Raw genomic sequence first — 72089 nt, forward strand, 5'->3', positions numbered from 1 at the left:
TCTCCTGAAGCTGTTCAAATGTCTAGAAAGAGCAAAAGGGTGTGCTTTAGTCCCGATGTCAACGACAGACCAATCATCTTTCTCAAACACGGGCACTGTGGAGAAGACAGCAACGACGGTGGTAGAGTTTCAAGAAACAGGATGAGGATCGCAAGAACATGTACATTCAGATTGCATATGGACACAAACTCTTCTCCTATCAGGTTGCTACTGAGGCTAGGAGAAAAGGTGGCAAGTGCTATAAGAAACGTTTCTGTGAGAAGGAGATCCTCCAGGAAGGTTTCTTCATCCACTTTGGTGAGGTCACGTTCATTATCAGACCTCACTGATTCACATCGTGCTGAAACTGTAGAAGACTGCATTGAATTCTTGCATTCCTCTTCGTCTAGGGAGAGACCAAGTTGAGTCGAGTCTCAAATCTCAACGAAAATTCTCTGAGTTCTATAAGGCTTCTACTTGCATGAGAGTTCAGATTTGTCTATTAACTGCAAAAGGGTATGCTTTAAAGTTTGTGTAATGAAAGAGAGGTTAATACTTCTGTGCGCCATGTTTTGAGTGAGTAGAGTGTAGAGGTTCTGATATTGACATTAGCACAAATCATAGTTTGAACTGCAGATTGTAGCGTTGCATTCATAACAATACATTGTTGTTGAACCTTCAAATTCCCCATGTTTATTCTTCGCATAATTGATTGATCATTAAACTTTAACTCTTCGTTTATTTTTCGCTAAAAAATGATAAAAGAGACAAATCCATCACATTTCTTCGTAACATACTGAATGAACTTTCGTGTTTGCAAGGCTAAACTTTTATCACAACCCTCGCAGATTATGGCACAATGAAATTCTTCGCCTAACAAAGTGTGATTCAGCAAAATTGGCCGTGTTTTCTTTTGTCGTTGATAAAAAAAACAGAGACAAATATCAAAACAAAGTCCAATGAATCAAAAAAATTTCTTATCTTAATATATATATATATATATATATATATATATATATATATATATATATATATATATATACACACACACACACACACGTATATATGATTATTCTAAGTATACTTATCAGAAGCATATACAAACACATATTTTGCCCTTTTAACTTTTACAAAGAAGATGTAGAATAATGTTTTTCAAATAAAGGATGTTACTTTAATATTTTTGATCAATTAATATATACATGTAAGGATAGAAAAACTGAAAAATAATTTTATATATACAATTTCACATAAAGATTAGCAGAGTTGAGTGAAATTTATTCTATTAGTTCTTTTCGAAAGATATGAAGCCATATATGTTTCAAGGTGTGAAGATTTTTCGCTAAATCTTAAGCTCCTCTACGTGAGTTTTCATTTTCATCTTGCTCCATCAAGAAGGCTAGACATGCATTTAATAGATAGTTGATTTCTCTAAACTATATATTAATTAAGGTTTGATGTCTAGCAATATATAAAAATGTACCTACTTTGTAATCTCTCTACTCTAGAAGGCATTAATCATAGAGTATATCAATTGGTTGATACACACTTAATGCATTAACAGATATTCTCCAATTTTTGGAGTGAGTTTAAGTAACAAAAGTAAGGTATATAAGCTGAACATAGCAGGACCAAGATAACTCTAGACAAGATAATCTATGACAATGTTGGTGAGAACATTAATTAGGTGACATGATGTTTTGTATTGGGAAGATTGCATGAGATGAAGGTATGATCCACAGAAGTTGCTGAACATTGTTGTTATGAGATGTACATCATTACCCCACATGGCTGACAGAAGAGCATTCTCGTGTATCTATATGCCTCTTCTATTCTGTCCAACATTTGAAAAGCCAATGTCAACCACATCCAGCAAATCAGCAAATATCCCTATTGATATCAACTTTACAACAACCCTTTGACCACTAAATCAGAAATGCCACCCAAATTCCCTGTTCCCAAAAAAGAATCCAACAATATGCAGTACAAGTCACACTGCTGCACTTAGCAGACCTTAAATATCAACTATGATGTAATTTCCCACTAAGTCATGGGTGCGTTACACCCAAACAACACAAACCATATATGACAACACTTTTGGGAAAATGTATAAATGCAAATATAGTGATATACACACTCTAAATAATCACCACCAACTTTCTCTAATTGCACTTTCTTTCTTTCACTTTGAGAGGGGTTTTTAATTATACTTTTATTCTCTCCATAACTAATGCAGTGTATAGGAAACTTTCGTCTTTTTATATTTTAATGATCTCATTTGGTCTATACATTTACAAGATTATAATTCTTAAATTTTAATTTGCATATTAAGAAAACGAACAATTTTACTTCTGATGTTATATATCTATAGCTTTTAATAGACTAATTTATTTTGAATTTACGAAGTTGGTGTGTCATCAGATAGTTAAAAATTTAATGTTAATAGAGAACTAAATTGTTCATTTTTTTTAATTATGAATATTTAAAACAAGTAATTAAAACTGCCAACATTAAAGCTGCTTGCGTATCATAATTAAGCAATTTAAACTATAAAAGCTAAAATTCTCCTTGTGTTAACTTATTAGGGCTAAGCATTTAAGTAGATCAGAAAGTTATAATTTGAAATACCCTTTTCAAAAAAAAGAAAGCAAGTAAAAGAAAATATAGGAGGAAAGAAAAATTGGTCAAAACATAATTAGTAAAAAATTGGTTTTTTCCCAGGTGTGATGCAGTGGTGCAAAGCCCCATGAAAAAGGGCACAAAAGAATTGACCCAACAATTGTTTCCTTGTGACAATTTTAGCTTTCCTTTCCTTTTATTTCTTCTGCCTTGTTTTTGTTGAAAGAATTTCAGTAAAGCAACAGTAACATCGTGGTCATCATCCAGTGTAACAGTAGTAAAATTGGACGGTTATAGTAAAAGGAGATATATACTTAGAAATCTGTAGCAAAGAAACCTGGCTACCTAGGCGCATGCAATGCAATGATGGTGCAGTAAATAATAAAAGAAAAGTTGAGTGTTAGTGTTCACACGTTTGGTAATAATTATCATCCACTAATGATATTGGTAACAAGAAAACAAAAAATTCAGATGCCATTATGAACAAACAGTGCAGGCCATGATTAAGAATCCAATGAGACATTTTCTGGTTATTGGGTTTCTCCGGGAAGCTTTTTTCAATTACATCATGTGTGTGTATATTCTCGAGTGAAACATTATTCGAGTTTATGAAATGTGTAGAATTTTCAGAAACGAAAGTTTACACCAATTTGTCACGAGAATAAATAAATTCTTTAACTTTTTATATTAAAACAATTTATTAAATAAAATATCATAAGTTTACATGACAGATAGAAATTGTTTTTTACTATTATAGTTAATCAAAACAATAACTATATTAATAAAAACATATAAAACAATATATATAGAATATATATATATATATATATATATATATATATATATATATATATATATATATATTAGTTGATTGTATCTTGTCTCACTAGGTTATTAACTTAAAATATTCTCTACTCACACCAAATGGTGATAGTTGTTAAAGATTTCAACTAAATATACAAAAAAAAACATAAAACCAAATAAGCAAGTGTGCAAATAAATCAGCATATCATAACTTAAATTAACAATTTTATAGAATTAAATAAACATAAAATCATACAATCAAAAAATCTCTATACTCAATTATCTAGATACGATATTGATATAAACGTCATTGAAGGTGTACACCCATGATAGTATTTATATCCTGCAGAGTTATAAACAAGGGTAACTTGACCTGCTATCCATGAGGTTAATCTTTCACTTCTAAAACCGAAAAGGGTTAGAGTAAAGACCTCTTTCCATTTTCTCTATACCACCCGATTTATCTTTACATGAGTTGAATGGTGGTTAGAATATCAGAATACCTACTTACTGAATCTCACTCTTAAGCATCACTACAACTTACTTGAATATAAAATCTCTCTTTGAGATTCTTCTCACAACCTATAACTCTCATTCTTATCATCACATACACATATATATCATCTCATGAACATCAATAATTTCCTAACATATGTATACTTATAACCATTTTAAACAAAGCTTCATTCATAACATGTCCAAGGAAATAAAAGAAACAAGTACTAAGTATTTAAAACTCCATTTCTTCTAAGATAATCAATTATCTCATTGATAATCGATTATTCCAAAAAACTTTCAAATAAACACTAGTACACAAACAGGAAATGGCACCGGTTACTTTGACTTATAGGCACCGGTTCTATAACCGAGGCATATACAGACGAGGTAAAAAGGGGTAAGTTTTATGCCTCGGTTATAAACCGAGTCAAGAAAGATGGGATTATGCCTCGGTTTTTTAAGTAACCGAGGCAGTAACGTATTTTTTTTTTCAACCATACTGATTCACATGGAACGATCTTGCTGATGTTCCCAAAACTGGTAAACATCCATCCTCATCTCCTTAACATTCTTTGTTGACCACTGCTACCTTCAAACTTTCCTTCCTAATCACCACGTTGTTCAGTTTTAATCACCACGCTGTTTAGCTCTCCGGTCAGAAATACCTTCAAGCTTTCCTTCCTAATCACCACGCTGTTCAGTTCTCCGGTCAGAAAGCAAAGTAGCACTTTTCCCTTCTTCCTTGGATGGTCGTGCCCGTGCACTTCACCCTCAAACCCCAATCCCAACCTCAAACCCAAACCCTCAAACCCAAACCCTCAAACCCAAATCCCAAGCTCAAAGAACCGTTGGATCCTCCTCCTTGCCCTCGACGGGAATCGTAAGAAGGCACGCCCTCAAGAACCGCAAGGAGCCTCTCAAGAACCGAACCGCCTCTCATGAACCAGTAGCAAAACTCTGAAAAGGCCAATGAAAATTCTAATCCAGCAAAACAATCATTCATACACAGATTCATACACAGTCCAAGTAAAAAAAAATGAACAGGGAGAGACGAGAATGAGGAAGCGGAGCGAGATCGCGTCCGGTGGCGGACTGAGATCGCGTCCGGTGGCAGACTGAGATCGCGTCTGGTGGCGGACTGAGATCGCGTCCGGTGGCGGTTCCGACTGCTCCTGGGTTTGATGGATCGAGGCAGAAAGAGAGAAAAAAGAAGATGGAGTTTGAACCCTTTCAGAAACGCCATCACAGTAGAAACGCCACTGCGGCCTCACTGCGGTCTCGCTACGACCACGCCGCGACCTCGATGCGACCTCGCCGCCACCTTGCTGTGACCTCGCCGCCACCTCACCATGCCTCGTCGCCACCTCGCCATGCCTCGTCGCCACCTCGCCATGCCTCGCCGCGGTGAAGAAAAAAGCTTTAAGCTTTAAGCTGCTTCTAGATTTCGCAGGAGAGAAAAGAATGGAGCTGCTTCTTCTGGATTTCGCAGAGGAGAGGAAAGAATGGAGATACCTAAGTCGAAATTAGGGTAAATTACCCCTTTTCGAAACCTTTATGCCTCGGTTAGTGAAAGGACCGAGGTAGTAGGACAATTTAAAAAATTTACCCAATTTCAGGTGCGACGTGGCAGAATATTAGACTTCGGTTTTGCTTTTTAACCGAGTTAATTTTGCTTTTACGTTTCGGGTCCTCTGCAACCGAAGCGTATAACTTCGTTAAAATTACAAAATTGCCACCGTTTTTATATATGCTTCGGTTTTCTAAAAACCGAGACCAATGACCCGTGTTCTTATCCCCTGTTTGTACTAGTGAAAAATCGTGAGCCTATCATCTATCACTAAAAGTCGTGAGCCTATCACCACACCACCATCATTTGCACATCATATCACCCCTTTCCCACCCATTTTCGCAACCATATCCGGGATCATCTCCTTGCTTCCTCTTAAGCTTTGGCCCAACATAGCTTAAGGAGGTTGCCATCACTTGGTGTGGGCAAGAGCGAGAACTTTCAATGTAGGTGTGATTGAGTGTTGCTTTTGTTGCTAAGTGAAGCTTGTCATCCTTTGAGAAGAATTCGGAGGAGGTGTTCATCCCTTGTGGTGTTTAGGGGATGTGAGTATCATCTCTCATGGTTTCAAGAATGGTGTTTTCTAAACCTTAAACTTGTTTTTCTGTGTGATTGTAAAGTTTATTAGTTTTGTGATAATGAAACGTTGATCTCTTTGAAGAATTAGCAATTGGACGTAGGATTATTGTAATCTCTTTGAAGGATTAGCAATTGGACGTAGGATTATTGTGATAGGGGAACATCGATCTCTTTGAAGCAATATAAATTATTTGTGCAATTTCTCTCTTCCCTTACTCTATTTTATTTGTTTAATTTATCTAATAAGTAAGATTAATTTGAGAGAAAAATTTAAAAGACACACGTTTGCGAAAAAAAACCAATTTACCCCTCTTGATTTATTGTTAACACTCTAACATTCTGTTGCACAGCTATGACAATCAAGTTTCTCTGTGTTGGTATATCCATCCATATAATAGATTGGATTTTTCTATTTATCAATCACTGTTATCATTTGACTTGTATTTGACCTTATAAACTCACTTAGATGTTTACCTTAGAGTAAATATGATGTTTACCGTAGGGTAGATATACTTCCAAAATAAAGTTTGATTTAACTTAAAAGAATTTACGTCTCCTTGAATTTTAATTCAACACCATTGGAATTTTACAACATTAGAGTAATTGTGTTCACAAATATAAAAAAGTATTCAAACAAAACAAAAAGAAGAATTAGGAGTGCAACCAATGTTAAGGATAATAAATAAACTCATTCCATCAATAGGGCTGCAAGAAAAAGTACGGGTAGACTGAGTATTTTGACCTAATGGCCCGCTTAGGTCTGCCTCACGTGGGCCAATGATTGGCAGGAGAGACTGTCTTGCAAAGCCCACATTGTATAGAATTGTTCCAAAATGTGTTTATAGCTTTTATGTGTATAGTGATATGAGTATTGTATAGATTTATCATTAATTAAGTTTGTTTTCGGGAGGGTCTTTCACTAGTTTTTAGTTCCGTTGGGCAACTTTAATTACTTAGAATTTAGTTCCGTTATTATTTTAATTATACACATTTGCTATGAAAATTTTTAATAGGCTTGTACTTAAAAGTTAAAAATTATAAAATTATGAATATTATTTATTTTAAGAAATAGACTTATAAAATTTATTATTTTTTCTAATTTAATTAAATAAAGATTAGGCTATTAAAATTTTGCACCTAGTATTTTACAATGTATAACTAAGGAAGAAAATTTTAAAAAATTAATTACTTATCCGGGACAAGTTAGACCGACCCACTTTTTACAAATTAAATGTGAAACACGCCAAAACGTTACCTACCAACTCATGTTGTCATTCCTCGTTTCTTTTCGATTTAAGTACTTTTGCATTAATTTCTTATAATTATACCAACTATACTATATATAGAAAGAAAATTCTTAAAAAATATTTAAGAACTATTATTATGGAAAAGAAATAAAAAGCTAAATAAATTATTAATCATCTTTATCTCTAGAACTTCAAACTTCATACTTCAATTTCTCGTAATTGCCAAAAATCAACTGTGAAAAGATTTTTCCTTTGAATATCCTTCACATACATGCCTTTTCCTTTATATTAGTTGTTTTTTCTTTTATTAATTGAGCGATAGTATTATTTCCGGTATTATGATGGAGACGCTTAGTTGTGTGCAACGAGAAATGTTTTACAATGCGGTATAACACTTGAGATGATCAAAAGTATACTAGTGTGTGTATATATACATATATATTTCGTAAAGAACTACTAGATTTTGTAAAGGCATCATCATTCTTTTGTCTGATATCCAGATATATATTTTTCCACAAACCTGTTAGGACTGGTGTCAATAAAAGTCATTCCAGTTTGTTAAAAAGTAAAATGATTTTGTTTTGTCTTTTCAAGAATAATGAATACATAGACTAAGCATATCATTATATGAATCAATACGATCAATCACAGAGCCACATATTCTATTCTAGGTTCACATAAATTGGGACTATCAGTGATGTCCAATTCAAACCCAGATTTACAGACTAAAATTTCTTTGCACACTGTGTTTAATTGTGGTAAACCTCGTAAGACCAAAACGGTCAACTTAGGGAGTGTGATTTTGATACTATCATCATCATCATCATCATAAGTGACTGCTGTTCCATTGAATTGCAAAATGATACATCCATAGACTCCAGGTTTTGAAGTTGTGGCACTAAGCTTAATGTCAGCAACGTCTTTATTCCATGGCATTTGCTGATATAAAGGTCTTTGAGATGAGTGAACATGCTTTCCGGAGGCCATGCTTGTATTAAATTAGCAATATCTTCCTTGCAAATGGCAGTTAAACTTTCCAAATGAGAAAGCCTCAAAGATTGAAGGCTTTGGATATTAGAACATAAGGAACAAGATAAGCAGAACAAATTCTTCAGTTTTGTGCAAAGGTGAATGTCAATTTCTTTCAAAGGAGAAGGACCAGATGACAAAGGACATAAACATACCCATTGACCATTGTCTCGTACAAATAAATTTGCAAGGTCTCTGGGGAGGATATAGGACAATTTTTCATCACAATTTTTTATGCACATAGTTCGAAACTTAAATTTGGAAAGAGGCTCTCGGTACCAAAAGGGTTCCCAGTGCCCTTTGTGATTCCGATCCTCAATGGATAAAATAAGTTTGAGGTCCACAAGAACTAGCAAGGGTTTCTTGTGCATAACGGTTGAGGTTATTCTGATCAATAAATGTTCCTGCAAAACATTCAAGCATAGTCATTCCTTTTATATCTTCTATTTTTACACCTGAGCAACCACAGAGGTCCAGATACTGAATATTGATCAATTTGGAAAGAAAACTTTCTGGTACCAACTCCAAATTAACATGGTTGGACAGGTCTAACCATTTCAAGTTTATCAACTTTTCCGAACCTTCTAGTGGTACTTCGATGGAACAACCTGAAATTTCCAATCTTAGCAATGATTGTAGTTCTCCCAGTGGAGGTATATATTTCAACTTTGAACATTCATTGAGCATTAAAGAAGTGAGAGACCTCAAATTATACAATGAATGAGGCAAATGTGTTAAGTTACGATTTTTTTGATAAATTAGAGCATTCATGTGTTCAAAAAAACATTCTGGAATATCTCTAATGGAATTGTGAAATAAAAGCAAGATGGACAAGCATGAACAACTAGGAGATGTATCCTCTGGAATTTCTTTTGTCTTGTTTTTAGTAAGAGAGACTACTTCCAAATCAATTGTCCATTCCTGTATGTGTGATATCTTTTCCATATTTTCATTACATTTTACCATCATGTTATTGCCATTCTCCTTGAAGATATTCCAGGCCATTTTCCTCATCAGATCTTGCATTCTTAGACCTGAAACATGCTCCAACAATAAAGAATGGTCAATGAGTTCATCTATTATGACATTTCCCTCCTCAAATATTTCCTCCAAACTCATACTTCCATTTAACAGTCCCCAATCGACAAGCTTCAGAATGAAATATTTTCTTTCCAAAAAATTAGGTAGCAATGCTATATACAAAAAACATTTTTTCACATCCTTTTCAGTTAAGTTATCATAGCTACTTCTGAGTATAGTTAGGACTTCATGCATCTTTACTCCCATTTCCAATTTGTCAAGTTTATTCAGGACATATTTCCACCAATGTAGGTTAGTTTTTCCTTTCATGATTCGAGCCATCACACTGATTCCAAGTGGTAAACCACCACATTTTCTTACAATAGATCTTGCAATGTCATGCACCTGAGGGGAAAGTGTTGAAGGTGTCCCACTGTGTCCAAGTTTTAGCAAAAATAACTTCCAATCATCATCAAGATCTTCATTATTAAGATCAACATCATCAACATCATCATCATCAAAACCAAAATAAAACTCTACCTCATAATAAATATCATCATCATTATCATAATAACAATGTAAAGGTGTCACTCATATCATATTAATTAGCAGGCAATTCATTTGTTGGCAAACATGTCTTAAACGACTTGTCATGATCAATTTAATTCCATTTACTCTAAGAGCAATTCCCACCTTTTCTAGATCAATATATTTCCAAACATCATCCAAAATAATTACTATGTTTTCTCTTTTTTCTAATTCTGACTCCAAAATTGTTGCTCGATTCCTTTCATCATTTCCATAAAGCTTTACGTTTATTTTTTTCTGCAATTTGCTACTGCAATATGAAAATGGTGAAATCGTAAGACACAGTAACCCATAAGACATCCTTGAAAGCTTTTTTCCTGTTTATCTCACTTTGCATATAAGTTGTTAGAAATGTTTTTCCCACTCCCCCATTCCATATATGCCAATGATGAAAACTTGATCATGTCATAGAAGCTTCCATATAGTCTTAACATTTTCCACAAATTTCCTACCAACAAATTCATTTGACAACACCATAGGTTTTTGTTCCCTATGTTCTTGCATTTCTTGAGACAATTGTAGTATTTCAGCTAAATACATCTGTCCTTCTGATGCATAGAAGTTAGTGCACCCAAATTGATTCAGTGAGTTTTTTGTATCGATAACTTTTTGTTTCATGTGTTGTAGTTTGTCCAACCAATCATCAACATCTCTCTTGCGCTTCTTACCATGTAACTTCAGCCATTGTAATTGTCGCTAAATGTCCTCTCTTTCACTTGTTAGATCGGATATAAACTCTTCTAAGCTACTTTGCAATGTAGTCAAAACACCATCGCCATACTCTACTTCAAAATCTGTTTCATTGTTTTTGGTAAAGTTTAGTTCATTTAAGAGTGTTGATGTATTTAAATAGAGGAAAAAAAATTTACAAATAAATCTTTAAAGTACAAACTGTCATCAAACAATTTTTTAAATTAGTGGAAACATGTGTAAATGTGTTTTTTTTATGACGACAAAAGATATTAAAATTATTATTATAATTATAAAACTAAATATATTTTTTTATAATTTTATTGCATATAGTTTTTGTTTCGGTTGAATTGGTCCGAGGGTCGGTTGTCCTTCCTTGCTATGCTCTCTTTTGATCTTCAATCCTCTCCGAGAACGCGATCCATTCCAATGGGTTGTTGAACTGCAGAAGAAACTCCGACGCTCAAGTCAGATATGTTTCATAAAAAGGTCTGTATTTTATTAGGATAGAAAAGGATCCTTGTACCTGGACATCAATTGTGTACTTATAAGGCTTCTGACAGCCACGTCCATTGATTAACAATTAGTGCAATATATTATTTTAGGTAAGCAAACCCAATAATTAATCATTAATGTCATATATTTGTAGAGCATAAGACAATCTGACCTATTAGTATCTGCTTAATGACAATCAATTCCGATCAGTATACTTCATATAGTATAGTTTTTATTTAATTTATAAGTATTTTTTTTTGTTATTGTTGAATATAGTGAAAAACTATGAATGAGATTAATCTTCCTTGTGTTGAATATACACATAAAGTCTTTTTGTTTCGATTTATAATTGAGGTAAAAAAATTTCTCTTTTTTACCTCGTCTTAATATGTCATGGTTGTAGAATCGTTATTGATTGTCAAAAACAACTCGTATCTCTTCCTTACACTAGTGATATAGTTTATAATTGTCTTAATTACTTATTTCTATCCTTGTTATAACTTTTTATTTGTTTTTGTATCATGCATTTTGTGTTATTTTCATGGAAAGATTTAAAATTTTTCTTTTAAGATAAATATACCTTTTTGTTTAATTATTTGGTAGAAAAGTAGAAGATTGATTGAAGAATATGAAAAATGACTTTTTATGACCCTTTCACTTAGCTAGGACATCACTCGCCTAACAAATCTCCTCTTTTTCTAGCAAGACAATAACTTGCTTCCCCAGCAAGAAGACTATTTACCCAATGAGTAGAGACTAGTAGTTCTGACACAAAAAGCAACTTCTCGTTCAACGGAAAGTTATGCTCTCCTAGTATGAAGTTGTTTTTTGGGAGTTGTTTAAAAGTCAACTCTTGGATGAGTTTGTGTAGTTTCCAAAGAGGGAACTTATCCAAAGGATTAGAGAAGGGTATAGGCTCATCCAAAGCATAAGAACTTCGTTGATCTTCATACATTCCACTTTCTTATACCATTTTTAGACTTCAAATGTGTAAGAGTATCTAACTTCCTCGTTGAGGTTGGATGTAATGTAACTCAACTTTATATAATCTTATATTTGCAATATATATTTCTTTTATGACTCTTATGTTCTTTCATTATTCTTCATGTGCATAATTTATTTAGAGGTTTGGTTCTAGACATATATTATAATATGTTAATCATGCTAAAAACATTTTCTTAATGCAAAATCTTGTATTAAAATAACTAAGAGATTAGTATTTTCACATAGAACTTGTCTCTAATAAATTATGACTTGTGAATTTATGGTGTGAATGGTTGAATTATTTTAGAAATATATTATGTAAACTATTGCATTTAGTTTAATTTATGACATTCAACCCATTGAAGTTTTGTCTTGCTCGATTAACTTAACTTTAATTTAGTAGCTTTGTATGTTTTCAATTTAATTTCATTTCTTACCATATCTAAATCAATCCATGTTTATATTTATAATCTGAATCACTAAATATACACGGTTAATTAAATATATACAAATTTCATGCAAAATGATATTCAGACTCCTAAATACTATTTGAACGATTTAATATGCTAAAGAGATAAAAATAATAATATATACGCTATCGATTAAGTAATTAAAAGTTAGATCATATAGGTCTTTAAAGTATTTAAATAATGAGTTTCAAAAGGAAATTAGTTTTTCAATCTATTTATAATATATTGCATCAAAATAATTGTTGAAAGAGAAAATATTTCATCAAAATTATTAAATTTATAGTTTTAGTCAATATAGTTTTACTTATAGGTTTTAGTTATTTACTAATTAATTTTAGTAATTTTAGTCTAGCTATGTGTATTCACTTTTTTTACTGTAGCAATTTTTTTATTAAATTATAAAATAATTCTTAAATTTTGAAATAAAAAATATTAATAAATTATAAAATAGTTTTAATAATTTTTATATTGTGTAAATGGTTTTTTTAATTATGAATACTTATTTGTATTAAAAAATTAATTACTAAAGTTTTAAAATTGAAAAATAATTATTTGAATTTAAAAAATAGCTATTAAAAGGATATAACTTGAAAAACAAAAACTGTGTATAAAAAAAGTTGAATCTAATGGTATAGATAAAATCAAGGAAAGTTTAGAAATCTATATTACACACATTTTATTTAATTTTATCTGTTTTTCTAAAGTAAATTAATTGTTTTATTAATTTTACTTTTAAGTAATTATTGTTTTTCGAATTTAATTATTTTTTTTCTATTTGACAATTTTTTTAAAACTATTTTTTTAAACTAAAGTAATCTTTTGTAATAAAAAAAATTACTTATAAAGTAAACAAAAAACTATTTTTAAAAATATTATAAAAGTTTTTATATTTATTTTTATGATTATAATGATGATGATAATAATAATAATAATTTTATTACGTTCTGTTAAAAAAGATAATCACATGTGCATATGCTGTCTTTTGTTCTCATAAAAAATAAACACATTTGCTTTTACTGGTGGAAAGAAAGAAATTAGAAAATCACTTGTTTGAAAATAGGAAAAAGAGAATAAAATGGAATGGTAACTAGAATGCATACCTTCTAAAGCGGTTAATGATGTATTATTTTCAGGGTTAACTGCACCACCAGTCGTTTCTAGACCACATTCAACAACTTCAATGCAACAAGAAATGTAGCAAAAAGAAAATAAGAAATGAATTTCGCTAAATTAAAAAATAATAATAATAAAACTTGTATTTAAAATGACTTTCACGAGAAATATATGTCTCTAACAAAAAATTGATAAAGTGGAAAATGGATGGCAACTTATGTTTGATAACTTCCTCTAAGGTAAATTATAAATTTAATTTTATCTTGTAAGGTTAGAAATACACTTTCTTACATACATCTTAAATATAAAATCATATATTAACAAAAAGTTCAATACCCAGATTGATAATAGATAAAATGTACCAACAGGAAAAGTGAACAAAATAAAATAAACACAATAAATATGTAAATAAGTTGATATCTCCTAAGTAGTCGTAATATAAAATTTGTGGATAGTTGTCACGTCCCAAAATATATATATATAAAGCATATATAATAAAGACGTCATCATTTATTAATATAGGAAAGCAGTCAAGAGTAATTTAAGGATTAAAATCATCCTTAGAATAACATGGAATTGAAAACTTAGAGTATTAGGGTTTCTCCTTATAGAATTTAAAGCTTTAAACGTACAAAAGTTCATCAAAGCTAACTAATAAAAGCTAGCGAATCTAAGCTGCAACATTGTCTTCCCCATCAAGTACTGTTTCCAACGTATCCTCCTTGTCATCTGCTCCTGTATAACGAATTATACGATCATCGCACATACCCAAACACAAACACAAACAAGTAGGGTGAGCTAACATGCAACCAATCATTTATGAAACATGCATGCAAACCTCATATAATAATTATGTCATACATACTCATACCATCATACAACAATCACATCATACATACTCATCCATTACTTTGATACACATGGTAAAATGACATCACAAGACTTGTTACTTTATAACCCGACTCATCCGGACTAGAATGATTACCGAGCTATGGCGGGTCTTGCACTCGTGGTGGCTTTATGAAACTTGGGCACTACCGCCCGACACTACCGCCTTATGAAACTTGGGCACTACCGCCCTACAACAGTCACGAGGTTAATCCGTCATCACTCACCTTGGATCATATGGAAACACCCAAGACTAGGACCTCCTGCTACTCCTCACCACATGGTTCAATCCTCTCTACATGTGAAGAAAGACCACTGGAGTTTCAGGATGACCCCCAAAACTGAGCTACCATGTAATCATTCTATACACCCCCACATCACCACCATGTATCCTCTCCTTGAGGATCATGGAATTACGTTCATGAATCATACTGTCACTTTGAAACTTAACCCAAGACATGAATAACCATATACCATCATATTATCATAGTGAATCTAACATATCTCATACATTCACATACTTTCCACATAAATCACATCATTATAATTCACAATCATGTTCAGATGCATAAATTCAATTACAATATAATAAAATACAATCATCACAATTATAATTCATAATTCCATATCTACCACAATAACATGAATTCACCAGACATTTCCATTCTAACAAGATATATTACACAATAATTTAACAGTACAAAATCTGTTCAATAGGATTTAAGTTAAAAACTTATCGAATAGACTTCCAGGAAAGAGAGGTGCGTCACAATGGACAACTTAAGTACCAAGTCTTTCCTCAGCCAAAGTGTTCCTCAACTAGTTTTTAACAAATTTCTTATTTACAGATTCAAAACAACAATGTTTACACCGAATTTCAACATAGATAGATATACAATAAGCATTAACAGTATTCACACATAATTTCAAGACATGAATAGTAATAAAACAATACTAAATCAAAATATAAAAGCATAGAAAGGTTAGCTCCCCTACCTCTATTCCAGACTTAATCTCTTGCTCCGAATTTGTTTCCCTGAAAACTCTTCAGAACCTCTACTCTTCTTACAACTAAAAATTTCTCCCTAACTCTTTCTTCTCTATTTCTCAAGCTCTCACTTGATTCCTCTTTTCTTGATGTAGAATACCCTTCCCTCCCATGGCTATTTATAGGTAAAAAAAATTACTATTCATTAATTTTTTTAATATTATTTATTTTTTTAATATTATTTAAAAATAATATTTTAATCATCCACTTGATTAAATCTGATCCTAATTTCTTCCATGCTAAGGAATTCTTATTCTAATTCCTTCCATGCTAAGAAATTCTTATCTTTTTTTTTACTATTCACTATTCACTTTTTACTATTCACTATTCACTTTTTACTATTCAATTTTCTTAAAAAAAAATCCTAAATAAGTTATCAAAATTTGAACCTCTCCTTTAAATTACTATAATTTTATATCCAAAATTTTCATTTTTCTATCCATTAAAATTATTATTACTAATAAAATGCTAAAATTTTACTATTATAAATATTTTTCATGAGTCTTACAAATTAAGCTACCAAAATTTCTTATTAATCTTTCCACATTTTATAAACTTATTATATTTTCCATTCACAAAGAAATTTATTACTACTGGTAATAAAATTATTACTATTAAGGTAAATATTTTTCATGGGTCTTATAATAGTTGGTACAGATATTTATTATGGATAAAAAATATTTTAATATCAATTTGTAAATTGGTTAGATACGAGGATGTATCTGATTACCAAAAAAGTTTAAATTTAATTTATATTTTATTAAGTTAAATTTGATTTAAATTAAATTAAATTTATATTTTATTAGTTAAATTTAATTAAAATTAAAATTTAATTTATATTATATATATATATATATATATATTTTGTAATTTTTTAGATATTATTTTAAAAAGTTATAAAATATTTTTTTTAAATATATGTCGTATCTTCATATATATGTGGGTTTTAAAAAACATTTTAAACGAATAATCAATGAGTATCAGAATAACTGACAAGTTAGATATTTTTATTGTGGATCAAGTAATGAGTAGACACTATCCATGTCTGACCCGACTCATGTTTGACTCGACCTATCGTTATTCCTAATCTATAACTCTTTCATGATTAATTGAATCACTTACAATATTACTCATTTCTTCATTTCTTTCACCACCTCAACACAATATAAGATGATTAAAAGCATTAAATATCAAAATATATGTTTATACATTGTATATAAACTTGACTGAATTTTTTTTTATGTTTTCTTTTTTAAAATATATTCATATTTGATAAGTTTATCTTTTAGAAAAGAATAAAGGAGAAAGGTAAATATCACTTGATATATGTCTTAAACACAAATAAAAATCAAAGTATACAATATCACACAAAAAAAAACAATATATATATATATATATATATATATATATATATATATATATAAAAGCACAAGAGTGAATGGAATGTAATAAACACAATAAATAGGTAACAAAGTTGCATACCTCCAAATGATGTTGATCCTATAGCTCTTTCATGGTCAATTGAACCACCAACTGTATCAATCATTCCTTCAGCCCTTTCACCCACTTCAACACACACTAAAATGATTAAAAACATTAAATGTCACCATATATGTATTATAAATAAAATCATTGACGATTTTGTTTCCTTAAAAGATGTCATATTTGATATAATTATCTTGGAGAAAAAGTATAATAAAGTTAGTAGTTAAGATAAGTTTCACAAGACATATATGTCTCTAACACAAAAAACAAAAAATTGATGTTGAAAAATATAAATCAAACTATGTTGTATCACGTATAGGCATAAGATTGAAATAAAGGAAACAAACACAATAAATTTGCAACAAAGTTGTATATCTCCTAATGATGTGATCCTATATAGGGATGTTAACGGGTAGGGTTGGGCACAAATAGTGTTTTTCCCACAACCCAACCCACAAAACCGAAATTCAATCCGCTCGCTACCCGCATAGGAACTTGCATAAAAAATACCCGTGGAAATTTTAAAACTATCGGATATCCGTGGATATCCGCAAAAATTTAAAAAAATATATTTTATACATTTTTAAAATAAAATTAGAAAAAATATATATAATATAATATAAATTATATTAAATATAAATGTAAATTTAATTTTTTAATTAAATTTAACCTAACCTCAATTAGAAGGTAAAAAGCTAAGAAAGAGTTGATATTTTCTCTCAATTCGACACTGAAATCATGGTAAAATATGCTATTATCACCCATATCAGTCCAGCCCACACCAGTCCAACCCACACCAGTCCAGCCATCTATAGAGCAACAAGATGATGAAGATCATTTTGATGATGACTATGTAGATTATTAGTTTTATTTTGTTATAGAACATAGTCGTTAGAACATTTTTTATCTTACATTATGATTCTCTTACATTACATTTTCTAGATGAACAATTGTTTTATCTTTTATGTTTAATGTTTCATTTACAAATACAAGTTCTTAAATTTTAACAATACAAATGATGTTATTATATTGTTGTTTACTCTATTAATGATTGGATGACTTTGGAATGTATATTATGGAGGTTTGTCTGTGGTTTGAAATTGTTATATAGGTTTGTCTGTGATGTGAACATGTTATGCAGGTTTGTGTGGTTGCATAACAAATACAAATATCACTTAATTCTGCCTGGTTCTTACCGAAGGTTTTTGCCCTTCAATAATTACCGAAGGGCGGAAGCCCTTGGTAAATGTTAGTGACAAGGGATTTATCAAGGGTATTTTGGTCGTCGATAAGGCGTCTATAATTACCTTGTACCGATGGTTTCTAACTGTTTCCGAGGGCTTTTGGCCTTGGGTAATGCCCATCAATTCAAAATACATGAGAATTCAAGAGGTTACATCTTTCCCCAACAACAAAGAAGGTTTAGTTCCATCATCATGGAGAAACTAGATGAACAATGAAAGAATGAAAGAGATAGAAAAACCCTAGAAAGAGAAGAGGAGAGCTGTCACATCCCCAAATCTACCCTCAAAGAAAATGAGAGCTGTCACATCTCCAAAATCTACCCCCAAGGGGTGAAAAGTGTGTTTCTGTGCTTAAGCCATCAAAGATACAATCCCTAGGACGTCCAAGTCCTTAAATAGAACATAAAAATAACAGAAAGCAAGTCCAAGCCCACTTAGCTGGCGCTTAGCGCCCTAAATGGGGCGCCCAGGCATGGTACGGGTCAAAACTGGCGCTCAGCGCCCTTGGAAGGGCACCCAAGAGTGGTGCAGGAAGAAAACTGGCGCTCAAGGGCGCTCAAGCCTGGCGGTAGCACTCCAAAACTCACTTTTTTTTTCTGTTTTGCTTGTTTTTTTTTTGGTTGGCTGATTCAACTCTATACAACTCTATGTATTGTTGGAGATTCTTCCAAGCACATTATTAGCTACAAAATAAAGGGAATTTAGTGATAAAATCATAAAGTATAACCTCTACTCACTTATTCACAAAACTAAAGCAAAAACATGAGTTCAAGCAAGCTTCTAAGTAAAAAAGGGTGCGTTTAATATCAAAATTATGTCATAGATAACGGTATTTTCAACCGTTATCAACCAGCTAAAAATAGAGCTATACACTACGACCGAACATAGTAAAAAGGCGACGGTGCAGGTAGAGGCATGCAAGTGAATGGTAGCACGACATTATAATTACAAGGTCAAAAGGCGAAGCTTCACTAGATAGGACTTAGTGTGAAAAAAGACTAACGATGCCCAAAAGAAGTCGACACATGGTAAGCTAGCTCCAAACTAAGAAGCACCATTCAGAGTATTAGAGATTTTAGGCAACGGGGCATAACGCTTGAAACACTTGGACGGGAAGCCCATACCCAACACTTAAAAGGCCACACACCTTAAGTTTTATTTCAGCTAGTGCAAATGTAATTACCAAAGTACATTTTCCTACCATCGTAATTTTCCTTAAGGAGAGTTTTGACCGAAGAGGTTTTAATAAGGCGACCGAATTAATAAAATTAGGAGTTTCACTACAAGTACTTGTCCTCGTTTTTCTTATAGTACGAAGTAGATATCATCGGTCGATAAAGGAAGAGTTCATTTAATGAACCCCTATGACACAATTTCATCCCTTGGTTAAGAGTTCTAAAAAAACCTATGATCCTCAAGCCCGTATGATTGGTTAAGGAAGACTTCTAAACAAACCCCTACTAAATGCTCACCATTTGAAATGGTTAAGGAAGGGTTCTAAACGAACCCCTACCGAACACTCACTATTAAAACTGGTTAAGAAAGAGTTCATTCAATGAAACCCTACTACACCAATCAACTCATCGGTTAAGGAAGAGTTTTGAAAGAACTTCTGCCATTCAAGTACATACGATCGATATGAGTTCCAAAAGAACCTTTGTTGAACCCTCACTGATAAAATTGGTTAAGTAAAGATTACATGAGCCGCTACCTATTGCTCAAAGGGTATATTTTGCTTCAGACCGATCGTAGCGAACACAATATAATAAATTAGAAAAGACAAGAGTATGGACTTAAGTGGAACTTATATTACTTTAAAGAGTTAAACAAATATGTAGATTAATCCGGTAATGGTCGACTTACAAGAAACCTATCTATGTCGATCGTATCCAACTGACCCATGAAACTATCAAAATATAAGTAAAACCAACTCTTAAAAAAAGAAAATGAAAAACTAAACCTAACAATCTGATGGGTTAGGGGTGTCTTCGACAACTTCTTCCTGATCGGTCGAATGTAAAAGCACTTCGCCTTCAGTAACATCTTCATCACTAACTTCATTCTCGGAGATAACCCGAACGTGCATAAGCCTCCCTTTGTGGAAGGCCATTTGGACGTCGAACTTGCCTTCATCCAATGGAATGTTGAAGAAGTAGGCCATTTGGTCCAAGGCTTTTTGGAAATCAGCATCGTGTTGCAGCATGACTTGCTGGTAAATTTCATCCAACTCTATAGCCAAGGACTTGTACTTCTTGTCCCAATCCCCAAGTGTCTTTTGATCGACCAATTAAGATAGTAGGAGATCATCAACCTGTTGTTGCAATTGGTGGGTCTGGACCACTAAACTTCTTTTCATTTTCAACCAAGTTAGCAACCCTTGTGGCCGAGTCCTTCCCTTTTTGTGTACACTAGGCGTGAGCGGACTTGATCCCTTTCAGTTAGGTCCTCAAGACCCCATTAGCCTTAAGAGTTGTCGCAACATCTACTTGGGAGTCTACCAAGTTCTTCTGCAGTTAGACTATCTCTGACCACTCAGTGTCAAGAGTCACCATCTGGCATAAAACAACAACAAACAAGTTGATCTCCATTGTAATGGCTAATGCGTTGGCTTCTGAGGGGCCTTTTACTAAGTCTTTCTCATCGGAGTTAAGATGGAAGGAGACTTCATCTCCCATCTATAGGTTGTTACAAAAAAAGGTCACCAGGGAGTGAGGTCGATGTCTCTCCAATATGGCGATCGCGCTTAGGGTTGCGGGTGGAGGTAGACCATTTGTCATGATTCCTCTTGCCTTTCTTCCGTCTGGCGTCATCCTACCAATCAGCAGGAGTAGAAAAATGGTGGTAAGTGGAGAGACATTGAGAATGGGGGTAGGGGAGGTTGTCGCCTAAGCGATAGCACCGATCAACACTCCTTCCTCTCCTAGCCTGGTCGAAGTGCCCTCTTCTGCATTAGGAGTGCTCTTGGGACCACGTGCCCTTATTGGGTGCTTGCCCATGAGCATCTTGAAAAAGTTGAGATTATTGAGGTTGGTGCAAGCCATTATAAATGTAATACAAACAAATATTTGGCTAAGTTAAACACTAGCCAAAAGCAAACCGAATAGGGAAAGATCATTTGCCATAAACAACCCTACAAAGATTGCGGCATCAGAAACAATTCACTTCTCCAAAATCCCAAGGTTGGAACATTCCTCGGGCGTCATCATAGTCTCTTCCCAAGGGTTCAACCGAGAGGAATTGCGGGTCTAATATAAGGGAAAGTTCTACCCACTATCCCCATTAGAGAACAATTTATGACCCTTGGTCGTGATAGAAATCTTGAAGAACCTACCTTAAAGCCCTCGTAAGAAGGGGCAAAGAGCGGGAAGAGGTTCCTAACAGATTCCCTTATTAGGGATACTTGATAACAGTTGAAAAACTGTTATTTTCATGCTTAAAATTGATACTAAAAGCAACTTTTATACTTAGAAACTAGCTTGAAATCATGCTTTTCTTCATATTTTCAGAAATAAGAGAGCTGGACAGGTTTATGCTTGATTTCAGTGTTTTTGTGCAGGTTTTAAGGTGAATTTGGTGAAAGAAGTGAAGAAGGAGAGATATGGAATCAGAAAAGACATCAAAAAGTGCAAAAGGAGAAGCCGAAGTCACCGCTCAGCGGCAGTTTACCGCTGAGCGGCACTCAGGAGCTCACGGGAGGACCGCTGAGGGGCAAAATGGCCGCTGAGGGGAAGAAACGTGACACGCACTTACCGCTGAGCGGTATTTTACCACTGAGCGGCACTTTAATGGGCTTGGACCTAATTTTCTGTAATTTACGAATAATATATAAGCTTTAGGGTTTCCTAGGGTTTGTATCTTTGGCTGGAACGAAGTAAACACTCTCTCTTCCACCCCTTTGAAGGAGGATCTTGGATGCTGAGGCTTCCTCTTCACCTTTTTAGGGTTTTATCTTTCATTCTTTCATTGTTATTCATCTAGGTTCACCATGAATATGGTGAACTAAACTCTGTATGTTTGTTGGGGAATCAATGTAATCTTTTGAAGCTCTCATATATGGAATTTGTTGTTACATCTTTTATTTAAGACCTATGCTTTCTTTCATCATTAGTTAGGGTTTTTCCTCTTTGCGTAATGCTTGCATTGTTTAACTCATTCGATGCATGATTATTGGTTTTGTCGATACGGGCGCGTACGGGGAAGTCTAGATCTGGGGAATTTCTCCCAATATGATATTGGTTGTCGTTAAGCTCCTGTTCTTATGAACTGATCATTAGGAATGCTAGGAATTGTATGAACTCGTGATTAGGGAGAAGCCTTCTTGAAAGGTACTTTAGAGAGTGGCATTAACAATGATGATTTGAATGTTGAATTCCTAAAATATATGAGAGTGGATAAGATGAAATTGACCCCCAACAACATATTCATACATATATTTCATTGAAAGTGTTTATCTTTTGCTTTTTGCCATTGATCAAAACTTCATGCATACATATTTAATTTTCATCTTTTGCATATAAAAATCTAAATATTTCGTCTTTAAGTCTTAGCTAATCAAGAAACCACACAACTAAACTAGACCGTGAGTCCTTTGGGAAGAACGATACTTGGTCTTACCAAGTTTATTACTTGAACGATTCGGTCATACTTGCCGATTGAAAAACAAGTTTGTGACATCATATTTTGGTGTTCATAAATTTGTCCATCAATACTCAGCCCCTTTAGGCAATCAAATGAGTACAGTAATGATGGAGGAACATGGTCCGGGTAGGGGTTATGTATAAAGCCTTGCACAATATCCCAAACACTAGCATGACTGCCCATGTCTTAGGATGAAGCTGAGTGAGAGCAACATTCAACTCTCGCAGAACCCTACTTGAAAGTTTTTGAATGACACACATATGAACAAGTCAGTGAAAGAAGAAGGAATATACGAAAAAGAAGTTTAGCTTCGAATTCTCCAGATCGTGGCATACCCGCTCTTTGCCCTTCCATACCCAGAGGTGCACAACTTCGTCATCAATGTCCTCCCTCAAGATGTATGTCCAATCGACCAAATCAGGTAGGGTACTCGCGGACTTCATGTGCAGCCCAATCATATCCAAGAATTTTCGAAAGGTTCAACCCGTTGCCTTGAGCCCATGTGTCAACATGAATCTCCCCCACAGTGTGGCCACTATGCTCCTCTATGGCCTTCTCCTTACCCTAGTCCTAGTTCCTATCCTCAATTCCCAAGGCATCAACACAGTTCACGGTTAATTCATTGGCAAGAGTACCAAATCTATCAAGTAATATAAAATGATAAGACCAAGTATCGTTTCCCAAGAGATTTGTGACACCAAATAATCGTATAATAAATTAAGTAGTTAAGACTAAAGAACGATTCCATTGAATGAAATTTAATGCAATAAAAGTAAACATAATAACTTGAATGTAAAATTGATTTTTTGAAGCTAAAACAAGAATGAATGAATGATATTGAGATGATATATGAGATGACGATGTTGTTGGGGTTAGATTTTACCTTCTTCACTTTCATGCATATTAGAACTCATCTTCTTCATTGGATGCTGTCGCAACCGGAATCGCGACGGGACGACGATCCAAAAAGAAACGGGTTTTAAAAAGAGATTTGGAGTCGCCACCATAGTTTATTATGGAAAACTATGGAAAAACCTCAAAACGATAAAGCACGGTCCACGAAAACCATATTCTGGGTTCGGGAGTCGGTTACGCGTAGGGAAGGTGTTAGCACCCTACAACGCCTACCCTAAGGCAGTACCTTTAACTACATGCACGAATATGACGTGGTTTTCAAAATGTTTAACTATCCCCTAAAATAAAATTCTAAATAAACAAAATATATTTTTTAGTTTTTTGGGCCCGACAAGGATTGACCTTGCTCCTACGTATTCTCATTCAATATGAGAAATCAGGGTTACGTAGTTCTTTTAGAAACTCAAAAGTTTGTTTGAGAAATTGTTTAGAAAATTTGTTTGGAAAATGATTATGGATAAATTCAGATTTTTGGGAAAGTGAACCTGACAAGGTCTAGCCTTGCTCCTACGTATCTCCACTTTTGATGGAGAATCAAGGATCACGTAGTTCTGGATTGAAAGACTGTTTGTTGTTTGAAAAAGCCAGATGTTTTTAATTTTTGAAGATTTTATGTTTTTAATATTTTCGAGAAAAGAAGGTAAAGAGCACTAGGCCGACGCGGACGGTCACACGAGCACTCATACCATTATTTAGATTTATGTAAATAGGAGAGAAAGGTATCGAACACTAGGACGATGCGAATGATCTCACGAGTGTTCGACCTTTAACACATATTTTTGTAAATTTACTTAAGAAAGAAGAAAAGGTTTTTAGCACAAGGACGACGCGAGCGGTCACACTTGTGCTTAACCCTCAAAAAGTATTTTTGTAATTTTATTGTAAAAAAGGGACGAAAAAGGTTTTTAACACAAAGACGACGCGAGCGGTCACACGTGTGCTTAACCTTTAAAACGTATTTTTTGTAAATTTTATATAAGGAAGAAGGGAAGGTTTCTAGCACAAGGACGACGCGAGCGGTCTCACGTGTGCTTAACCTTTAAAACATATTTTTTTGTAAATTTTATATAAGGAAGAAGGGAAGGTTTCTAGCACAAGGACGACGCGAGCGGTCTCACGTGTGCTTAACCTTTAAAACGTATTTTTTGTAAATTTTATTTTAAAAGAGAAATAACGATATTAAGCACTAGGACGATGCGAACGATCACACGAGCACTCATACCATTATCTACTTATGTAGGGAGACTTGAGAGTATTGAGTGCTAGGCTGATGCGGACGATCGCACGAACACTCATACCATTATTTAATTTTTTACATCAATGATATTAAGTACTAGGCTGATGCGGACGATCGCACGAGTACTTATACCATTATTTAATTTTTCCATTATTTAATTTTTAGAAAGACTTGAGAGTATCGAGTGCTAGGCTGATGCGGACGATCGCACGAGTACTCATACCACTATTTTGCCCTTCGTTTTTTTTTTTTTGTAATTTTGCTATATAAAATTATAAGAATAATAGTTATATTTACATTGGGTTTAATAAAAATTAGATTTATCTATGTATTTAAAATAAAATAATATAATAATGATATTCACATAAAGAAAAATAACGTATAAAACATAAAATAAATAATAAAAGAGAAATATATTCAGTTTATTATATTTTTTTGTGATTTTTATATATAAAGATAAAAGTTTAAAATAGAAAATAAAATTAGTAGCGTAATAACAATAAAACAATTAGTACAATGAAAGAAAAGTAAAAAAGGTGCAGTAAGCAATTAAGAATGTATATGTAGTGATTAATATGTAACAGATAAAATTAGAACCTGCAAACATAAATAAAGCACAAAACACAGGCACAAGACATAATGATGTGGGGTTAAAATAGAGAGCACACGAAGACAATAATAATATATAAAAAATTATAATTAGGAAAATAAAATAAGATTGCAGATAGTAAAATCCAATGAGAGCAAAGAATGAGGTAAAACCAGAGGTGTGGAATGGGAGCAATAGTTGAAACGGGAGGGCAAAAGGGGAGCACACGGGCTAGGCCCAGAGCCCTTTTGTTCAGAAACTCATTAGGGTTCGAGTGAAATCTACCAACAGCATCCAAGACCTAGGTTTCTTTTCCCCTTCCACTTGAATCCAAAAAAAAAAAAAAAATGAAAGCCGAGAGAGACCTAAGACTTCCTTCGAAGAAGGTAACCCAAGGAGGTTTGCCTCCCCTGAGCGCGCACGCACCAGCGCCTCCACCGACCGATGCCACCCATCCAAGGCCGCCCTTCTCCGTCGAGTTCGGAGCCACCGGTCTCACGTTTTGCTTCTACCACTACCTTTCCCTCCCCGTCGTCCGTGGAGTCCAACTCTCCTACTCGGAATCCAAACTCACCGCCAACAACTACCCTCCCGTTGGTATTATTCTGGGCATCAGTCTTGGGGTTTTGATGATGACTGTGTCGTGAGTGGGGGGAAGGATGATTGGGTTCCGAGGATGGGAGAAAAAGAGAGGAGAAGAATGGGTTTTTGTTTTGGTTTATGAGTTTCTGAGTTTGGTTGATTGCAAGTGAGAGGGAGTGACACGGGTTATGTTTGTTAGGGTTGACGATGAATGTTAGCCGTGTTGAAGATGGTTACGGTTGAAGATGATGATGCTGGAGGTGGTATCCCGTTGGGGATTATGAGAAATTAATTTATGACTTGCTGGGATTTCTTTAGCAGAGGAATGTAGGATGATGACATTCGGTAAGAACGTAGGTTACTATAGGAGGCGATGGCAAAGATTCGTACACAGTATTATTAAGCATAAAAATGCAACAAGTATATATCTCCAATGCTTATTCCATTATACATGATAGTGTGAACTAGTGAAGGAATTGCTTACCTCTTGGAGCTCCTCTGTTATTGCTTGGTGTCTCCAGCGACGGCTGCAAGGAGTGGAGTTGGTCCCGGCAGTGATGATGCCCAGATAGCTCGCCTCCAGCTTCCCCTGAAGCAAAGTTTTTTTCTTTTTTATGATCCCTCCACCCAAAATATCTCTCTGCCCCCTAATCCTTCTTCTCTGCCTTTTTTGTGTTGATGCCCTAACCAAATCCGTTTCTCTCAAACGCCTCTGCCAATGCCCAAATCGTCTCTGCCCATCCCCCTCGCGTCCGTGCCCACTAACTCTCCCTTTATCCACCAAAATCCTTCTCCCTTTTTTCTTTCCAAAAATCTTGGAAATATTCCTCCTAACCACCTGGTCTCCCTCACCCCAGACACGCCTCCCATACACCACCTCCCCCACGTTTTTTATTTTCTTATTATATATTTTTTATTTCAATTTTATTTTTTATTTTATTTTTAATTTTAATTTTATTTTTCAATTTCAATTTTTTTTAACTATTTTGATTAATTGACTTTATTAAAACAAATTGCAGATAAGAAAAATAGAAATTGAATTAACAACAAAAATCTAAATACATAAAAAATAAAATAAAACAAACAGGTAAAATACAATAAAAGAAAAATAATAAAAACACCAATAAAAACACATTTTTTCAACCCGGACAAAATTGAGTGTTGACAGATGCTAATGTCACTTAGTAAATTACTTAGAACCTAATCCCTTGGCGTAAAAAGCCTAGCCTTGATTATTAGACAACAATCCCTTGAAACCCTAATAACCAATTCTGCATTAAGAAAAGAAGCTTAAGACAACTAAACATCCTATTTCTATCCCTAGATAATATTTTCTTTAGGTGAAATCCTCTAGATCATGGTTCCTAAGCATTTCCCAATAACAAAGAAATCCAATCATCAAGCTATGAATCGCCAAAAACATAACAAGCATTAAGAATAGGAGAGAGTCACTAACATTCAATGAAAGAAGTATAAAATAATCAAAACATGTTCAACTACATGAAGTTCAGAGGTTACATCTTTCACCAACAACAAATGAATTTAGCTCTCCATTGTCATGGAGAACCTTGGCTTATAATGGAAGAATGTAAATGAGATGGAAATCCTAGAAAGAGAAAAGGAAAGCTCTTGCTTGCCTAATCTTCCTCCAAAGGGTAGAAAATAATGTTTCTGTGCTTCAGCCATCAAAAGATATCCACCCTAGTGCATTAAAGCCTTTAAATAGATCAGAAGTACCACATAAGCCAACGTCACTGGCGCTCAGCATCCCTTGATTGGGCAACCAGGCGTGCAACGGGATAACTGGCGCTCAACGCCTCAGAAGAGGGCAACCAGGCGTGGTTGCGTGGCCTCCAACGTTCAACTCCCCAGAAGAAGGCAACCGAGCGTCCTTGCACGACTAGTGTTAACACTTGGCAAGTGTACCAAATCGTATCAAGTAATAATAAAATAGTAAGACCAAGTATCGTTTCCCAAAGGACTCACGGCCTAAACAATTATGTGATTTGTTGATTATCTTAGACTTGTAACCGAAAATATTGTTGTTGAACTAGGAAAAATAAACATGAATGCAGAGTTTTGATCAATGGGCTTGAAAGATGCAAAAATGGTTGATGTATAATATGAATGATTATGTTGTTGGGGTTTCCGATTCATCCTATCCACTCTCATGTATTCAAGAATTCATCTTCCTTCATTAATGTTAATGTCACTTTCTAATTTACCTTAAACCCGATGTCTCGGTGAAGAAAGCCTACTCCTAATCACTACTTTACAATGTCTTGTCTCCCTACCAATTATTCATGCATTACATTCGCACAGAAGCTTAAAGGCAACCAATCCTCCTATCCCTATGTCTAGGTAATATTGCTCTTGGGAGAATTTCCTCAGTTCTCGATGTACTTATATGTGTCCATACAAATAACATCAATGATCATACAATTGAATGAGTTAAACAAAGTATGCATAGAGTATAGAAGAAAAACCCTAACAATTAATGAAAGAAAGCATATAAATTAAAGAATCAATTCAATACATGAGAGTTTCAAAGGATTACATCGGTTCCCCAAGAACAATGAAGGTTTAGTTCACCATAGACATGGTGAAACTAGATGAAAAACAATGAAAGAATGAAAGATAGAACCCTAGAAGTTGAAGAATAGAGCTTGAGCATCCAAAATCCTCCTCCAAGGGGTGAAGAAAGTGCGAGTCTTCATAATTGACGCTCAGCTGCAGTTTTGGCCCTCAGCGGTGACTATGGGACTTTAGAGTGCCGCTCAGCGATGACTGCGGCTCTTCTTTTAAGCACTTTCACTTCCTTTCTTGAGTCCAGCTCTTTACTACTTCAACTTCTTTTATCTAATTCATCTCAATTCCTGCAAAAACAAGGAAAACCAAGCATAAAACCCATCCAACTCTCTTATTTCTAAAACATAAGCAAAAGCATGATTCCAAGCTAGTTTCTAAGTCATAAAGGTTGTTTTTGATGTCAAAATTAAGTATAAAAATAACAGTTTTTCAACTATTATCACAACCCCAAACTTATAAATTTGTTTGTCCTCAAGCAAACAAGATGTAACTCAGTTTTCCACCAATCCATACAATGGTTCACCACATTCAAAACTCTTTCTCTCAAGACAAGTAATTACTCAAATCAGCTCATCACAAAGAATTTAGTCAAGATGTACCCATGCTTTGGTGTTCACATAATCACATAGTATCCAACAAATGTTATTCTCATGAATGATCAATTAACTAAGCATAGATGTAATCATGTGCTCCTGGAATCTTTCCTCACCAGATAAAGTGTTTCACTCAAACACACAAGTGTATAAGAGGTCACTCATTCACTCTACTATCACAATGTGACATGAATCAACTTTGTCTTTCATTTAACCACAGTCAATGCTTTTCACATGCTTAGCTCAATGCTTTCATATTCCCTTTCTAGACTTCCCAACAACCCCAAACTTGAACATTTATCCATACCACAAGATATTTTTCAACTCAACTCAAGGTAAAGCTTTTCAAAAAGGGTTTTCTATCATGTTCAAGGCTAAAGGGTTCAACGAATAGAACACATTATGCTCTCTTTTATTGGGCAAAAATCATGCATTTTGCTAATAAAGGGTTACCAACAAATGAACTGGATCATATGACACATACAAGCAAGTGATTCAATCATAGAAACCAGGTTAAAGTCACTCATGCTTTTAATGTAATAACACTCAATCACAAAAACTCTGGAGTTCAAAACCTCACATATAAGCTCATCCAATCATTCCACATACACATCTTGCATAACATCATAATCATAATCACAACATCATGCATCTTTTCACATAGCTTGTGAACAACCACTTGTATATCAGCATATAGTGCACAATCTCAACATCAATCAATATCTAAGAATCATCAAGCAATACTCATCATGCATAAATAACAAGCAAACCATCATAGCAGATAAAGTTTCTCACTAGGTACATCACATCCTATTCTAAAAGCATAAACAAATGAGTAAAAGAGTTTAGAACACTAGGATGTCTCCTAGTAAGCGCTTCTTTAACGTCACGAGCCTGACCCAATAAGCTCAAGGATCAACCAACTTCATCACTGTGGACAAACGCTCCACTTCTCCTCCCAGATAATGCTTGAGACGTTGACCATTCACCACCTAGCTTCTCTATGGATCACTAGCAGCTGGATCAACCAATTCAATTGCTCCATGTGGACGTACACTTTTCACTATGAATGGTCCTGACCATTTTGACTTCAACTTTCCAGGAAAAAGCTTCAATCGTGAATTGAACAATAGCACCTGCTGCCCTGGATTAAACACTTTTTTTATCAACTTCCTGTCATGATAGAATTTTACCTTTTCTTTGTAATTCCTGGATGAATCATATGCATGCAACCACATTTCTTCAAGCTCCAGCATCTGCCTTCTGCGCTTGTGCTGAGTTTCAAAAGGATCAAAATTCAAAAATTTAAGAGCCCACAAAGCTTTATGCTCCATATCCACTGGCAAATGACATGCTTTCCCATAGACTAGCTGATAAGGTGATAAACCCATAGATGTCTTCATTGCAGTCCTGTATGCCAAAGAGCATCATCCAATTTCTCCTTCTCCTTCTACTTTCGTCCAATCCTTCAAGAAGAGGCTCCAAAGTTTTCTTGCTCCTAGTCCGAATTGTATCCTGCATACACAAGAACACAAAACCCAAGAAACAATTGTTAGCACAAAAAGATAGAAAAGATAAACTAAAAAGATAACAAGATAAAAAGATAAAAAGATAAAAAGATAAACAAAAAGATAAAAAGAACAAAAAGATAAAAAGATAAAAATCAAGTCAAAGTTAATCAATAATCACACAAATAGAATAGTTAAACCACGAGTCTCCGGCAACGGTGCCAAAAACTTGTTAACCCTCGGCAAGTGTACCGAATTGTATCAAGTAATAATAAAATGGTAAGACCAAGTATCCTTTCCCAAAGGACTCACGGCCTAAACAGTTATGTGATTTGTTGATTATCTTAGACTTGTAACCGAAAATATTGTTGTTGAACTATGAAAAATAAACATGAATGCAGAGTTTTGATCAATGGACTTGAAAGATGCAAAAATGGTTGATGTATAATATGAATGATTATGTTGTTGGGGTTTCCGATTCATCCTATCCACTCTCATGTATTCAACAATTCATTTTTCTTCATTAATGTTAATGTCTCTTTCTAATTTACCTTAAACCCGATGTCTCGGTGAAGAAAGCCTACTCTTAATCACTACTTTACAATGTCTTGTCTCCCTAAAAATTATTCATGCATTACATTCGCACAGAAGCTTAAAGGCAACCAATCCTCCTATCCCTATGTCTAGGCAATATTGTTCTTGGGAAAATTTCTTCAGTTCTAGATTCTTATATGTGTCCATACAAATAACATCAATGATCATGCAATTGAATGAGTTAAACAAAGCATGCATAGAGTATAAAAGAAAAACCCTAACAATTAATGAAAGAAATCATATAAAATATAGAACAAATTCAATACATGAGAGTTTCAAAGGATTACATCGGTTCCCCAAGAACAATGAAGGTTTAGTTCACCATAGACATGGTGAAACTAGATGAAAAACAATGAAAGAATGAAAGATAGAACCCTAGAAGTTGAAGAAAGGAGTTGACAACAAAGGAGGATTGTTCTTGCTGGTTGTTTGTTTGTTGTATTGCCTATAGTTAGATTAGTGAGTTAGAGAGGTGATTTACATTTTGACGTGAGGTCGCTGTAAAGCCCTTGGTGTAAAAACTCAGATATATATAGTGCATTGGCTTCCAACTCAGGTTGATTGGAAGGACACTGGATGTAGGCTTGACCAAACCAGTATAAAAACTCAATGTTTGAATTTTCTTAACCCTTTTCTTTGCATTAAATCGATTATACTGTTGTTACATTCGATTAAGTGAACTCCTGCATTGCACATATTCTTACTTACGATTCAAGAAAAGTTTAAAGACTTTCTGTTTTGCGAAAAAGATTTAAAAAAGCTATCATTTTTATAAACACCAATTCACCCCCCCTCCCCCCCCCCCCCCCCCTCTTGGTGTGAGAAACGAAGCACTTCTTTTTTAACATGAAGCAAGGCAAAAATAAGAGGAAAAACTTTATCTACCTGGAAATGATGAACTCTTGGACACTTGAGTGCAACCCTTCAACAATGAGACTTTTGCAACCAACTTTAACCCACTATGTTCAAAGCTTCCAAATGCTGTGTGCCTCAGCCCCTGATCAAAACCCCAAAACCTTGTACAATAATGAACAATTTTAATTAGCAAAACGCAACAACAACAAAATATTAATTATCAAACACCCTATTACCAAGAAGAGGGGCTCAACAAATTCATCTTCAATCATAAACCTACTTACCTCGACGGTAAGGGAAGAAACACAATCCAAAACCTCAACCAAGATACTTTAAACAACCTCGCTCACACGCACAAACCACACTCCATAAAGACCCCTCGAAGAACAATCCTCCAACCCTCGAACAAGAACACTCACGTCACAACAAGTGGAAGCCAATGTTACCGTCAACAGACCCAACTGTCAAAGACAATCGATGAAACCCACCATTAAACCACCAAACCAAGCACTGAACCAACCTCTACGATGGAGGAAATTCGATGGTGACACACTGAATCACGAACACGATGGCTGAACGTCAAGCTGGCTGACAGAGAGAGCCTCTGCACAAGGAAACCTAAGCCAAAGCAATGAGAATGGCATGAGAACAAGAGAAATGCGAATAGGGAGGGACTCAAAGGAAGGGGGGAAACTAATTTTTCCTAAATCCCTATTTAAATAAACACTGCTACTTACCAGCGGATCCTACCCTTCACTAATGACACATGGTGTTTACCGGCGACTTTATCTTTTGGATAATACCACTTTCGTAAGCCGTCAATAAATTCTTCCACTAGTGCAATCGGAGGAAACGATAGTGGTTATTTTCGCTAATAGGCACCGGTTTTTAAACCGAGACATATTCAGGCGAGGTAAAAAGTGATAGACTTTATGCCTCTGTTCAGAACCGAGTCATAAAATGATAAGATTATGCCTCGGTTTAAAATTAACCGAAGCAGTAACATTTTTTATTTTTTTAAATATATTTTTTCGCTGGCCTTTATGCCTCGGTTCATCAGGAACCGAGGTCGTTTCTCTCCCTCTCCTGAACCCCCATTTCCTCTCCTACCTTTCCCTCGTCGAGAACCAATTTTTCGGCCCAATCCCCGCCTCCTTCTCTGCACTCTCCGCCCTCCGCCATCTCAACCTCTCCAACAACGCCTTCAACGCCACCTTCCCCTCTGATAACAGTTGAAAAACTGTTATTTTCATGCTTAAAATTGATACTAAAAGCAACCTTTATACTTAGAAACTAGCTTGAAATCAAGCTTTTCTTCATATTTTCAGAAATAAGAGAGCTGGACAGGTTTATGCTTGATTTCAGTGTTTTTGTGCAGGTTTTAAGGTGAATTTAGTGAAAGAAGTGAAGAAGGAGAGAGATGGAATCAGAAAAGACATCAAAAAGTGCAAAAGGAGAAGCCGCAAGTACCGCTCAGCGGCAGTTTACCGCTGAGCGGCACTCAGGAGCTCACGGGAGGACCGCTGAGGGGCAAAATGGCCGCTGAGGGGAAGAAACGACTCACGCACTTACCGCTGAGCAGCACACTTATGGGCTTGGACCTACATTTTTTGTAATTTTAGAATAGTATATAAGCTTTAGGACGTCCTAGGGTTTGTATCTTTGGCAAAGACGAAGCAAACACTCTCTCTTCCACCCCTTTGAAGGAGGATCTTGGATGCTCAGGCTACCTCTTCACCTTTCTAGGGTTTTATCTTTCATTCTTTCATTATTGTTCATCTAGGTTCACCATGAATATGGTGAACTAAACCTTGTATGTTTGTTGGGGAATCAATGTAATCTTTTGAAGCTCTCATATATGGAATTTGTGCTTGCATCTTAATCTAAGATTTATGCTTTCTTTCATCATTAGTTAGGGTTTTTCCTCTTTGCTTAATGCTTGCTTTGTTTAACTCATTCAATGCATGATTATTGATTTTGTCGATACGGGAACGTACGGGGAAGTCTAGATCCGGGGAATTTCTCCCAATAAGTATATTGGTTGCCTTAAGCTCATGCACTTGATGAACTAATTATTAGGAATGCTAGGAATTGTATGAACTCGTAATTAGGGAGAATCCTTCTTGAAAGGTACTTTAGAGAGTGGCATTAACAATGATGATTTGAATGATGAATTCCTAAAATATATGAGAGTGGATAAGATGAAATTGAACCCCAACAACATATTCATATATATCTTTCATTGAAAGTGCGTGTCTTTTGCTTTTGCCATTGATCAACCTCATGCATACATGTTTAATTTCGTCTTTTGCATATTAAAATCCAATTATTTCGTTCTTAAGTCCTAGCTAATCAACAAATCACATAACTAAACTAGGCCGTGAGTCCTTTGGGAGAACGATACTTGGTCTTACCAAGTTTATTACTTGAAACGATTCGGTCATACTTGCCGATTGTAAAACAAGTTTGTGACATCATATTTTGGTGTTCATAAATTTGTCCATCACCACTACAAGAAATTATGAAATTATATACAAATCATTATATACGGATTTAGAGTTGTATAAAAAAAAGCTTTATATACGGATATTATATACGGATTTTTATATACAAATTATCCGTATATAAATTTCGTATATAATTTAGCATGAGGTGGCGAGAAAGTTAACCAAATGTTAACTGCAGATGTTATATACGGATATGGGAAATATGTTTTTTTTAAAAATGAATTTCTGATTAAGTCAAGCTGGAAACCCGTATTCACACTCATTCTGAACCTCTCTCGAGCTCGCACACTCACAAAGCACTCTCTCGAACCCTAACACTCACAAAGCACTCGCGATTTCTCCCTCGCCTTCACAAAGCACTTGCGATTTCTCCCTCTCTCTCCCACTAGCAGCATCACAAATCACTCGCGAGTCCAATGATAATCGCCTTTCTACCATTTGTTCTTCAATTTTCCACCGATTAAACCTCCATTTGCACCGTTTAAACACTTTTGTACCGATCAATCTTGCGTTTGAACTGATTAATCGGTTCATATTGAGTTTCTCCCCCTTTTTAGGGTTCCTTCGGTCCTGATTAGGGTTCGTCCTCCATTTTAGAGTTTTTCCCCAATCGTTCTAGCTTTTATCCGTTCGTTTAGGGTTTTCTAACATTTTCTTCCGTTCATTCTCCGTTTCAGTCTCGATCTCGAGTTCGTCTCATTATTCCACTACGTTTCCTCATCAAGGAAGCTTCGAATGAGTTCGAGTCGAGTCCACGTTACTCTTCTGGTCATCTCGTTGGAGGCTAGTGGTATTTAGAGCAAGGTCGAGCACGCTACATGAGGTAAGTATTGCTTTCCTTGTTTCTATTCATTTGTCTTGAATTGATTCAAGTTGATTGTTCTTTGTTTTGAGTTATGCATATCTGCTTGTTGAGTTTTCTTCAATTTTTTCGCATTGTTAATTTTACTTTTCCTTTGGTGTCTTGATTAGTTGTAAGCTGCGTTTTGTTTTCATTCATTGTTGTCTTGAGTTCTATTTTGTGATTTTTCTCATAAACTGTTTGTTTAAAATGTCTAAGAGAGCTAATATGAAAATGTTCATTCTTGAATCAAGCCTAGCATTCACGTTCCTCATTTCCTTTTTCTTATTCTCTCTTTTCATTTCTTCTTCCTCGCCTATAAGTCATGAAATCCATTGTGCAATGAGACGTGAAAGGAAGCAATTATGTTCGGAGAGAAACGAAATTAGTAGAGTTAAGAAGGGAATGAGTGGGAGAAGAAGTGGAAATCACAAAAAGGAAACGCAAAAAGAGTCTGAGGAGCTAACGGAAATAGGAAAGGAAAACAGAGGCCAAGGTATGGGGGAGTTAAATTGCTTTTGATCTTGTATCTTGTTGTTCTATGAATTGTAATGGTGTCTTTGGATTCTGGAATTTATATAATATAGTTGATAATAACTTAAATAAGTGTATGAATGTATTATTTTGAGAAATAAATGTGTATGGGTGTTGTTATCTTCGCTTGGGTTGCAGTTAGTGACATGTATGAGTATGAAAAAGTAAGTATAAGATGTATGCTCTGTTTTGGAAATGAAATATGGTGTGTGAGTGCTCATAAATCTTTTTTTCCATTCCTCCTGAGGAAGTCTGTTGCATGTATCAAGTGTGCAAATTGGTTTTAAAAGTTATTTAAGCCTAACTATGGTGCAATTACTGTTTTAAAAAGTGTTTTAGTAAATTATAGTGGCTGAAACTTGTTGGATGGTATTTTATTTAACTTTTAGAATCCCGAAATTTTTCTGGTTATGGTTTGCTATGTATATTGTCTCAGAATTCTGCATAAACTGTCACTGGTGCAAAAAAAGATTTTTTATACATATTAAAAAAGATATTTTCGAGTAGGTACAGGAGCCGAGAGTATAAAAAGTTTTTGATATTTCACACCGGTTTTAAAAACGGTATAAAATTGTTTGTAATAAGGGTACAATTTAAAATCTCTAAGAATTAACCTAATGTTGTGATTAATTAGAAATTTTGAAAGACTAACCCGTGCATTAGAAATTTTAAAGAAGTCAATTGCAGACTCTAGTGAACACTTTATTTTCGTTAATTGCTCATATGTTTCTCCATTTCAATGGTCGTATGAGCATTCCTTTTTTGTTACTATTATTCTGTTACACATTACTATTAAAACTTGGTGTTGACAAAGTTGAAAATATTTTTCTAAAGGCATCCTTTTTCTAGAATTCACAACATAGATCAAAGAACCCTGCAATCATTTGTTAGGGGAAATTCGTATAGAGGAAGAATTACCACTTAACATACCTGTAAGTTTATAAATAAGCTTGCTCATGTAGTTATTCTTTGAAACTAAATTTATGGCTCATATTTGATTGTGTTTGTGTCTTTATAGTTTATGAGTACTGATGTTACTGCATAATGAGTTATACTGAAACTAATATTCCTACTCTGTATTTTGTATTATCAAATCTTATACTACACTTCATTGTTTTTATTTTGATGTGAAGAGACGAGAATGAAGGCTGGGAGTGAAAGTGCTGGTACTGGTTGCCTCACTTTTTCAGATCCAAAGGTCACTGCTTATAATAAAGCTCTATAAATTATTGATTATGTTTTTAAATTTATACCATTTAATTTAATTTGTGATGTGTCAATTTTAGACAAATAGTATTTATGACCATTAGTTCATTCCATTACATTAAAGATGAGATTTGATTTATCCAGGTGAGATTTGGGAAACTTATGATATTATTTTCTTCATTATAATACAGATTTCTAATGAAGAGGTTAAGCATCTTAATTTATTATTACACTTTACTTTTTATATTCAATTATTATATTGTTCACTTTTAGGAGTTAATTTCTTATTACAATTTACTATACATTTTTTATAACAAGATAAATTATCTTTATTTTTCTTATAAACCTTGCAGTTTTAACTATAATATTATGACTCTTTCTATAACTTGGTTTCTCATTATCTTAGGTCATTTAATTGGATTTAACACTAGCTATTAAACTATTCATCAATACAAGAGTTGAAGATTCTCGGTTTGGGGTTTAGAGCCACCACTTTGATGATAAAAGGCTAGTTGGTGGAGCTTCAAACATTGGAAAAGAGAGAAAAAGAGTCTCAAGAGCTAACGAAAATAGGAAAAGAAAACAAAGGCCAAGGTATGGGAGAGTTAAATTGCTTTTGATCTTGTATCTTGTTGTTCTATGAATTGTAATGGTGTCTTTGGATTCTGGAAATTTTATAATATTGTTGATAATAACTGAAATAAGTGTATGAATGTATTTATTCTGAGAAATAGATGTGTATGGGTGTTGTTATCTTTGCTTGGGCTGCAGTTAGTGACATGTATGAGTCTGAAAAAGTAAGTATATGATGTATGCTCTGTTTTGGGAATGAAATATTAGAATGGGTTTTCTTTATGGGATGGTTATATGTCAAGAATAAAGGAGTGTATGAACGTGTATATATTTGAACTGAATTAGTTAGACTGCTGAAAAACTGTTTTGATTCAAATGCTGCAGAAAATTATTTGCTGTTTTGATAAAATTGTTGCAGGAAATTATTTGATGTTTGGATATAAAAATGCTGCAGAAAATTGTTTGTTGTGTTGATTCAAATGCTACATAAATATTTTATTGTATTAGTTGGTTAAAATCTTGTTTAATATATATTTGTATAGTGTGGATGCAGGGCATATATATTTATTGTATGGGATGTTAGTCTTGATTGATATATTGTTATATATATTACATTTATTACGTTATATATTATATACCAAGCTAAGATAAGTTTTCGTTTCAAATTTTGGGTGTAAAATATTATAATATATATATATATATATATATATATATATATATATATATATATATATATATTAGATGGTTTGTAATAAACTTTTTCCTTTGGGATTATTAGTATATTATATTAAAAGTATTAACTGTATTGCTGCAAAATTAATTATATTTGGATGTATGAACGTGTGAATGTACCAAGAGGTTTGAACTAATATTATGCACCATACCTTGTGATTTTAGTATAATCTTGTTGCAAATTTGGATTCAATTGTTATTAATTAGTTGACTTCTTTTTCATAATATTTTAGATAAAAACTCTTAAGAAAAGAAAATAAGAAAAAAGTCTTCCTCGCAAAAAGTGACATAATTTCTATTAATTTAATGAGTTAAGTGTAGAATCTTTTAATTAATTTTTTAAAAGTATTAATTGTATTTCTTTTTTTCCTTATTATTGTAGGTCGGGGCAAAGTGATGGTATTGGAGCAGTTTGCTTTGACAACTATTGACACGGTGATAGCTTTTTACCCTATAACATTTCACATTATGCGAAACTGAGCAATGGACTAGACATCATGTTTGGAAAAGAATAGCGCAAGGCGACATCTTTTTCTATCTAGAGAAGATATTGTAGTTGTTGTAAACATCTTTCTCTGCCTTTAGACTTTGATATTTTACCATTTTGGACAGATATTTTATTTATTCATTCAAGTATAGGATCCTTATATATTTTCTTGTACAACTTTTTTACTTTTGCATTGTCTTTTCTTGGATATAGAAACCATTTAGCTCGAAACCTATGTCTTATTTTTGATAAATGTTGAAAGTTTTAGTGAATTATATCTTTTATTAAATAGTTATAAATGTTTATCTATATTAGATGATTTTTGGCAATTTGTTAGTTATGTTGACTTTTATCAGCTATTGAAACTCATAACTATTAAATGCAGATGCAGAATCACTTATTTTTTTTTTTTATAAAATCATAAATTATATACGGATTTTTCCGTATATAATTATATACGGATTTTATATACGGATTTTCCGTATATAATTATATACGGATTTTATATACGGATTTTCCGTATGTAAATTATATACGGATTTTTCCGTATGTAAATTATATACGGATATATCCGTATGTAACTTACCTACGCTTCTTTTATATACGGATTTTTGTCCGTATATAATCCGTATGTAATATCATTTTATATACGGATTTTGGAGGTTATATACGGATTTTGACCGTATGTAACTGTGATTTTTCTTGTAGTGCACCCTCCAACCTCGCCCGCCTTGCCAATCTCCAAGTCCTTGATATCTACAACAGCAACATGACCGGTCCCTTCCCCTTCGCCATCGCCGCCATGCCCCTCCTCCGTCATCTCCACCTCGGCAGCAACTTTTTCTCCGGCCAGATCTCTCCCAAGTATGGCACCTGGCAACACCTAACGAACTCATGGGAAACATCTCCTGGAGCTTGGAAACCTCACTGCGCTTCGCGAGCTCTACATTGGCTACTACAACGCTTACTCCGACGGCATCCCGCCAGAGATTGGAAACCTGTCCCAGCTTGTCCGTTTCGACGCCGCGTATTGCAGACTCTCCGGCGATATTCCGGCTAACCTTGGAAGGCTTCAGAATATGGACATGCTCTTTCTTCAGGTGAATGCGCTCTCCGGCTCGCTCACTCCTAAGTTGGGGAACTTGGAGAGTCTCAAGTTGATGGATCTGTCCAACAAAGTTCTCTCCGGCGAGGTTCCGACGAGCTTTGTGGAGCTCAAGAATCTAACTATGCTCCTGCTCCAACTCTAGCTCCAGCTCCTCCTTCTTCGTTTGTGATGTGTGTAGTCACTTTCACGGGTCAACCATTATGCAACATATCCACCGTTGATGAAATTGAAGTATATTTGTAAATGAGTGAAGCACGTGCTTGGTGGAGGTGCAATTAATAAAAGAGGAAGTAGCCTTATTATTTTTTAGGATTAGGAGTGGACGAAGGAAAAGTTGCAGGCAGTGGAATATGGGATGGGATGGGATGTGACAGTGTCAAGGATGAAGGAAAAGTTGCATGCACGCGGATTCATGCCATTAATATATTCCCATCTTAGGCCTCGGTTCTGTACTGACCGAGGCATAAACCTCTTTCGACACCGGTTTTGTATAGAACCGAAGCACTAGATCACGTGTCAGGCCAAAACTCAATTTTGCAGAGGCGCAGGTAACTTTTTCAGAAAGTATTAGGCACCGGTTATGATTTGAACCGAGGCAAAATGCTCTATATGCTTCGAATATTCTTAAACCGATGCATATAAGTTGGTGAAAACTACAAGATTGCCACCGCTTTTGAATAGGCTTCGGTTTTTCTTTGACCGAAGCCTATTAGGCGAGTTCAAAAGCATATTTTTTACTAGTGTTCGATATTTACCATTTATCGTCGGATCAAAGGCCTTCTATATTTCGTGCATTTCAATTTCTATTGTCTTCAGGCATTATTCTTTTACCTCTGAATCTTCGTATTATCTGAAATTTATTACCATTTTGCAGCTTAATGCATCGCTGATTTGTCTATCTCCGTGAAAAGAAAGAACAATAATCATAGTTATATTATTTAACTTTTGTACTTGCTTACAGGTGTAGATATCCAAACCAAGAATTTGGTCTTGGATAAAGAGTTATAGTGAATCATCTGGTGGTAGGCCTTACAATCAACAGGGGTTCTATAAATTTCTTGAAAGTGACAGCTTTATTGATAATCTTATAAACCGATTTGACTCTGTAACAGAAAAATGGGAATTAAACACCAAACATTTGATCTTTTATTTGATTTGATTGAATGAAAAAAAAATTAATTGTGCATTAGAAATTATTTCTTTTATGACATGCATACCTAGCTAATGTATTGTTCATGCTTTTGATGCAGTAGAAGAAACAACTTGGTATTATAAAGGGCTTATTGAGGACATTTTTGGAGTTAAGATTAGGCCATGCCATTAATCTGTGCATGGTCCGTTAGGTTCTAACATGATGTTTTATCAGTCTGAAAAGGGTACTGCAATTCAATTATGATCAATGTTTGGAAGTGTTATTGAATTCCACCTTCACTTTACGCTGTAAGATTTGTTCACTGGTTTAGTTTACAATGATTTTGGATTTGAGGACTCAAAGTTCCGTCATTGTGTAGTCATTGTAGATTTAAATCTTTTTTTCTGCTTAAAAGTGGAATATTTCTGAGAAATTAGTTGAAATAGGGGTAAGAAATTAGTTGACATTTCATTTTTCTAGTTTGGTTTTGTGGAAATTGTTTTTTACAGAACACAGATCAACCTTACCTGGATCACGTGAAAGTCTTTCCTATTTCAGAATTCCACACCTCTAATCTTCTGTTAGAATTTAAAGTTTACATAAAATGAGAGAAACAGTAAAGTTACTATTCTTTAATCATGAAGACTAATCAAAATTTAAAAATAAGATGATTGATGGCACTAAAAGCATAGTCTCCAAGCAAACTTAAACGATAGAATAATTTAGCTTCGTCCCAAGATGAATATTATAATATTGAAAGAACAAGTAATTTTCTCTTATGTTTACATGAATAGACACTAGTCAGAGGAATCAGTGACCAACCCTGTGAATTAACTGGTATGAGGTTATCTAAGCTTAATTAATCAGTGACTTTGGGTTTGAATCTTGAATTTGCTAAATGTGTAAAATATTTAAAAGGAAAAGACATCACCTATAGTGATATGATATAACTTGAACAAAATTGTCTCTCATTAATTATACATCTGACTTTGTTAAAATGAATAGACAGAAGCTTACAACAGAATCAAAAACTCTCAACAAAGTGTACTTGAACAAATCACACAGTCGAAATAAGCTATTATTTGCCCCTGAATTGTGTGTTATAGATTTGTACAGAAACTGAACATCCAACCAAACACGATCTTATCAGAATTTTTGTATCACAGTCTGGCACTTGCATGTGCGCATTGAACTGTCTCAGTAGATTCATTAGTCATTAAAGAGTACACAGAATAGCCAAATGGACCCTAATCTTCCAGCTTCTCTGAAGAAGGAAGGACCACAAACTCTTGTTAACTCATTCACTTACAGCCTCTCTAGCAAGTTAGGTTGAGCTTGAAGTTGGCACACACAATTTTAAAAGACATTTTCTAACTATATATGTGATCTAAGATACTGTTATGTATTTCATATCATAGCAGGCTTGAACGTGACATTAAATTTAGATATTTACAATACTGTTGCAGCATTATTATGTTTACTGTGTCTGCATTAATTCTGCAGTTATCACACTCCACATGATTGTTTCTTATTGTGGATTGCTACCTATTCACCCTTTCGTCGTGTGCTTTCTCTCTTAGCATACATGCCATTACATTTATCAAGATTAGTTCCAACCAAAATTGAAAACCCTAATAAATTCAATCCATCACAGGAAAAATGCTTCTGCTTCTTGGACTGGTGATTCCTTGAATGTCACATATCTAGTTTTAAAACAAATGAACATATATATATATATATATATATATATATATATATATATATATATATATATATATATATATATATATATATATATATATATATGCCGTTTTAGGTTTAAAAAAAAAAGAACCTTATAAAGAACTTTTTAAATACAAATATTTTTTTATAAAATTATGTTTAAGAAAAAGGATTCAAAATTTTTTTTAGTATTAATATATCTCTATTGAATGAATTATAAAATTATCTTTAAGAAAAAAAAAACTAAAACAACAATGGGTACTAATATATATCTATTAAAATAATTACAAGCTTATATTTAAGAATAAAATTTAATTAAATTATTATTAGTGTATGCTAATTTTATTAGTATTAAAAATGATGTTTAACGAGTTAAAATATTTTTTAATAAATTATAATTTTGTTTAGAAAAAAAATTGATTAATTATTTTTATTCTTTTATAATTAATTTTGATTTTATTATTTTCCTTTATTTATCTTTGATTTCAATTTTGATTACATTTGTTTTTTATATCTTCACGACTTTAATTTTTATTTTATTTTATTTTTATATGACTTCAATTTTGATTTTATTTTTTTTTTCTTTATGTGACTTTAATTTTAATTATATTTTCTTCTTTTATTTTTATATGACTTCAATTTTGATTCTATTTTTTTTTTATTTTATCTCTTTGTCACTTCAATTTTGGTTATATTTTCTTCTTTTATATATGTGTGACTTCTTATATACTAATTTTACTTTCTGTTTTTTGTATTCTAATTTTTTTTTAAAGATTTTGACGTATTTTATTCTTTGAATTTCATATTGTATATATGTACCAATCTTTTTAATTTTATTTTTTGTTAATATATTTGTTTGTTTGTGTTGATGTTATTTTTATTCTATTTGAATTTGTATTAGGATTAGAAATTTGTTTCTTTTGTTTGGAATTGTTTAGGAATGGGTTCTAGCTTAAAAGAACAATAATTTTTTAAATTATTTTTATTAATGATTAATCTCAAAATAAACTCTGAGGTTTATGAAAATGTTGAGACTTAAGAAAGAGAAAGAGACTCGAGACTACATGTCTACGTTTGAGTGTACTTTCTTTCTCGACAACCAGAACCAGGTTTTGTTGTTTTGAATCATTCTTTTTATATACTTCTTTTTAGTAGTCTTTATATATTATATTTTTTTTTATTTCACATAAAAATATACATATATGTTAGCTAGAAAATTTAAGCTTTAAATTCTTTAGTTGGTTTTTCTATTTTGATCCCCTTCTTATTAGAATCTCCGAATGTATCTATTTTTTAAAACGTGGCATGGTGAGAGTTGAAACGTGGCATGGTGAGACCTGAAATTTGGTAAAATGTAATAATTTAATATTTATGTGGGTAAATGAAGAAAAATTATCTTCCCCAACAGCAGAAACCATTTTCAATGGAGAAAAATCCAGCAGGGGAGCTCTTTTCCCTGAAGAGATTAGAGCAATTTCTGGCACCCATTTTAGATTGAAGAGTGATTCTCAGAGGCCATGGAGTTCACCACATCAAAAGAGCCACCAAAAGCATTGTCAGAAGCACTGGACGAACCATTTAACATTCAGATCAAACTGATCCGCCCATAAATTCTCTATCCTAAACAAACCCAGCAACCCCATTTAACATTCAAATCAAAGCCCACAGTATTGTTCTTCTTCAAGACATTCTCAACAAAAACAGTTAACTTTTTTCTTTTAATCTGTATTTTAATCCACTCACATTGGTTCCAAATCTCTTACCATACCTATTATCCTTCTTTGTTTTAATTTTCTCTAACTAATGCTAACTTTAAAAAAAGATACCCTCTTTAACGTGAATCGATTGAAAAATTGGAACCAAAGGTGAACGAAAAATGATACCTTGGAGTTGAAGGGCATTAAGGTAGAAGGTAAAGATGTCAATTTCAGTGTTGCAGTGACTGAGAAATGATAAGAATGGATATTGATTTTGTTGTTGGATTGTTGATGATGAGAACCACCATAAGAATATTCATTCTGTTGTTGTGGTGGTGGTCCTTGTGGTAGTTTTTGGGACTAGAAAGACCAGAAAATCTTGAAAAGCAATAAAGGGCATACATCAGATTTTGTAGATCAAATCCAAAGTTGAGGTCTTTGAACTCCTTGAGTCTGGCTTTGAACTGAAAAGTACAAACACGAACAGAGATGAGAAGAGGAAGAAAGTAAAGAGGTGTGAGAGTAGAAAACGAAGATTATTATTTTGTCTTTGGATCTAACTTTGCCTTTGTCTTTGGATCTAGCTCTTACCGTTGACCATTAAACTCCTTCAACATTGAGGCGTGACGAGATGGTGGATGCATGAAGAAGGTGGCGGTGTAGCGAAGGCGCTACTGGTGTTCTCACGATGGCTCACGGTTGCGGCGTAGCAAGGTGGTGACGACGAAACTGAAGGCTTCGCAGCGGCTTTACGGCGGCGACGTTAGGGAAATTAGGTTTGTGTTGTTGGAAAAGATGACTCTGACATAGTATGAGTGATGTGGCAAAAACTGGCCCCGTCAACGTTTTAACCTGTGCACAAACTTAACCCGTACGGCAGGGGCTCCATTGATCCAAATTAGCACTTTTGGGGATTCTAATAAGAAGGGGATCAAAATAGAAAAAACTCACATAAATAGAGAGAACTAAAGGGTTTAAACCAAAATTTAAATCAGGTTATTAAAAAAATAAAAGTTGAAACGTTAATTGCAATAAAAAGAAACTATGAATAAATTTAGAAATTAACTTAAACAATTTAATAAATAATTTTGCATAAAAAAAAACTCAAAAATAAAGTTTAAATAAAAGGCTTCATTCTTATTGCTTTAGGCCTCCCCTGCCCCTAGTTTTCATTGGCACAATTTCATGCTAGAAATGATTTCTTGTTTTATACCATTTGGTTTTTTATGGGAATAACATATTGTATTCTTTGAAAATTTTATAATTTTATCTTGACTGAAGCATTTTAAGATAGAATATACTATCTTTAACAAAAACAAATGAATAAAACATGTAAAAACAATTGTTCATCATTTATCCTGAGAACACAGGACTAATTTCTTTTCTTTATTGTACCTAGATATTGAATTTTGAACATTTGAAGCATCAACAAAGGCATGGAGACTAGGGAAGTTGATTCTTAGGTACAAAGGCCAGAAGAATCTGCAAGTTGAGTCTTTGCTGCAGAATCAACTGGTTAAGGGAGCCTCATATTTTTACATCATCATCTGTAAGTAATTATAGAATTGCCTCAACTACATTCCATTGCCTTTTACTTTTGCATAAACTAATGCTAAATCATCAAAATGGGGGAAAGGAATGAGTCTGAATATACATGTTAGCTCTGCTGCTGTGATCCAAGTCTTTGCTTGTGTTTTTTTATTAGAAAGTTTCTCTTATTTCCTATTATATTGATTGCATTCTGTTGCCTTGGTTGATTCTAGTCCCTACCAATTTACTTGAGTAAGACCCCTCAACGTAAGATTAGGATCATGTTAACTTGTTCTGTGATATGTACATTTGCTACCATTAAGGCATATTTATCTTAGTTTAGACATGCTTGTCAGCATTCTAGCTGGACTTGCCTGCAAATAAATGATATACAACAACAATATAACCTTACTGCTCTATTGAAAATCAATGCACCTTGTGATCCCATGTGCCATATGTCTGTGTCCTACATATTCCATACCTATCTCATATTCATACTGACACAGACAATGTATGTAAAAGTAAAACCTTTAGACAAACGTCACAAAAGGGATAACAAGATTAGAAAAAAGTTGTAGAAAACTCTCAAAACAACATAATGTGCTAACTAGATTTCAGGACTGACCCAATAGTTATGATTTGTATATATCAAAATAACAAAATATACATAAACTGTAATTTTTTTATGAGCCACAATCAGATTTTATTTCTATCATAATTCTGTGTTTTGGAAACACAATGGGGACCAATACAGAATAATCAAAGGGGAGAACTTTATCCCTCTATCCTTCAAGCTTTCTCCTTAGATGGAACTGTCCCATCTGTTCCTGCAAGCATGGCATATTTGCTCTTCCTTGTCAAATTGGTGCACTCAAATCCCAAAGTCCCTGCAAGAACCCTCTGAATGTAGTTTGCAACTTCAATAGCAGATTTACCTCCACTGCAGGTTAATTCTTTGGGAAGTTGGTTCAAGAAAGTGATCTCATATGTGGGCATGGGATTCATGAACACAAAGTATGGGTCCAACAACTTGTGGCCACGAGCAGTTGTCCCATAGAACACAGTTTGTTTTGTGTTAATAGCAACTGGGACAATCCTATCAGTGAGTTCAGCAAAAAGTGCACTGAACCTCAAGAGGAAAGGCTCTCTGCAAGTAGTACCTTCAGGGCAGATCACCAAGTCCCCTTCTTCAAGAAGTCTCTTGATATTGGCTGCATCTTTCTCTCTTTCCCTTGACAGGGCCACAGCTTTAATTGGTGAAATTATTTCAGTGAACTTGCTTATACTATAAGTCACACAGCTAATTTTTCTTCCAAGTGCAACTGCAGTAACCACTGGATCTAAAACTGTGCGGTGGTTACAAACAAATAGGACTCCACTTTGGCCCTTCTTTGGGGGTGGTGGAGGGGTACCCTTCACAATTACTCTTATTCCTAATAGCTTGTAGTTGTACCAAGCAATTCTTTCGGGCAAAGGGATGTTAAGATAGACCCTCAGAATGGAGAGTATGATGCCAATTGGCAACCATAGAAAGGTCAAGAGAGCAGCAAGAGGAGTTGGCCTCTGAACAAACCTACCCTCATGAAAAATAATTGGACTTAAAAGCTTGTTTCTTGCTAGTGCTTCACACTTAGTCCTTGGCACCATGTACCCTTCCTGTAGGAAAAAAAGAACAGTTAATGACTTTATTGGACACATCAGAAAAGATGATCAGTAGCAGAAACAGTTAATGACACGGTTATCAAAAAACTTTTTTTTTTTTTTTCACTTCCTCAAGGTTTTATACACTCTGGGAAGGAGACGAACAAGACTAAAAAATAACAGATGTGATAAAAAAAAAATGAGGTAGAAAAAGACAGAACAGAGAGATAGGTGTAAAATTTAAATTGCTTGGTTAATGTCACGTGTGTCCCATTAAGAAAAAGCGTGTGGACCTGAGTTTTTCCTATTGGAGTCCACATGAAATCTTCCAACCGTATATGTTAAAAAAAGTGTGTTGATGACGTTGCTCTTTGGTACATATACTGAGAGTAATCATTACTGTTTCCATAGAATTAAGTTTCTGATGATGTGTTGCTAACTCTGGAAATTATCACTAATTTGTCTAGGGTGTTAAAATGATTCCCATGAATCTAGGATTTAAAGTGGAAAAATCAGAAAGTACGTCTGAGATTTCTTACACTAAGATGAGGGGAATGTCACAAGGATCGTGCTTTCTAAATTATTGATGATTTGCTATGGAGGGATGTGCTTTAAATCTCTTCATTTCCTCTACATGAGCCATAACCAACAGAGCACATATTATGTGTTCAAAGTGGGTTGTGCATATGAAACTCATGGGCCTCTAATTTCCCAAATTTGGAAACTGAGTTTGGTTTTGGGAGGCAAAATAACAAATGTAGAAACTTATAATTATTAGTGTTTAAAAGTAGTTAAGGATTATGACTTATAAGAAAATAAATTATTAAACTCAAATACAAGTTGTATTGTATCTCTAATTGCCTATAGAATGTAGAGGGTCCACTTGCACGATAGTAAATGCATGAAAAAATAAGGAATAAAACCAAATGAGAGATTTTGAAGTGTCGTATGCACAGAAACAGGAACAAGAAGAGAGGCTCATTATAAGTGATAACAACATGTTCTGGTCATTAAGGCTCTCACCAAACTCCTATTCAATATTAAATAAAATATACTACCATTTCACCTTACCTCAATGCTAAGAAGATGAAAAAAAAGCTCCATTGAACTAAAACGACATCTTCATAACCTAAACTTGAACATAGGAAGATGTAGATAACATATTCAGATATTTATGCAATCATGTTTCTATTCTCTCATTTCCTTCACAATTTGCTAAAATCATACTGTATTGTTATGCTTGGGACATTCTTTATCTGCAAACTATGCTTAACAGACTTTTTATAAAAATCAATGAATTTCTTCAAAAACATATAGATGAGAAAAATGAGTAAATTATGTATTTAGGCTTTTGCAGACTTCTTTTTCAAAGACAATGATTTTAGCTACCGTTGAAAACATTCATAATAAAAGTTTATTCAGATCAATATAATAAACACAAGTTAATATCTATTCCAAACATGCAAGAAGAAACAATATTATTAATGGACCAACCTTGCAAATTGACATGAACTGATGATCACTCTTACTATCTCCTAGTCCCAAGTCAGGTGAAATACCCTGAAACTCCTTCAAAACAGCAATTTTCTTGTGCTCCCCGACAAGCACACCAGGCTCCTTAACAAACCCAGTAAACCTCCCTGATTTGGTAACCTGAAGCTCGGTCCCAAGCACCTTATCAGCCCCAAGAAACGTCTTCACAAAAGGCTCCACCATCACCCTGGGGCTGGCAGTGACAATGTAACGCTTCCCAAAAGAGTTAAACACTCTCCAGGTGTCCGGGTGGACATCTTCTGCATAAAACTTTGGAAGTACCGAGGTTGCCACCATTTCTACATCTTTGATCTTCAGGCCTGAAAAGGCCACGAAGATCAGATATTTAATGGCTGCAACCTCAGAGACAAAGATGTAAGTGAAGTACACGAAGGGAACGGAGACTAGGAGGAATAAAGCACGTAGGAAGCTGCCAGCCTCAATGGCGACGAGCATGTAGTAAGGGAAGGCACTGGGGGAGATGAGGAGGGTGCCATCCAAGTCTGAGGCGACAGTTTGGTGTGATCGGTCTTGTGTGGTGCATTTGGAGATTGGTTGGAAGTGGCGAAAGGCTCCCATGACCATGAGAGGGAGAGGAGAAGGTTAAGGAAGAGAAGGAGAATGAGGTGTGACTTGTTTGATGGTGGGAAAGAAGAGGGTAGCCAGCTTTGAAATATTATGAGAGTAGGAGGGAGAAGAGGGGGTTTTAAAAGGAGAGGAGGTGGTGTTGTTGAACCATTTTTTGCATGAATTATAATCAATATTGTATGGGCTACAGTGATTATACTTTATATAGTCATAAAAAAGGGAAGTTGAATCAAGAGGTTCCAGTTAATAAGACTTTTATGTTGCCTTTCTCTATTATTTCATCTATACAAATTAATGCCTATTAATTTATTATCAAAACTTATTATAGATATACTTCTTTCTTTCTTTGTGTGTAAATCAGTTCACACAAAGTTTTTTTTTTTCTATTTTCATTTTAATTATAGGCGTCAACTTTCATTCTTAAGTGGATAATCGTGTTGAAGACTCCAAAAGGAATATAAGTAGTTCAAATTGAAAATGTTATGAATCTTTGTAGAAAATGTTAGTTTATAGTACAGTGAATACTCATTAAAGTGTTGAGTTTTCTAACCATAATAAATAGTATCTTTTTAAAAGTCTGAGAAAATATTTTTAGGAAAAATGGAATTAATAAGTTGGGAGACTTTTATATGTTGTAAAGATTAAATTTTGATTGTTGATTAAGAAATATCTATACACAAGGAAATTGGTGAGTATAGTATACCAAATCAAGGTATTGGTGTAGAAAACAATTATTAATGCTATTAAGAAAGAGTGTACTTCCCTCCCAAGTTAGTCAACATGATTAGAAGACACGAGACATTGATTTTAATTAACCCATGTTGGTTAAAGAAATTAAGATTAACAATACTTATAAAAATACATAATTTACAAAATATATATAAAAAAAATTATAGTATTATCAAATTCTTTAATCAAATAAATACACACGTAAACGGTTTTATTAATTTTACTAAATAATATCTATATATGTTATCATATATATAATCGGAAAAAGATTAATATGTAAAGAATTCCGTTTAAATTGGGTAGAAAACAATAGAAAAAAGATTTTTAATCAGCACAAAAGTAGGAACATGGGGATGTTGAAGTAATGATAACTTTCTACATAGAGGTGGATGAAAATCAGAGATGGAAACATGAAGTACAAGATCATAATAAAAAATATTAATGAGAAGAAAATATTGGCCCAGAGAAAAACATTGCGTAAAAGGAACTTAATCTCATAAAATCGTAATATCTCAAAGTGGAAAGGATTCTATTCCCAAAATGAAAGAGTTGCACTAACACTTTTATACTGCCACACAATAATAAGTAAATTTGTGAATTTTTTTAAACAATAATTAAAAAATCACATCACTGTAATTAGATGATAAATAATAAATAATAATAATACGAAAGTATTGAAAAAAGGCAAAGTTTTTTTATTGGGTGGATGTGTAGAACTAGGATTAGTGAAAAGGGTATCGTGAAACATAAGAAAGTTACAGAGGTGTGAAATGGCAAAGATATTAAAAGAATAAAAAATAAAAATAAAAAAGAAATGGTTGAAGTTTGATTAGAGAAAAGAAAGAAAAGGTATGGTTTGTGGAGAAGGGAAAGGGTAAAAGAAAGTTGTATTAAGTGGTTGTGAGGAGGCGTGTGAGTGAGTAGTTGGAAATGGATACGAACAGCTTCCTTACATTGAATTAGCCTACTTTTTAGTTTATTCACGCCGCCATTGCTCTCTCTCTCTCTCTCAAACAAACCTACCTTAGCTAAATGCTTACTTAGCCTCGGCTCGGCTAGCCTCTCTTTTTCTTAATCATTCCCACACCTCTTTTTTACCTACCAACTTTTATATTTCTCCAACCATGCTTTTTCTACACTATCATCACTCTCTTTTCAAAATATGCAGTTTTGTTTTTAGCTCAATCTAATTGATAGCCTCTTTGATATAATTATATTTTTATTTTTTTTACCTTTAATATTAAAACATATTACAAAAATAATTAACTTTAAGTGGATTTTAAATCTTATTTAATTATCACAAAATTGATTTTTAAGATGAAATTTATTTTTATTTACATATATTGTAAATTAGTTTCATTTTTATTAGACAAAGAATCTTCCATACTTTTTATGCAAAAAAATATATATGTTTAAATATCAATAACACATGATATAATAAGTTTAACAAATAATCAAACTTATTAAGATAGATTTTAATAATTCTTATATTATCTTAATAAATAAACTTTAAATTTTTTAAATACATTTAAACTTATGACTAAATAATATTAATAAAGATAATAACTTTTTAATCCAACATGTGGATTGAGCTTAAGAAAATTACTGATTATTTATGTTAATATTGTAATTGTGAATAATGTTGAGTGTCACTCATCCATGATAATATTTCCAGACCCAATTAGATATGCTATAAGTAAAACAAAACATGACATATAGTATTTGAAATTTCTCTATACATAAAACAACTTTTATATGAGCTTTTCTCAAAAATATTCTTTTATCAACTAATTCCTAGGTGATATATTATTTCTAATTATTCTCTAGGTGATAGTTAAGATTTTTTATACTTTATTTTTAAAGTAACTTATTAAATTTAATTCAATTTTATAAACTAATGTAAACATTAACTAGTATAAAATTTATATTCACCTAAATATTTATATTTGTATTTGAATAATGATTATTTTGAAATTTAAAATTTTATCATAATTTTATCATTATAATCTGTATAAAATCAAAAAGAAAAAAATATATTTAAATTTTTTTTATTTCAATTTCTAAATGATAGGAAAATATTAAAATTATATAATTATAGTCCATATAAAAATATCCAAACTCTAAAATATGACTGTTTTTTTAATTACAAATCAACCGAGAAAAGACGAAAAGGAAAAACATATAGTTTTAGAAGCGCAGAATGGTTACGTTAAATACACAAATGTTGGAAAATCATTTGACAAAAAAAAAAAAACAAGAAGAATATTAATATGTTATTCACAGACAAAAAAGTCGTGATTTAGCGGAACGCATATTGTTTCTGACTTTAATATGTTATTTATTTTTATCTCTTTTTTCATGTACAATTTTTAGAAAACTTCATTCTTTATTAATATATTTCATTTTATTATTTTATTTTTTAATTTTTTTAAATATTTTTTTAATTCACCAGTATAACTATTTTGTAATTTTTCTTAATATACATAAATTTTCACTCTCACAACTCATTAAAACACACCAAAAACCTCAAGTAGTGGGATCCATGTGTCAAGAGGTGAGTGAGCGTCTCAGTTAGTGGAGAACAGATGGCTGCAGGAGAGTGACCGTTTGTTTTGGGCGACGGCAGTATTTAAGGCCAAATTTCAAATGTCGTGTCACTTCTCTGCATGCAACCATCTTCTTCCATCTTCTGAAACTTTCATTTTCTCCTGCTTCTCTCTAAAAAGCTCTTACTTCTCCCTAAGGATTCTCATCTTTTCTTTCTTCGATCATCACTCAGGCACCATTTCCACTCTTCCGGTGTCAAGGGCTTTCGATTGAATCGATCGGTTTGTGAATTTGAGCTGGTAAGTTCTTCTCTTCACTCAGCCGTGTGGTTTCCTGGACATGCAAACCAAGTTCTGGTTTCATGTGTTGATCACCCTTCTAAAATGAGTGGTTTTGATAGTATTTTTGTTTTTACTTGGTTTAGTTTTGGAAATTGTTGAGCGTTGAGGGTAGAAGGACTTATAGAGGTGAACCAGTAACCATATCTGGAAGCGTTCGGTCACGTAAGAGGTAAGGGAAGCTTATATAATTTGATTTTATGTTCGTTTTGAATGGATGCATGTTCGTTGATTTGCTGAATGAATATGAAATATGATTGTTGCTATGTTTTGACTGCATGAAGTATGAATATTTACTATGATATGGATGTATGAAATTATGAAGATAGATGTTGAGAAATGAATTGATATAAAGAATTCTAAGTATGTAATTCCATATGAAAATTGATGTTCGTCACTGAAGGTCTTTGACCATGTAGTTTTCTTGTGGACTTGGTTGGAACTGGATTCTTTCATTTGGATGGAATTCCAATTGAGGACCGAGCATCTTTGTTTAGTAAAATTTGTATATAAGCGTTCAACCAAGGATATTCGTTCCTTGGTATTCTGTTATAAACTTAAGTATATCTATATGTAATTGTATATATATATATATATATATATATATATATATATATATATATATATATATATATAGTTCGTCTTGAACACTAGTTAAATGGTATCTTATATTTATCAAGCCTTTATTCTATAAGTTTAGTAGTGCTCGGTCTTACACCAAGTGCTCGTACTAAGTGGTGCTCGGTCTTAAACCAAGCGCTCGACCTTGATTCTGTAATTTAATTTTTAAATAAGAGCATTCGGCCAAAACCAATAGTGTTCAGTCTCTACAGTGCTCGGTCTTTGACTAGCATTTGTTTATTCTTGATGTTAAACTCATAAATAAGCTAAGTATTTATAGCGTTCGGTTTCTTCATATAATTCTCACTTATTATTATTTGATGTCCTACAGTATCAGTTTCTATGGTGTTCGGCCTAGAGTCTTAGTACTCGGCCTAGGCTTATTGGCGTTCGTTCTAAACTCTCATGAGTCAGTTCATTAAATTGGCTCACCTTGTAAATAACGTTTCATTCTATTAGTCTTTGAGAAATATTATTGTAATCGGTCTCTTTCTCAACCCCGATAGTAACCCACTCCGTTTTGATCTGTTTTGGAACTGGAGACATCTTGGTCTCACTCCAATTGTTCGGTCTTGTTCCGGATTAAAAGCTAACGTTCGGTATTTAGTATCCTAAGGGATCTTTATTCAAATTGGTTCAGTTGAGGTTTTAATAATGAAAGATGATGGAATATGATATAGATGAAATGACTTTGGTTATGAACGAGTATTCCGGGGAGGAATATCTCATGAATGTATATTGGAATTGGTAAAGTATGAATATGGGCATTCTAAGCTGGCGGTTCATCCTGATATTCCGTGATTACTCGTTTCTCACATAGAGAAGGGTAAGTCATGTGTGGGAATGGCAGGAGGTCCTCGTCCTTATGGTTAATTTGGACAGAATGGACTAACCTCTGGTGACAGCTGTTGAGAGTATCCCAGTTACTACATCACCCGGGTGCACGAACGTCGTAGCTACACAGAATTCATACAGTCCGGATAGTCAGAGTCTAGTATTAGGCTTTGCATGAAAGAGTTAATGAGTTATTTTGTTTTAAATTGATTGAGTGAGATATATGTTGATAATTGAATTGAATTACATAAGCTTACCTTATTTCCTGTCATGTCCGTTTTGTACGTTTGGTCATTTGTCCTGTTGCAATGATCATCCGTGTGGATGTGAGCAGAAGGAGAAAAGTTGCTGGAAGAAGCGCTGGAAGAAGAAAATTTGGTCGAGGTAGAAGTTAAGACCGAACAGTAGAACCATTCGGTCATCTGTTGTTTTTCTTGTTTTGGAGGACCGTTCGGTATAAGTATTTTATAAACCGTTCGGCCATAACCGTACGTCCTATCTTTTGTAAAAACTGATCTGTAGTATTATGAATGTGATGCTCCTATTATGTGGTTTTACACTATATTTTCGGGATGTTACATTCACCAATTTTATTTTTTATCAATATATTTTGTTTTATTATTTTATTTTTAAAATTTTGTAAATATTTTTGAAACTTGATTAACTATCAAAATTATGTGATGATTTTTGTTTTATCACAAAAAAACATTGAATATACATGTGTGTAAGCGCATCTTTCATTGGTATAAAATAATGTGTTTTTATTTTACTATTATCTAATTTTGAGGTTTAGGTTCTTACATTTTATTTTTTAATTTAAAAATAAATACCTTTTAAATTACATTTTTTTCAAATTTTAAAAGTATTATTTGCTATTAAATAAAAAAACACTTAAGTTCCTACAAAGTAAAATTTATTATTTTAATCTCTAAATATAAGAGAAAATGTTAAATATTAGTAAAACTATTATTTTTAACATGATATTTACTATTTACTGAAATTTATTAGAAAGATTTAATTTTGGTAAATTTTATTTCTTGTCTAATATTAAGTTTTCTCTTAATTTTATAATTTCAATCATTTTAAGGAATAACAAAGTGAACTGCACCTTTTGAATTTAAATATAAAACATATTTGATGGACGTTTCTAATAAATTCAATTTTTTTAGTTATTAATATAGTTAGAAACATTAAGTACATTATGTGAGTCATATCTTTATATTTCTATTAAAAAAAGCTGAGTACATATTGGATTTATGCGACTCATTTTCTTTTTATTTTTCTTTTATTATTAAATCTTAGTAAATTTATTTTCAGTCTAATTCAATCCTTAAAAAAAAAAACGTATAAGAATATTAACGTATAAGATTATTAAAATATGTAGAAAAATAATATTAACGAATTTCGCTCAATGTAGCAGTTCGCGTCTAGCACCATTCTTCAGTTTTATGTTTTTCTTTTGGTTTCTTTAAAATTTTATATATAGTTTTGTTGTGGATAATTTGATATTAATTTATGTAACATCCCAAAAATATAGTATAAAACATATTAAATAGTTATCATAGATATGATATGATAGAATAATTATAACTATAATATAAAGTCTAACTTACAGTTATCTAAAAAATAACTATAAAATTTAAACTTTAATTACAATCCATCTAGTACAAAACTATATACAATACTATCCTAACTAATCTATATAGTCGCATTTTCTTCATACAAAGCTTGCTCCAGAGAAACCTTCTCTTCCTTTGCTCACACCCACAAGATGATTTTCTCAAAGGAAAGAACACACACATACAAAACAAAGTCACATACAACAGGGTAAGCTAAATATAAAAAGATTCATACTTTGATATAATATACTAAACACTATCAATCATGCATAGAGAATAGGTGACTTCAAACATCTTAAACATGTCATGACTTAGATTTGACTGTCCGGACTTAGAATGATTGTCGAGCTATAGCGAGTTGTACACTTGTGGTGGCGTCTACTGCTTTGCAAAGTCATTGCCAATGAGTTTCACCTTCCCACACTCACAAGGTTAGTCTGTTCCGAGCCTTAAGACATACTATAAGCCCCCAAGACTAAGACCTCCTGCTACTCTTCACCACATGTGTCAATCCTCTTTACGTGAGAATGAAAGGCAATTAGAGTTTAGGATAACCCCCAAGACTGAGCTCCCTGCAATCATTCTAAACATACTTGAATTTCATCGAGAGATTCCACTTTGAAACTTACTTTCACCCTTTTGAAACCATACTTTGAATCACAAATTTTAACTTTGATACTCATGCAACTCATACACAATCATAATTAATCTCTAACTAAATCAATACATAACTTCAATCAGTTAAGAACAAAGAAAGAAAGAGTAAAACCAAAACTGGACCAGTTGCTCAGTGAATCCCTCGCTAAGCGACCCAAGAGTTCTCTCGTATAGCAAGCTGGGTCGCTATGCGAATATACAGGCAGTACCCCATACCCCAAACCACTCGCTCAGTGACGTCCCTGCTCGCTGTACGAATAAAAATTACAGTGCTCCCAAACCCAAACCTCTCGCTCAGCGACTCAGCTCGTTGTGCGAATCCTCTAGATAGTGATCCAGACCCTCCAAGCACTCGCTCAGCGACACGACTCGCTAGGCGAATGTCCAGCCAATGTGCCCAACTCCTCAACCACTCGTTGAGCGACTCCACTCGCTCAACGAGTCTGCATAATTTTGCAGCACCAAGCTGCAGAATTATGAACATGCATCCAAATTGACCAAATTATAAATATTTTTCCCAACTTCTAATAGATTGTGTTATATACTTAATTATACTTAGACAAATGTTTATAAATCTTACTAACCTCATTCTAAAATGTTTCCTAACCACAATCAACTTCAAAATCTACCAAACATCAACTTATGACCCCAAATTGCATTCTACCACTTTTGGCACATTTTTTAGCAACTTAGAAACTCTAACAAGTCTCAATTGACTTACCAAAACCATCTCAACTGACCAAAAGAGTCCCCAACTTACGAATCAAATTTTCACTACTCCACTTCCTCCAAATTAACTCTAAAGCAAAATAGTTTGCATCTACTCATAACCAGCCAATGCCAAATACAGATTTAGAACATTTTATACATCCAATTACAGTCTCAACATCATTCAATGCAGATCATAATCATAGTTCATCCATTCATACCTAAAACAATCAAATTGCATGAAATCCATTTACCCTAAAAACTTAATTTCATTTCAATCCACACAATACTCGTATATTCTTCACACATAGATCACAAATCATCAATTAAAACAAAAATTTAGCTTCCCTTACCTCAACTCAACAACCTCAATTCCTCTAAACGCTCCACCGATTGCTTACAGTACAAGAAACTTCTGGAAAACCTACAAATCATCGATTGGTGATTGAAGACCAACCTTAGAATCACAAACAAACTAAGAATCAAGGAATATGAACTCTTGATCTATGCAAAACAAAATTGTTTTACACAATCAAGAACCCTAACTACTAAGAAAAGGGGTTTACCACTTACCCGCTCGATTCAACAAATTAATCGGTCAGACTAGTAGCCCTTGACGCAAGGATCGCCTAGACACCTCCTGATCGTCGAACAGATGATCCAAGAGTGAGAAAGGTTAGAGAGAAGTGAAAGGAAACAAAGAGAATATAGTTTAGAAAGATAGATAGTATTTTAAATAATGAGACGAGCTTTAGTAAATTCTATTTATATTATAATATTATTTTATAATAAAATATTCGGTCTTATTATTTTAATACCCCTGTCTACTCTAATACTGGTTCTTACAATTTAATATTTAATTACATGTGACAATAGGTTTAATAAATAATATATTTTATTATAATTGATTTATTTTAATTAAATGATTTTGATATCACATTTTAAGAAATAAACTTTAATTTTAATTTAATTTTATAAACTTAATTTATAAGATTAGATTTATATTTACTTATATAATATAAATTTTATTTATTTTTAATCAATGTAAGATTCTGAACACCAATTTTGTATTTGAGTAATTGTCCAAGTATTGATTTTAATAACTGGTAGAGGAAGATCTAAGATATTGGCAAGGCTACCAGTATAGGCTTAAGGAAACAGAACCTACATGCAAACATTAGCTATTTATGTTTCCAAGGTTATAATTTCTTAGAAATATTTTCATACAATTGGTTTCCATATATTTTCCCTTTGGATTAGCCTCCACCGTTTATCCCTAGGTATTTGAAAGGGAATTTCAATAACATGCACTTTAGAGTGATATTTAATCCCTATATTATTTTTCTTATTAGATCCGAAGGCAAATTGGCCTAACCTCTACAGTTAAATTAATTGGACATTTCACATGCATATATTTGAAAGCTGTCTAAATCAAGAAATCCATCCACTCTTTGGACCCTACACATTCATCATCAAGGCCTTTAACCACCATTCCCATCCCCATAACCAATCACACTACATTCTAACATACACAACATATTGTTACCCACCTACCTCAAACTTCATCTCTATCTTTTCTTCTTTCTAAAGGTTCAACTTTAAGAGTGCACAAATTTTGTCATCCCAAAATCTCCATGCAAATCAATTCAGAAATTACACCTCAACTTCAGTGACTTACCTACCCTACCTTCTTTCTTCTCTTTACATGGTAACTACTGCCTCGGAGACATGCAAAGAGAGTTCAAGGTTTGTAATCAACATCATGATAATACCAAAATCAATCATATATAGTTTTGTAATATTGTTTCCTATGATTTATATGGCTTAATTAGAGTGTGCTTCTCGGTGATGGAATTTTTGTTTATGTATGTCAAAAACCAATTCCTATTATTTTTAATTCAGGAAATTTTAAATTTTGTAATAAGCAACAACATGAAATTAGAAAGAGCCGGAATATGCTCCGATTTCAAGTTTGTCGAGTGACATCATTAGGGTCAATCATCATATATCTGAGGTATTGTCTATTTTGGAACACGAAATTTTGTCACGATTTTGTTTTTAAAAGGCGTCTCAGAGAATAAAAGGAGAAAGAAATATTTAAATTGCCTTAGGTCTCGACTTCTAAACGATATGAGACAATTGGGTGTGGTAAGAACATAAGCCACAGTCGAGGTCTAAGGGGAACGACTGGTTATCCCAATGGAGGACTTAAGGGACTGATGGTTTGTTTGAGAAAAGACCACAGAGTTGGCACTCGAGTTACTAAATTGTAACATGAGAAAAGACAATGAAATTGACACTCAAGTTACTAGATTGTAACATGAGAAAAGACCTTGAAGCGAGACACAAAAACCCTCAAAGTGAGGCAAGTCATCAAGTCAATCAAACAAAATAGCAAAGGAAACACCAAGCTATTCAAGCTGAAACAAAGCACGAGATTGAGTACAAGCGGAACTCGATATTCCAATATTTGAGTAAAACAAGAGCAACTTGGCATTACAATAAACGAGTACGAGAGTCATAAATTTGGTACTTTCCTCGTCATTCTTTTTTATGTCAAATCCGCCTTCGTCCTTTACTTGCTGGAATTAAGAAGTCAGTTGACCAAAAATAGATGAAGCTTTATGCCAACCCCAGTTTTTCCTCGTTAGGTCTTTGATCAACCTCTGTTCACAAGTTAACCATGTTATCCATCTCGATCTTCACCTTGGTCGCCTTCACTTGAAGATTCTTGAATTTTCCTTGATTCCTTTCAAGCTAACCTTCAAACACAAGTTGGCTCGACCGACCACCTCGGTCTTCACCACAACCACTTTCACTTCCTTCTACAATAGGAAATTTCAAGAGAGGACAAGAAATGCAAAGACAAGCACGAAAAAGACTAAGAATGATGTGAGAAATACTCGAAGAGAGTGCTCAAAGTAAAGTAACCATAAAAAAGTCTAGTATAGAAGCAAGTTAAAAGTCATCATTAATTCAGCCTTAAAATGAGCAACAGGATCTACCCAAACTGGACACACCCAACAAAATTCGCCTCAAGTCAATAGCACTTAATTGAGTATACCCAAGCCGACAATCTAGCATAAAGTTTCCTTGAAGTCAACAACACAAGACGAAAGGACTATTCTTACATAGTGACTTTTGAACGAACTCGATCGAATAACTAATTTACATTCAAGCTCAGTCGAATGACCAAACAACATACAATCTTAATCGAATGACCAATTTATATGAAAGCTCGGATAAATGACCAAATGACATACGAGTTTGGCCGAATGACAAATTTACAAACAGCTGAGTCGAATGGACAAACGATATACGAGCTTAGTCGAATGGCCAAATGACATATGAGTTCAGCCGAATGGTCAATCCACCTACAAACTCTACAAGTCAACAAAGTCTGACCAGAAGGTTGATCATGAGCATCTCTCCCGCTAAATCAAACTTCCGAGATTGGAGGAACTTATGTGCATATCCAGCCCAAATGTACTAAGTTGCACGGCTCAACAGGGGTCCATACTAAATCTCGGTAGTTTTATTATATCTTTTAATATCCATTAATGTCTTTTAGTGTCATATATTTATCCGATGATATTGCTATTTAAATCACATAAATAACATAAAGTCTATAAACTCTATAAATACGCATGGTATTTCATTAGGGAAGATACTTTAAAACTCGTACTTATTATTCTATACATAAAGATTCAAAACTCTTTTACTGACTTGAGCGTAAGAAAGTCTTTTGCAAGTTCGTCTTCCTCTGAGTTTGTTCAACTTCAAACATGACTAGCAAATAGTGAGGATCAAATTGCAAATAATGAGGATTAAATTCGACAAATGAATTCCCAATTCAAAGCATATTTGACACATTACAAAATTTTATTGCTGCAATCATACAGTATCTTTCGCCTTTGACAACAACAATTGCACAAAATATTTTTCAGACGCCAAATACTGAACAACAAAATCAACTGCAGGATAAAGATCAAGTGCAACCATAAGAGTAACCACAACAAAATGAAGAAAATCCTTATCATGATTATTAGTATAGGAAACTCTAGACTTTATTACTATGTTTGATTTCTTATTGAATCTACACTTTATTTATTAGTATTAGACATTTCTATTTATAACGTTTAGATTTTGGAGATTTTACGTATGAATATTGTTGTATTGTTCTATGAATATTGTTTGGATTTTATAATGTTTCGTTAATGAGTATTTCTTTGATATAAGACTATTTTTATTCCAATATGTGTACTTCAATCAATGTTCAGGTTTGCATAATTTTTAAACAAAGTTGTTTTAATGAAACCTGACAACGACATTACTTACAAATTTATCCATATGTAATTACATACAACTTCATCTGTAGGTAATTTGTAGGTAACTATCTTACCTACAGATTTTTTCACTTATTTATGGATTTTAGTTGTAGGTAATGACCTTTTTTTTCTTGTAGTGAGAATGGAAGAGAATGAAGTGACATTTGCGTTCGCCGTGGCAATGGAGAAAACGCTAGGAATGACAGTGATGTTCGTGTCTCCTAGTTGCAAAGGAAAACAAAGGAGTTCATAGTGACCCAATGAAACAAATGTCTTTAGTGATGTTCTAAATATCTGAAAGATTAAGCCTAGTAAAGAAATAGACTTCGATTTTTTGTAAAACTGAAACCTATTCTCTGACACAACGATAAAATTAAAAAATAATAATGACATTTTTGAAATTTTATAATGACCTTAGACTTCAATTATTTAAAGAACTAAAGTCTGTACTTATGTAAATACTTTTAAAAATATCATCATTTTAAAAGACTTCATTTTCTAAAAACCACAACTTATAAGCGATTTTAAAAATATTTTTAGTACTAGTGATACCCGCGTACCATCACCAATCCACCATTTTCTTTATAGGATACATTTGTTTTATATATGTATTCACATGCAATGTAAAGGTGTGAAGAGGAGAAGAAACTCTCATGTTGTTAGTGACTTACAAAAATAAACTCTAGTAACTTTGCATATTAAATATTAAAATTACGTTTATTTGAGTATATCATTTTTTATTATTTTAAATTTATTAATTAATATTTTTTATTGTGTATATTTATATCCTTATCTAATTAATATAAAAAAATTTCATTAAAATTTAAAAAGGTTCATATAATATACATAAGGACCAATTCATTGTAAAAGAACGGGAAAAAATGACGTCATTCATTAATGCAATAATTCTTATCCGCGCATCATGCCATGGAACCCTTCTTTATTGTCATAATTCTTACTTTAAGATATGCATAAAATTGTTGTCTCATGACTATTATCACGACGTAATGGATATATATATATATATATATATATATATATATATATATATATATATATATATATATATATATATATATATATATATATATATATATATATATATATATATATATATTTGTGTGTGTGAGATGATAACATCAATTTTTATCTATTTTTTTGTGTTCTTTTCAATTAAGAAAATTAACTTCTCCATAGCTTTTTATCTTGTTTAATCTTCAAGTTTATCTTATTTTGCATTACTTTTTCTATTTTATTTGTTTTATACTTGTTTACCTCTAATATCTAGTTTGAGTATGTAAAATAAGTCAATATGAAGCAATTGTTACGGAGGAAAACAAACAAGAAGTTAAGGGAACATATTTTGGACAAAAAAAATATTAATTTGAAGCAAATATCCACGTTGGACGCCATTGGTGTCACACTCAATGCTTTAATTCTAGACCGATGTTAAACAGTCTAGGACAATAGGAAACAATTATGGTAGAGGAAAACAAACAAGAACTCAAGGGAGCATGTTTTGGACAAGAAAATATCAATTTGAAATAGTTACCCACGTTAGGCGCCATTGGGGTTACACCCAGTGCTTTAATTTTAGAGTGTTGTCAAACCGCCTAGGGTTAAGTGCTACATTTGTAAGGTTGAGCACCACCAGCCATTGCACAGACAACATCAAGCCCAATAAATACAAAAGAACTTACATTGAGTGGTGGAAAATAACATTGAGCAATGGTTTGACAAAGAACTCCTTTTGCATTTTAACTAATGGTGCTCAACAATGTCGTGATGTCGTTCAGCGGTGATGTCATTGACATGTCAAAATTGTGTATTTAAATATGTTTCTTGCAAGGCTTGGAAGATTCTCTTCCTCTTACACTTTATTGTTCACTTAGAGCGACTAGGAGTGACCCTTGGAGGCGGTTTGGGGTGTTGGGAAGCTCTCCCTTCTCCTTTTTGGGCTTCAATATTCATCCATGGTGTTTTCTCTCTCTTAGGGTTGATGAGGGAGAGGAGCTATAAATTGGAAGTATTGATGTGAGGAGGAGGCACAATTGGAGCATGGAGTTACTGTCAAAAACTTTGGGAGAGGGCTTGCATCTTCTCTTTGTTTTTAATTTCTTTCTTATCTCTTCAATATGTACAACCTTAAGTTCTTCACCATGGAGGACTATTCTTATTTGTTGAGATTAGTTGTAAAACATGAAACTCTTGTGTAATTTTGTGCGGTTAATAATATATGTTTTTTCCAATTCATGTTAGTATTCAATTTTCATGTTTAATGCTTAATGCGGATTGATTCTAAGCTTGATTTGTGGTTCTTGATGTATTGGAAAATATGACTTGAACCTAGAATTAAAATTGAATATCTAATGGAGTTTGTATCTAAAAATAGAACATGATTCATTAATAATCTTATACTCTTGAAATTAATGCATAATTTCACTTATTGAAGATTCAAGGGATTAAAACTTGATGAGTGATCATAGGTTCAAAGGCTCTAGGGGATAGAATTTGAGAATAATTTTGAGTTGATTTTGATATAAATATGGAGTTGAGATGTTTATTATTGCATGAGAATGAACTAGATGAACTCTAATATTAGCAAATAGTAAATAATATTTTCTTGCATACTAAAAAATGTTTGAAGAAAATACCAAAAAATGTTTTTTTTTGTGTTTTTATGAATTTTATGGTCTAATTGAGATATTTATCACTTGTTACAGTACGACCAATACACAAATTTTCTGTCAAAAAAATCTGAATAATATTCATGTAATCGAGTTTATTTATCATCTTTATACGTAAGAAGAAAGATCAAATTAAAATAACTGTACACAAGCTAAAACATAAATAAAATAATATCACATAGCTCAAATATAAACAATTTAATACTCTACAGTTTAAATCCTAGATATAATCTCATAAGATGATATATTTGAAAAAAAAAAGTTATTTTTCTTTAAATAATGAAATCAACAACATTTGTAATTAACAATTACGAAATTTAGCTTATATTTAAGTTAAGAGATAATATTCAATTTGAATGAGGAATAATTTAATATATTATTATTATTTTTGCAAAAGTCTTGATTCCACAAGTTGCATTTTTGTCATTATTGGAAAAGAAGATTAAATGATAGCTTGTTGCAATAATATTGATCATATGAACACCCTTACATGACTTCAAAGTCAATCACTTGTTTGTCATAAAAATTTAATATTTTCTGTTCATCTTTTTTATTTGGCTCGAAATCAATCGGTCTATATGAAGTTAGATTGAAATCATAATAAAGGAGTCCATCTAACTTAGACCACTAGACTCAATCTAATTTTATTTATAATTTATTTAAGCCTACCTATCATTCTTATTTTTATAATTTTAACAACTAGTGATGCATTGGCATGACAATTATTGAAGTGATAAAAATATATAGGTTTGTACAGAAACTAAAAAGAAAATAAAATTTATATGCATTAATGACAATGTTCTCTAATTGGAATAGAAATTTGATCTCAATAAATTGTGCATTAAATTTTCTATTAAACGTAATCACGTATTATAAAAAGTAAAAGTTATATCTAATTAAAAATACGACTTACTATATTTATAATGTGTCTTAGTTTTATCGAACAACAATTTATTGTTTCATAACACACCATATTAAGGAGATTGAGCACCAAATTTAGTGTTTCACGATTGTAGAACAATGGGTCAACTACATATTGAAGGCTCATTATAGCTTTGGTAATTTAGAGAGACAGCGTTTCATTATTTTTGGCTAGCAAGCAGCCCTGCCATTTCGATTGAGGCGGCTGATGCAACACTGTTTTCTTTATATCTTTTCATATTATAAGGTTCTGTTTGGAGAAGAGACTAAGCTTCTTTGGATGCGTTAACTTCGTCTTTCTAATTCTCTCATTAGATTCATTTTGTTTTTTTTTCTTTTAAGAGTAAAGTTTAACATTAATCAATGTGATTAGAGTTGTAATTTTTTTATATTCTTTATATATGTATAGGTAAAAGTGGTGGTTGAAATGAGAAAAACCCATCTACATTTTACTGTAATAACTAAAAAATAGACTTTATTTATATCAAGATTAGATATATATGCAAATATATTTTTCTTACACTTTTATTATTTTTATTTTATTTTATTTTCATCTTCAATTTTACCTATTTAAAGTTTATTTTGCTTAATATAATTAATACGGTTTTTTTTTTTTTTTTTTTTTTTTAAAAAAAAATTTAAATAAAAAATATATATATATATAATAAAAAAAAAATAAAAGAAGAAAATTATGAGAAAGGAGAGAATGTTTTCGGATTGGGGGACAAAAAAAGTACGTATGTTGGAGAGTGAGGGGCAGAAAACCGTTTCTGCAAGTAAGGACGCGGGGGATGGCAGGGCATACGGAATTGGGTACGGTTGGATTTGGGGTATACAAATCGCACAAAAGGCACAGGGAGGGGAGAAGGAAGCAAAAAGAGGAGGATTTCAGACAGCTTCTGGGGTTTTCATCTCCGATCATCATCCAGCCGTAGGGGATCCACCATTTGACAAAGGCCAGCGGATACACGTAGCTAGCAGCAGCCAGTAGAGCTCCGAGAGGTAAGCACCTTGCTCACTTCACTTGTGTGGTCATATACGCTTACTGCATTATACTGCCTTTTATGCTTATTTCGTTTTGCTTGAGTATGTCTGTGGTGAGTCTTCCACATTCTCCTTCCTAGATTCTTATTGCACACTTTCATCCCTTCCCTCTTCGTTTTCACCTCCAACTCTGGATCTCCAGGACCTGGACTTCAAACTCCATTCTCAGTCACCCAATCTTCATCCATCATCCACCCTCACTGAAGAGAGGGACCGCTCTCTCCATTCCCATATCTTCACCCCTTTCATCTTCATCCCTTTCGAACACCCCAACAAACATAACCCATCATCCACTACACCTATCACCGCTCAAAAAAAACACCGTTGATGCCGCCATTCATTCGTCAGATACTCCCTTCACCATCCAAATTCACCCATGGCCATATCTTGACACTCACGGCTATTCCCAACAATCAAACCCCGTTCCCCCAATTCAAACACAACACCATCTTCAACCTGCAATCAATCAAAACTCAGAAACAGAAATCAAAACAAAACCCATACTTCACTCTTCACTCATTCTCGCCCAATCTAGGAAGCAGGGTTTCCAGCCTATCAAGCTTACTGAGAGCTAGTGTCCCGTTCAAACTGTACAGAGTATCAGGCTAGAAGATTAGAAATTCGATATGGTCAGAAAAAGAGCAACGAGCAGATGAAGCAATATGTTCTTTTGTTGCACTCTACTCTCACGGCTACTGAGAGGACCATTTGCTGCATACTAGAAAACTACCAGAATGAAGATGAGGTGGAAGGCCGTGGTTCGGTGGCGTCTGAGACGAAGGTAGCGAAAGATTTGGGGTTCAGAGGGAGTGTTACATGGAGAAGAAGACGAGCTCGACAGGGAACAAGGGATCCGTAGGCGTTGCGGCCAATGGTAGTTCCGGTGGCTGGTTTGGTTCAGAGGTGGCGGTGGCCGGTTCCGGCCGAGGTGGCAGCGGCATGCCTCCCAGCCCTAGGTTTTCCTGGTCAGAGAGAAAGAGATCTGGGTCTCGATGGAGGGAGGCAGCTTTGAGCGTAGAGTGAGAGAACCCCTAGAGGAATTCTAGGTTAGAAGCCACCCGGGTGGGCCAAGCCCAGAACGAACGCACGTTTTGGCCTTTTTCGAACGTTCGGCATCTAATTGCCTAACGAACGCCCATCTTCCCAACGAACGCTCGCCCATAACGAGCGTTCGTCATCCACCCATTGCCTAACGAACGCCCATCTTCCCAACGAACGCTCGACCATAACGAGCGTTCGTCATCCACCCATTGCCCCAACGAACGCTCGTCCATAACGAGCGTTCGTCATCCGCCCATCTTCCCAACGAACGCTCGTCCATAACGAGCGTTCGTCATCCGCCCATCTTCCCAACGAACGCTCGTCCATAACGAGCGTTCGTCATCCGCCCATCTTCCCAACGAACGCTCGTCCATAACGAGCGTTCGTCATCCGCCCATCTTCCCAACGAACGCTCGTCCATAACGAGCGTTCGTCATCCGCCCATCTTCCCAACGAACGCTCGTCCATAACGAGCGTTCGTCATCCGCCCATATTCCCAACGAACGCTCGTCCGTAACGAGCGTTCGTCATCCAGCCTCATCTTCACAACGAACGCTCGTCCATAGCCAGCGTTCGTCATCCAGCCGCAGCTTCCCAGCCAACGCTCATCCCAACGAGCGCTCGTCATTCATTTCCCAGCGTCCGTTCTTCAATTCCCCAACGAACGCTTGTCATCCAGATTCCCCCCAACGCCCGTTCGTCCTCTTCATTCACAACGAACGTTCGTTAAAGCACCGAGAGAACGCTCGACCTTTCTCCTCATCTTCCCAACGAGCGCTCTTCCAAAACGAGCGCTCGTCAGCCTCCTCCTCATTCTCAACGAACGTTCGTTAAATCCCCGCAACGAACGCTCGTTATTTCACTTCATTCCTAACGCCCGTTTATGATCCACCCAACGCTCGTATTTTTATTTTGTTTGTTTTTCTTATTTTATTTTATTCTATTTCATTTATTCTTGTCTATCTTATTCCATTTGTCCTATTTATTTCTTTTATTTTTATTTTTATTTTTATTTATTATTTTATTTTGTTCTATCTACTTTACTTATCCTAAAATATATATTTAATAATGCAATATTTACAATTTAAATAAAGGAATTTATGAAAATACGTTTTAAAGGTTTAGGCACATGTGTGATCGCACGCATCGTCCTTGTGCTGAAAATCTTTTCTCTTTCTTAATTAAAATTACAAAAAAATACGTTTTAAAGGTTTAGGCACATGTGTGATCGTACGCATCGTCCTTGTGTTAAAAACCTTTTCGCTTTCTTAATTAAAATTACAAAAAATACGTTTTAAGGGTTTAGGCACATGTGTGATCGCACGCATCGTCCTTGTGCTGAAAACCTTTTCTCTTCCTTAATTGAAATTACAAAAAAAATGTTTTAAGGGTTTAGGCACATGTGTGATCGCACGCATCGTCCTTGTGCTAAAAACCTTTTCGCTTTCTTAATTAAAATTACAAAAAATATGTTTTAAAGGTTTAGGCACATGTGTGATCGCACGCATCGTCCTTGTGCTAACAACCTTTTCTCTTTCTTAAACAAAATACAAAAAAAAGGTATAGAATCTTCAAAAAACCCGAAAACTTCAACAATTTTAAACAACAAATAGTCTTGCTACCCAGAACTACGTGATCCTTGATTCTCCATCAAGAGTGGAGATACGTAGGAGCAAGGCTAGTCCTTGTCAGGTTCACTTTCCCAAAAATCCAAATTTATCCATAATCATTTTCCAAACAAAATTTTCTAAACAATTTTCAAACAAATTTTCAAGCAGTTTTCTAAAAGAACTACGTAACCCTGATTTCTCATTTTTGAATGAGAATACGTAGGAGCAAGGTCAATCCTTGTCGGGCCCAAAAAACTAAAAAAATATATTTTGTTTATTTATAATTTTATTTTAGGGGATAGTTAAACATTTTGAAAACCACATCATATTCGCGCATTTAGTTAAAGGTACTGCCTTAGGGCAGGCGTTGTAGGGTGCTAACACCTTCCCTACACGTAACCGACTCCCGAACCCAGAATATGGTTTTCGTGGACTGTGTCTTATCATTTTATGGTTTTTCCGTAGTTTTCCAAAATAAACTATGGTGGCGACTCCAAATCTCTTTTCCAAAACCCCGATTTCTTTTTGGATCGTCGTCCCGTCGCGATTCCGGTTGCGACAGATGGGGTGCTAACACCTTCCCTACACGTAACCGACTCCCGAACCCAGAATATGGTTTTCGTGGACTGTGTCTTATCATTTTATGGTTTTTCCGTAGTTTTCCAAAATAAACTATGGTGGCGACTCCAAATCTCTTTTCCAAAACCCCGATTTCTTTTTGGATCGTCGTCCCGTCGCGATTCCGGTTGCGACAGATATTAAAATTATACATGGCCAAGTTGATGTTTATAAATTAATAGGTTTATTATATTTTGTCTCAACTTTTGAAAGTCGTATATATTGTCAATGACAATCACAACTCTTAACTAACAGTAATTAAGTAAGTCAGACGTTAATTTATCAATAACTTTTAAATAAAGCAGTTTAGTGTCTAAGTGACATTAAATTAAATAAATATTAAAATAAAAGCGATAAATAAATTTTATTTATCATATTAATTTAATTTGTACCGTTTCTCCGACAATTCACTAGTAAAAAATTAATCTATTACCGCGCACATTATGTCTTGGTTAACCAGAACCCGAAGCATAATATTGCGCGGTGGCATTTTTGAAATTATATCGACAATATAGGCCTCAGTTGCAACAGAATCGCGGTCGTATACTCTTAGGCCGCGGTTCTCCAGGGAACCGCGACCTATAGTCCCTGCAAAATTCTGACATTCTCACCCAAGTCAGTCTAAAAGCAGACCCGCAGGAAATAGGCCTCGGTTCTGGCTGGAACCGCGGTCTATTGTCCCTACAAAATTATGACATTCACACCTAAGTCAGTCTGAAATAAATTTGAAATCAGACAGTCAGGGAATAGGACTCGGTTTTGGGGGAACCGCGGTCTATTGTCCCTGCAAAATTCTGACATTCCCACCTAAGTCAGTCTGAAATAAATTTGAATTCAGACAGTCAGGGAATAGGCCTCGGTTGTGGGGGGGAACCGCGGTCTATTGTCCTTGCAAAATTCTGAAGTTCCCTCCAAAGCAATACAAAAATAAATTTTGCAGTCAAATCGTCAGGGAATAGACCGTGGTTCTAGGGGGAACCGCGGTTGATTCCCTGATCTGAATTTTTTTTTAAATATTTAAGACAATAGGCCGCGGTTGGACGGGGAACTGCGACAGAAAGGTTGAAAAAAATTTCAAAATTTCCATTTCAGAACAATTTTTTTAAGAGAATAGGTCTCTATTACCGCGGTTTTCTAATGAACCGCAGTAGTAACATTTGATTAGGTTAAAAAAATATTACAGAGTGAACGGTTTCGTCTTCCTCGAACAGTTTCGTCCTCGCTAGCCATTTTCTCTGCAACGACGTTCTTGCGCCGCGATCTTCCTCCATTCTTTCTTCCACCACTGTTGCGCCGCTGCAGTCACTGTAGAAGGACTTCCTTCCTCATTTCTCATCACCTACGTTTGTATCCGATCAAATTTTGCTTTGGTCGCCAAAGTTTTTTCGTTATTTTTTGATTTTTTGGGTTGGTTTGATACATTTTTTTATTGATTCGGATTATCAAACTAACGTTTTGTTGTATTTTTTGTAGGTATTGTGTTTTTTCTTTTAAATTTGTTCCGTTCAG

General features: G+C 33.8%; 2 protein-coding genes, 1 long non-coding RNA gene and 1 pseudogene across 4 annotated transcripts in view; 2 read left to right on the forward strand and 2 right to left on the reverse strand.

Moving 5' to 3' along the window:
* The window catches only part of LOC148202118 (uncharacterized), an 822-nt gene extending 157 nt beyond the window's left edge, over positions 1 to 665 (forward strand). The window contains exon 1 of the mRNA XM_088110929.1: positions 1 to 665. This exon is cut by the window's left edge and continues 157 nt beyond it. Within this exon, the coding sequence (XP_087967055.1) occupies positions 19 to 405 (387 nt within the window). The 5' untranslated portion in view covers positions 1 to 18 and the 3' untranslated portion in view covers positions 406 to 665.
* Positions 666 to 7938: 7273 nt separating this feature from the next.
* On the reverse strand, positions 7939 to 17164 carry LOC148202119 (putative disease resistance protein At4g10780; annotated as a pseudogene).
* Positions 17165 to 35179: 18015 nt separating this feature from the next.
* LOC124846286 (uncharacterized) lies at positions 35180 to 39489 on the forward strand. Of its 2 annotated transcripts, XR_015784942.1 has the most exons (7): positions 35180 to 35533; positions 35632 to 35777; positions 36119 to 36291; positions 37463 to 37527; positions 37680 to 37741; positions 37942 to 38129; positions 39223 to 39489. It is a non-coding gene; the product is annotated as an uncharacterized LOC124846286 (long non-coding RNA). The 2 variants fall into 2 exon arrangements; XR_015784943.1 differs by lacking the exon at positions 37680 to 37741 and having other exon boundaries at positions 35185 to 35533; positions 35632 to 36291.
* A 7639-nt stretch (positions 39490 to 47128) lies between these two features.
* On the reverse strand, positions 47129 to 50414 carry LOC124820736 (glycerol-3-phosphate 2-O-acyltransferase 6-like). The gene is made up of 2 exons (XM_047292492.2): positions 49652 to 50414; positions 47129 to 48172 (listed from the first exon to the last, which is right to left on the reverse strand). Exons 1-2 carry the CDS (start codon positions 50273 to 50275, stop codon positions 47306 to 47308), a joined length of 1491 nt encoding a protein of 496 aa, XP_047148448.1. The 5' UTR covers positions 50276 to 50414; the 3' UTR covers positions 47129 to 47305.
* Positions 50415 to 72089: the final 21675 nt, after the last annotated feature.

This window comes from Vigna umbellata, chromosome 3, assembly GCF_029865625.1.
Source record: "Vigna umbellata cultivar VRB3 chromosome 3, Vumbellata_1.0, whole genome shotgun sequence".
In the NCBI taxonomy this organism is placed as follows: domain Eukaryota; kingdom Viridiplantae; phylum Streptophyta; class Magnoliopsida; order Fabales; family Fabaceae; genus Vigna; species Vigna umbellata.

Bases quoted from the DNA above. Each gene is read 5' to 3' on its own strand.
- LOC124820736 (XM_047292492.2), bottom strand. From the start codon at position 50,275: ATGGTCATGGGAGCCTTTCGCCACTTCCAACCAATCTCCAAATGCACC. The intron at 48,173-49,651 runs GTTGGTCCATTA...TTTTTCCTACAG, and splicing joins AGTTCATGTCAATTTGCAAG to GAAGGGTACATGGTGCCAAG.